Source organism: Nicotiana sylvestris, chromosome 6 (assembly GCF_000393655.2).
Source record: "Nicotiana sylvestris chromosome 6, ASM39365v2, whole genome shotgun sequence".
NCBI lineage: Eukaryota > Viridiplantae > Streptophyta > Magnoliopsida > Solanales > Solanaceae > Nicotiana > Nicotiana sylvestris.
In genome coordinates, this window is record NC_091062.1 from 185,062,638 (window position 1) to 185,123,585 (window position 60,948).

The following is a 60,948-nucleotide window of genomic DNA, read 5'->3' on the forward strand; positions in this document are numbered from 1 at the left end:
AATCAGACAGCAAAAAGAAATACACTAAAAGAGACACAAACATTTAACGTGATTCGATCAATTGACCTACGTTCATGGACGAAGATGAGCAATCCATTATATAAAAGAGAATACAGAATATCGAGAGAACAACCTCACGAAGAGGCCAAGTGACGCACTAACACCTGTCCCGTAAAGCTCTCGCGTTAAACAAGACTCTCAAACCATATGGCTACATTGTGGATACTACTGAATGAGAAAGAATGATCCTTAACTTATAGAAGTCAAAAAAAAATTCCTCCAAGAAGGACTAGCCAATATAGAAGAATTATATTTTTCTTTTCATAAAAGAAAAAATCAATTACAGTAAATATGTTGTCCTTCAAAAAATAAAAATAAAAATCAAATATAATAAGAAAATAATATTTAGAACCCATTAAAAAAAACGTGACTAAACTGGTATGTGGCTTTCTTCAATTCATGAAGCTACTCGGAAAATGCTCGTTCACGGCTTCCTCATTATAATGATGATTTTTGGGAGTTGAATTGATTGCGTAATGCAAGAAGTCGAAAGATGTTTCAAAAATATCTAAGAAATAGACAAGAATGTCAAGTTCTGTTAGTACTAGAAAATTAAGAAAAAGCCAAAACTAGGGGAAACAAACGTGTTTTTAGCAGCTCTTATTCAAATACTACAATGTAAGCCTAACAATAATGAGATGTATATAACACAAACTATTTGAGTATCTTATGTCCGCCTTGAACTGAGGGTCTATCAAAAATATTTTTTTTTACTCTTTTGAGATAGGTGTAAAGTCTACATACACACTATTCTTTCCAGACTCCACTTGTGAAATTTTAATTACTGAATTATTGTTATTGTTGTTGTATTTGAATATCTTATAATCTTAATTAAAGATATCATGTTATTATGAGTAGTTCATTAATGCTAAAATTGGGTTGTTAAGGAAGGTAATTTTTAAATATATTTTTATGGGACAGACTAAAACGAAAAAATTATGATATAAAATAAAATAGATGGAGCCTCACTTCAAGATGTTTCTTTTCTTGTGAATACAATAACAAATTTAATGTAATTTCATAAGTAGAATATGAGAAGAATAGTGTATTTTTTTGTTTGCAAATTAAAAAATAAAGCAAATTTCAAACAATATAAGAGCAAAATTCTTTGAATTCGGGAAAACATTTGACATATAGCTCGAGCAAATGGATGAACTCAATTTGTGTCCCACAACCAATTTCTTTATAATAATAGCTCTCTTATTTGGACAAATATCAAGTGTTAGGTTCGAGATAATGTCTCTCTCACACACACACACAAAGAATATATATATATATATATCCTTTTGTCTTTTTAGTCAAAGTGCATGAATATGGGAGCAATGGCAAAAGTGAAATATAATCAATTAACACGTGAAAAATGTAGTTGGGAATTGGTAGTTTGCATTTGTTTCTTGAGACAGCTAGACCTTTCCGTAACAGTCATATTTTATAACATCACTTTAATATAATGGTGTTTCTGGAATTAATTTTTCATATTATATTATAATTATATATGTTTTCTATAACAATACTCTATTTTAGTATCCAAAATATATTGTAACAAATGACTGTGATAGAAATATTTAACTGTATTTTATTCTTTAGGTCAGTGTTGTCATGCTTTGACGAAAATTAACTTGACTGATGGCTGATTTTCATCATATTTCATTCGTTCAATTTGAGGGAAGAATGAAAAACCAGCACGCTATCAAATGCAAGTCTCTAATCCTCCCCCCCACCCCCCCCTCACCCCCCGCCAAGCCTCTCCCTCTTTCCATTTGCATATATGAAAAAAAATATTTACAATTGATTTTCCATTACGGCAAATTCGTCCAAGCCCTTTATTTTTCTGGAAATTCATTCAAGTTCAAATAAATGCGCCGAAGCTGTATCTTCGATTGCATTTTTTGTAATCATTCAATTTTTATAAATAAACTTTAAACAATGAAATCACTTAAAATTTAATTAAAGGTAAAGCTGGTATATTCTCGAAGAATTAACCCGAATAACCCCTCATCTAATTGTTTAAACTAAAAATAGCCGATGGAGGTATAATATATGCATAATTTATGAATTATATGTGTATAATTGTCTATAATCGATGTATATTTATGTATATAACTAGAAAAAATAAATAATAAATATGACCGACTATTTGTGTAAAGATCTATATTCGCTCGGGGGAATCGAGAAAGATTACCCAAGGCATAATAGGTCTTTACATGGGCCAATTTTATTGAATGCTAAGTAGACAGCTTCATAGGCTTTTAGACTAAATTATTTGAGTTGAAGTTGAAAATTAAAAAAAAAATTGAATTTGAAGTTGTAAACAAGTTTGTGGAGTCTTGCTTTTGAACATAAACTTCACTTTAAGAAACAACATAACTACACTTGAGAAAAGTTAAATATTTGTGAATAAAAACCAATTCTTCACCAAACACATTTAAACAAGTATCTTATAAATCACTTGATGTTCAAATATTGAGTGATGTATTTACAATTATTCATGTCAATCGAGTGGCAAAAACCGAAATCGGGTCCAAACTCCAAACAGATATCAATTCTCAAGGTTAAAAAAAAATCCCTTTTACTCAGTTATTTACTTATAATTTTAATTTTATAAGGTTTTCTATTTATTAGGGTTGTAGTGTGAGGTACAAATTTATGGTGGAAATGACATCATGTAGCCACTTTTAAGCTCACTGTTTAAAATATATCCAAAGTTTAAAATGTATTTAAAAATAACTAATTCGTTCGAATTTCATAACACAACGTCCTGAAGTTTAACCCTCAAAGTTCAAACTTCAAGACATCGTATCTTAAAGTTCGAAAATTGTATCCAGAAGTTCGAATCTTATGTCCTGAATTTTAAATTAGCATTCAGAAATTCAGGACAAAGTGGCTTGAATTTTAAATTAGTAGCTCAAAAATTCAGGATACTAAGACCTAAATTCTAAATTCAGGATACTTAGTCCTGAAGTTTGGGTGAATTGGTTAGTCTTTAAATATATTATTAATTATGAATATATTTTGAACAAAGAGCTTAAAAGTGGCTAATAATGCACTTCGCCCAAATTTGTGCGCAACTGTCCAAAAACCAGGAGACAACATCACAAGTTTATAAAAAGAAAAAGTAGGAAAGCCTTGTGAGAGGTTGGGCCTAACAAACAAACAGTCCGATCCAATTTTAAAGGGGCATTTGCATCTATATTCGTTTTTTGAGTCACGTTTTAATTTATATCCGCTTTGTAAAAAAATTACAAGCGTATCAATTTTTGGCATAATTTTAGGTATACGGGCCTGAAGTAGCAAAGACAATCACGCAAACTTCAGCATTCTAGTAGACGGGCGTGAAGTAGCAAAAATTGTTGAACCAAATTGTAGACAATAAATTTGCGTCGAGAAAATAAAATCAAGACCGAAAATATCGCAACAATCATAGTATTTTATTTTGAATATTTGTGCATTACAATCTCTATGAATCCTCTGATTCTACTTTTCGATAGTAAATACATTCAAGGGCCTTTGAGCTTGATCTTGAATATGTAGTTGTTGGCATGAACGATGATCTTGTTCTTGAGCTTGAGCTTGATTGCTTGGACTTGAACTTGATTTGGTCTTCGTTCATGAGCTTGAACTTGATTTCTTGAACTTGAACTTGATTGCTTGAAGCTTGAATGTTATGAAGACCCCTATTTATAGTTGTGGAAGGGAGGAGTTGTGATAAGAACAAACTCTTTCCGACCATTCAAATCGAAGTGTGACATGGCCGAATTAGATTGGCCAGAACATATTACTTGCACACGTGGTGCAGTTTTATTTGCCATTTAATTTGACTTGGCATGCTTTGTCATTTTGACATGTGGCATGATCCTATTGGCTCTTCTGTTTGACTTGGCGTGCCACGTCATTTGACATGTGGCACCAAACTGGGCTTCTAGGAAGATGGCATATTGGGCTTGATGAAGTAGGCTCATCGTTTGTGGCTCAATTAAATGGGTCAGCCCAATGCATGTGGACTTTATATATTGGACTTATATAATTAATCTAATTAAATTAGCCTATAATATTTATTTGTACAAATATATTTGATATATAGTCCAAATTATTTTATCGGATTTAATTTCGATAAAATTCATATGCCTACAAATGCCCCCTATTTCAAAACTTGTCGAGGTATAGACTTGTCGTCACCGAACAGGGGTCACGAAGTATCGGCTGACTATCAAATTGTCGCATGCCAGATTAAAATGCAAAGTATCACCCATGTAATTTGTTATATGTATACCCAATCAATTACTTGAACAATGTAATAACCATTTACCTTTGAATAAGGACGAAAGCAAAGTCATGCAAACTCTAATTTTAACGTGAGTTGTAGCCAGTAATAAACATTCCCATTAGGACACAAATTCTCTTACTGTAATGATTAGATACAATTTCACGTGCACTTCCTAATTCCATAACACTTTTGACTTTCCTTCGGATTCCGACATTGTTTGTCGAGATTAGACTAGTCCTTCTTTAAAGATACATTGTAGTAACCAAATCCCATGCGGAATGTAACTTAAATGATCCCACATCGGCACTTTAGCTTCAAAACTACTTTTTGACATCTATAAATTCAATATACTATTTATTCTATTAGCATCACTTTCGTCGTTTTCAAACCACTTTTAAGTCTACTTATGACGATTTGGAAGCATTGATGTGAAGGTAATTTCTTCTTCTTTTCTAGTGCTTCTTCTTTTGTCATTTTTTTATAGGTCAAACAAGAAGGATGTGTTCGTGTTTAATGAGATGATCTATGCGTGAAGAAAACCATCATGCGATGTGAGGGATGGGTACTCATCCTTGCCCGAGTATCGGAGAGATTACTCTCATGGCCCGACTATCGGAGAGATTACTTTCAATGTGGCCCGACTATCGGAGAGATTACTCTCAATGTGGCTCGACTACCGGAAAGATTACTCTCAATATGACCCGACTACCGGAGAGATTACTCTCAATGTGGCCGGACTATCGGAGAGATTACTCTCAAAATTACCCAACTACCAGAGAGATTACTCTCAATGTGGCCCGACTACCAGAGAGATTATTCTCAAAATGAGCCGACTACCGGAGAGATTACTCTCAATGTGGCCCGACTCGGGAGAGACCAACTTAAGGTGCAAAGGGACTTATATGTCCACCTTAAGATTGAAAAATTATAGTTCCTTTTAAGGAAAAACCCAAGAAGAGGTCAACTTAAGGTGCAAAGGGACTCATATGTCCACCTTAAGATTGAAAAGTTATAGTTCCTTTTAAGGACAAATCCACGAAGAGGCCGACTTAAGGTGAAAAAGAACTTATATGGCCACCTTAAGATTGGAAAGTTATAAAGGTTCAACTCGAAGACTTCATGGACTTGATGACGTCGACTTGAACACTTGAAAACTTTGAAGATTCGGTGGACTTTGCAGACTTCAACTTTAAGACCGACAAACTTGAAGATTCAGTGGACTTTGATGTTTCAATCTGAAAAATTTGTGGGCTCAAATACTTCCATTTAAAGACCGACGAGTTTGAGGACCTCAACTTGAAGACTTCAACTTGGAGACTTGGAGGGCTTAGATATCTCAACTTGAAGGGTGGCAAACGTAAAGACTTCAACTTGAAGATCGACGAACTTGAAGATTTCAACTTGGAGACTTCGAGGGTTTAAATGTTTCAGCTTCTCTTTTTCTTTACATTGTCCAACTTTTATCTTAGTCGTATAATTTTCAGCTTTAAGCGCTTGAAACAAAAGATTCATATTTTGTCGTGAGAGAGTCCAAATAACGAACCATTTGATTTTTCGAAAACTAGACTTCAATATCTAAAATATATCCAAAATTCATAATCAAACACCTTCAAAATCGCCACATATAATATTTTGAAACCAAATTTAGATTCCACCATGTTGAAAATTTTAGATTTGCGCAGTCTCACCAAAAAAATCATATCTTGGTGTAGAAATATCGAAATTGCAAACCATTTGATTTCTTGAAAACTAGACTTCAAAATCTAGAATATATCCAAAATTTTCAATCAAACAACTTCAGAATCGTCTCAGATAATATTTTGAAATTAACTTTATATTGCACTATGCTATCAATTTCAGATTTGTGCAGTCTCACCAAAAATATTATATCTCGATGTAGAGATATCAAAATTGCAAACCGTTACTAGACTTCAAGATCTAGAACATTTCCAAAATTCTCAATCAAATAACTTCAGAATATTCCCAGATAATATTTTGAAATCAACTTTATATTGCGCCATGCTATCAATTCCAGATTTGTGCAGTCTCACCAAAAAATTCATATCTCGGTGTAGGAATGTCGAAATTATGAACCATTTGATTTTTTGAAAATTAGACTTCAAATATATATTCTTAATCAAATAACTTCAGAATCATCCCAGATAATATTTTGAAATTAACTTTATATTGCACAACGCTATCAATTCTAGATTTGCGCAGTCTCACCAAAAAAATTCATATATCTTGGTATGGAAGCCTCGAGATCGGAAGATGTCTTACTTGCCATCAATCGAAATTTAAGAGCTATATTCTCACAAATATCTTGAGTTCAAGTCTCACGGAATTTGAAACGTTGTGCCGAGCAATCTTTTCCTTATACTTGTATTTCCTTTTGATGCCTCTCTTCTCTTCCCTTTTTTTTAGGCAGAGGGCGGACTTGGAGACCAACGAACTTGAAGGTTTGGCGAACCTGAAGACATAGAGAATCCCTAGACTTCAATGCAAATAATTGACATCCTCCTAAAATCGGTCCATTGAGGATTGAATTTACCATGGAGGGTTGACCCCTTTAAATCAAATGAGATCAAAGTTCAACAGGAGTATGACATTTCAGCTTGATCTTACATTCCTTCATACTTCATTCGAACAACAATTGGGGCAATATGTATCTTTTGAACTTATACGACTGAACTTAGAATGAAACTCCAAGTTGCCTACGTACCTCGGTGAAGAGGAGCAAGTCATACCGTAGTTCAGACTGGGTGATTTTTTTATTTTATTTTTATGTCCTAACTTTTTCCTAGGCCGCCTCTTTCAAAGTTTTCAACCTAGCGGACTCTTTTTTTTGTGGGGACCGTATACAGTTTAGACTCATGCGGGCCAGGAGTGTAGCAACATGCAATTTAGGTTCATGTGTCAAGGAGCGTCATGACTTGCAGTTTAGGCTCGTACATAGAGGAGTGTTGCAACTCTAAGGATAATACTTCTTCAAAAACTTGCCATTGATAGGGCCGATTCTCATGCCATCTACATCAACCAGCTTGTAAGCCCCACTTGAATAAGCTTCTTGCACGACATATGGCCCATCCCATTTTGAAGTGAACTTCTCTACAAATTTATGGGAAGTAATTATGGGTCTTCATACGGCAAGGACTTGATCTCCTACTTGAAAGGATCTCGGGCGAACTCTTTTATTGAAGGTGCGAGACAATCAAGCTTGATAACATTCAAGACTTTGTAGAGCTTCCAACTTCTTCTCATCAAGAGCCTCCAACTCTGCTAATCGAAGTCGAGCATTTTCTTCATCAGTGATCCCTTCTTGAATAACCAGTCGTAACGAAGGTATTTGACACTCAAGTGGCAAGACGGCTTCGACTCCATAAATGAGTGAATAAGGAGTTGCCTGTGTTGGCATGTGGTGAGTCGTCCTATTTGCCCATAGAGCTTCTTCCATACGGTCATTCCAATCTCGTTTAGATTTGGAGACGACTTTCTTTAACAAGTTGCATAGAGTTTTGTTGAATGCCTCAGCTAGACCATTGGCGGAAGCATTGTACATCGAAGAGTTATGTTGCTTGAAGCCAAAGAGGTCACAAATCTTGTTCATCAACCTATTATCGAATGGCTTTCCATTATCCGTTATTATGTAACGAGGAATGCCAAAGCGATAAATAATATTTACTCGGATGAAACTTGCAACATTTTCCTTCTTTACTTCCTAAAGAGCAACTGCTTCAACCCATTTTAAGAAGTAGTCAGTTGCAGCCAAGATGTATAGGTGCCCACCAGAGGACTTTCGCAGTGGTCCAACAAAATCCAATCCCCAAGCGTCAAATGGCCAGGATGCAACATTCGGGTGCAACACTTCAGGAGGTTGATGAATGAAATTCGCATGGAATTGACAAGTCTTGCATCTTTGAGCGTAGTCCAAGCAATCTTTTACCATCGTTGGCCAATAATATCCCATTCTTTTTATATTGAAGTTGAGCTTTGGTCTAGACTGGTGTGACCCACATACCCCAGAATGCACTTCTTGCAAAGCTTGGAGTGCTTCATCTTCCCCTAAGCATCGCAGAGTACTCCCTCGAATGATCTTCTGTATATGGTATTTTTGTATTAAAGGAAGTGAGGTGCACGACGACAGATTTCAGTTCTTCTCCGCGGATTTTCTGGAAGTATCCCATAGCATAAGTAGTCGATAATGGGTTGTCGCCATTCTTCTTTCTCAACTTCATAAACAACGACGAGATGCTTGAGTTCATTTTCTTCACCTTCAGCCTCATTTGGCGGCGATACTACCCATTTTTGGTAGATAGTAACTTGCGCTAGATCAGGCAGGATTAACGATGAAGCTAGGGTAGCTAAAACATCAGCCTTCTTATTTTCTTTCCTTGGCACATACTGAATAGTCACATCACCGAGCCACCCCATTAATTTTTTAGCGTAATCATGATATGGGCGTAGTTCTGGTTTCTTGACCTCGTAACTACCTAAAAGTTGATTGACCACTAACTAAGAGACACCAAAGACTTGCAATTGCAACCGCTTCATTTCGACAACCATTTTGAGCCCAAGTATTAGTGCTTGATACTCAGCAACGTTGTTAGAGAAGAGTTGCGTCAACGTAAAAGAGTGGGGCAGAACTTCACCTTGAGAAGTGACAAATACTACACCAGCTCCTCCGCGATGTGTAGCACTATCAAAGTACATCTTTCATGGAGGCTGAACTTCGATGACCATGGCGTCCTCATCAGGTAGTTCGTCAGTTAGCTCCCAATTATCAGGTATAGGGTGATCTGCCAAGAAGTCCGCTAACGCCTATCCTTTTATAGCCTTTTGAGGGATGTACACGATTTCAAATTGTTGAAACTGAAGGTACCACCTGTCACACCTCCTTTTTCATACCCGCGCGAGCACAAGGGAGTTTTTTCCAATTAAAGGATAATCGAAACGGGATTGGTTTATTTATTTCAGAGTCGCCACTTGGGAGTTTTAGGGTGTACCAAGTCACCAATTTTAATCCCGAACCGAGGAAAAGAATGACTCCATATTACAGTCTGCGTACCAGAAATCCGGACAAGGAATTCTGTTAACCCGGGAGAAGGTGTTAGGCATTCCCGAGTTCCGTGGTTCTAGCACGGTCGCTCAACTGTTATACTCGGCTTATTTATCTGATTTTAAATACAATTATGAACCATGTGCAAATTTTATCTTTTACCGCTTTATTATCATTATTTTTAGGAATGTGAACATCGCTAAAAAAACATGTCTTTGGACTGCGTCACATGAAATGCACCCACAATCCGGAACATATTTTATTTGACGTTTTGGGATTTGGATTTGGGTCGCATGAAATGCACACCCAAGTTTAAGAAAATAGATTATTAAATACGCACCTAAAGAAACTATCGTGTTATTATTTTGGGAGGGCCGTGAAATTCGCTAAACGGCACGTCCCGAATTCTAAATACTTTGATATATACATACAATAGAGGGCCCCGCAACTTTTGTTCATTTTGTTCGTCGAGGCTCGTCTCATCCTTGTTTTTAAAGGGATATCCTATAGCAACTACGTTTCTTGTCGCGCTTGTCTCTACTAATTGAAAACAGTAGATAGCCCTAGTTAATTACATGCTTGCAAGTTATCTATAACAGAATTCCGAGTGCTTGTGCAAAATCAGAAGCACGGCCACGTACACAGTCAGCCGAGCAAAAATTAAGGGCCCAAATCCAGCCCATGCGTGATGGACCAGACCTGGGCCATTGTTTGTTCGATGCGGGCCTGCTTGGTCTGTTTCGACCTGGGTTCGACCTTCGTGAGGTTGAGATTGCAAGCTCTGTGTTCTTTTACTTAAAACATGGTTTACCAGTTATATGAAGCAGTTTATCAGAAGGGAAAGAACTTAACTAGTAGTGTACGATTTTAATGCTTGGCATACATTACAGAATTATACTACACCAGTAAGCTAAATCTAAGATACAACCTAATGCATTGGGCATACTTTTATCACCAACCTATATACACAGTCTAACATTCAACTACCATACATTGACATTTATTAGGCATGAGGACTATCTCCAGTATCCAAAACAAGAATGTAAACTATTATACATTATATGAGGCCTAACATAATAGTCTATGCATATATAAGCATCTGCAGATCTTCTTTTACATTCATGCTCAAACCTTTCAAGTTACAGTGGTAGTATATTTGTGTACCTGGTATAGAGGAGCAAAAGAAGAAGAAAGATGATCAGCTGAGTGGTACACAACAAGCACAACAGCAGGTAAACAACACAACACAACAACAAACAAAACAGCCACAATGGAGAAGCTCAACAAGTGATCGAGCAATGGACAGACAATCCCAGAAAAACAGAGCAGGAAACAATAGCCCAGAATGTTGAATGTAACAGCAATCCAGTGATCCCAATAACCCCAAAAGCTCAACAAATAACCACTACAGTTCCGATAGTCAAAACTCAAACCAACAGTACACAGAAAGCTCAGTGTAGTAACAATCACAGCAGAAGAACACAGACTTCTCTTAATGGAACAAATAACAATCCCAGTTAGGATAACCAACTTGGTTTCTTTGTGCAGTTTTTGGACAGTGTTCAATTACAGTATTTCTGGAAATTTCCTTCTGTTTTTTTCAGTTTTCTTCAACTCACAAGACCTCTCCTCAAGACTAAAATTTCCAGCCTTTCTCTTCCTCCCCTTTTTAAGTTCTGAAATAGCCTATTTATAAGCCAAACAACCAGTGCAGTCAAGCTGCCTGGATTCTGCCCTTTGCAGACTGCCCATACCTATTAAATCCCACGCCTAAGCATCTTTTTGATGCCAGCCATTTGTTCCCCACGCTTGGCCTTATTCTTTTTGTTCAAGAGTATGGGTTCATTTAAGTATTCATTTTAAACCCCATACTCTTGTGTCTTGTTCCCCATTGGCATTAGTTTAATCCTAAATTAGCACCCTACTTGTCAGCTCATTTAAACTAAGTTTTTCTGTTCTTTTCAAACCCCAGACTACCCCTGTTAGCCCTTGATTATTACTGTCCTGCCTTACTGCAGTATCAGGGCCTTTTGAACTTCTGGAAGTCCAAATTCAAGACTGCCCTAGCCTGATTCTTTTCATTATTTACAATGCAGTTATAGGCTAAACTTAGGCAATGTCGAGCATCCAATTATCAATCAACAGGTTCGTTCACTTTGTACGAATTAGAATATTTGGACATTCAGTCGTAGGAAGTCAATCGACGACATTTATCAAGTCGACTATACTAATTATAACATGTAACAATCAGTTGTTCATATAAACAAATACATACAGGGACCTAAAGGGCTTCGGACAACTTTGGTCAATCACTGGGAACCTATATAGATTATTTATGCGACGACTATCCTAATCGGACATGTTTATCATAGGATACATTCAGAACACAAACAGAAAACAATTGACCAAATAAAAAGGTCTTTGACAGAGATGGAAGAAATTAGGAAAAATAACAGATAATAACAAACAATCACAACAAATCATGCTAACAACTCAATCAAAACTAAAACAAAGAAAAGAGAACACTTACTGGAAAAGTTTAAACCAAAATGACCCAAGTCCGGCTTAGCTTTGACCATTTGAGGCCGAACAAACTTTAACCAGGGTGTTCTCACATGAGAACACCTTGATTAAGGTCTATTAGACCTCGAACCCCTGTTAAGGCCGGCCGGATTCTAAGGCTATTCGTGTTTTAAGTTTTGGATTTTCAGATCTGGTTTTTAGGAGTTGTGGGTAGATTCGGACCAAACCAGGTCTGGTTTGGTCACGAGGGAGGTCATGGGAGTGTCTGGTATGAAGATGGTGAGGTTTGGCATAGATCGAGTTTCGTCTCGAATCTTCAAATCCAGATTCGAGACGATGGGAGGTGATTCGAGGTACATGGTTAGTGAATTCGTGCTCAGGGTGGTTGGATGTTTCAAGGGTGTGAAGGGGGTGGTCACCGGCGTTCGTGCGGCCGGGTTCTGGTGAATGGGAAATTAGGGCGGCTGCTAGGGTTTCGGGGGGGGGTGTCAAGGCTTGGTGAAGAAGATGAGGAAAGGTGGGGTTCGGATAGGGGGCATGGGGTGAAGGGTCAAGTTTATATACGTAAAGAGTAGTTAGATCCTGGCCGTTGGATGCATCGAGATTGATGGCCAGGATCTTTTACTTAGAACGGAACGACACCGTTTGGCCTCGGTTGGGGGTTGGTTCGGACTGGTTCTTGGGTCGGGTTTGGAAACGGGTTACTGATAGGGAGCCTGGGTCGTTGGATTGGATTGGTTGGAACGGCTGAGATGAGCCGTCCTTAAAACGACGTAGTCTTGGTATTGGACGACGTCGTTTCGATGACCTGCGGATGGGTCTTGGGTTGGCTGACTTGGACTGGTTTTGGGCCTTCAAAATTTTGAAATATCATAGGCCCAATCCGATTTCTTGCACTTTTTTTTATTTTGTTTTCTAATTTTTGAAATACAACTAAATTAAAAATGAATTTGAAATACCCATTAATCAATACTTAACACAATTATTCACACACATATATATATATATATATATAAAAACTTTTAAATGGTTAAATTACAACCTAGAAATGCATACATATTTTTTGTATTTTGTTTGATAATGATTAAATGCAAAATGGACAGACCCACAAATGACTAACAACACATGTCACGGAAAACTCGAAAAATTGTACAGCGAAGTCATTTGTCACTATTTTTTTACTTTCTTTTGGAGCGATTGTCCATGAAGCAAAAATCACGTGCTTACAGCTACCCCTCTTTGCACGAAGATACGAAGGGTTTTCGCGCAAAGATAAAGCGGGCGATTTTTGCTCGTCCGAGTACTCCGTGTGAAGCATTTTTGAAAAAGATTTGACCGAACCTTTGCTTCAAAGGTTTCCTACATATCCTGGGCTGAACAGGAATCAGGTCAATGTAGTTCGGGAAATTTTGGTAGCTGGGACTACCGTGTGATTGTAGTGCTCGCTGCTGTTGTGCGCTGTTGCATGCTGCTGTAGGATGCTACCGCTCAACCGATCTCCCTATTACATTGTTCTGAAAGGAAAAACAAGAATCTAAGCTAGACTATGGATCATGAGGTCTCATCTATCTTCAACTTGTTCTTGTTGCCTTGCTTTCTTGTCGGCTAACGTTTTCCTCTGATGCCTTTATTTTGTGAACTTGGGGGATGATACTGGTCCTTCGCCTTTTCTGAATGCCAGTTTTCATCCCTTCGCTTGCTCTGCTGGGAACATGGCTCTCTTCTTTAAGCCTTTCAATGGTTTCTTCGGTGGTATGGCTTTCTTCATCAAAATTGTTATGTTGGGCATGTTATAACGTTCCCAAACTGCCTCTTTTGAGACGCATTCCTTCTTCCTTTTGAATCGCGCGCTTGCCTTTGCAGCCTTCTGCTTCTTAGTGTTGGGGATTTTATTGTTTCCTACTTGGGGATCTCTGTTGTAACCTTCCGCCTTCAGGTGGGGTTACTGATTCCAAAATCTAGAACTTAAATGTATTCCCGTATTATACTGGTGGGCGACCTAGAACTTAAATGTATTCCCGCATTATACTGGTGGGCGACCTAGGACTTAAATGTATTCCCGCATTATACTGGTGGGCGACCTAGAACTTAAATGTATTCCCGTATTATGCACACTATGTACATTATGCATCCTATATACACTGTGATGCACACTATGACCGAGCCGTGAGGCGCCTACGTATCCTTTTTGAGGAATCAGGTCAAACGTAGTTCCCACGGTTTTGTATTTCTTATGATTTTATCTTCTTTTTTTCTTTGTTGTTTTTTTTCTTTTCTTTCTCCTTTCTTTTCATTTTCCTTTAAAGATTTTTTCTTTTCTTTTCTCTCTTTTTTCTTTTCTTTTTTTCTTCTTTTTTTCCATGTCTTTTCCATTAGTGATTCCAAAAGAGGGGTATGAAAGAATAACTTAAGGCTCAAAAGGGGGAAGCAAGGGTTAAAAGTGTTTGGATAGAAGAAAGAATTGCCTCCGTCATCTCATTATCCAATGAATGCCAAATACAAACAAACGAACCAATAATTGCCATAATTAAAGAAATTACGCATAATATCTCTTGACTGCATCAGAATTGATAGCCATGTCGACACATCTCCCTTCGATATCTGTCAAACACAAAGCACCGTTGGACAATACTCTGGTCACGATATAAGGCCCTTGCCAATTTGGGGCGAATTTGCCTTTTGCCTCGACCTGATACGGGAGGATCTTCTTCAATACCTGTTGCCCTACTTCAAACTTCCTAGGGCGCACCTTCTTATTATATGTTCTCGCCATTCTCTTCTGGTATAGCTTACCATGGCACACTGCTGCCAATCTTTTCTCATCTATCAAGCACAACTGTTCCAATCGAGCTTTGACCCATTCCTCATCGTCAATCCCGGCCTCGGCGACAATCCGGAGGGACGGAATTTCGACCTCTGTCGGTATTACAGCCTCAGTCCCGTACACCAACAAATAAGGAGTTGTACCTATGGAAGTCCAGACGGTAGTGCGGTAACCCAACAAAGCAAAAGGTAACCTTTTGTGCCATTGTCTGGATCCTTCCACCATCTTTCACAGTATCTTCTTGATGTTCTTATTGGCTGTTTCGACCGCTCCATTCGCCTTGGGACGATATGGGGTGGAATTGCGGTGGGTAATCTTGAATTGTTGGCATACCTCTCTCATCAGGCTATTGTTAAGATTCGCACCGTTATCCGTGATGATCACTTTTGGGATTCCAAATCTGCAGATGATATGGAAGTGAACAAAGTCCACCACTGCCTTTTTGGTTACCGACTTGAAGGTTTTAGCCTCAACCCATTTGGTGAAGTAATCAATGGTCACTAGAATGAACCTATGACCGTTGGATGCTGCCGGCTCGATGGGCCCAATGACATCCATGCCCCATGCCACAAACGGCCAGGGTGCTGACATCGTATGTAACTCTGTTGGCGGAGAATGAATCAAATCTCCATGTATCTGGCACTGATGGCATTTCCTCACGAAAGTGATACAATCGTGTTCCATGGTGAGCCAATAACACCCTGTTCGAAGGATCTTCCTTGCCAATACATACCCACTCATGTGTGGTCCACAAACTCCAGCATGTACCTCTGCCATAACCGTCGTGGCTTGAACGGCATCTATGCATCTCAACAATCCCAAATCCGGGGTTCTTTTGTACAATACTCCTCCGCTAAGGAAGAAACCATTCGACAAACGCCGAAGGGCTCTCTTTTGGTCTCCAGTGGCCTGTTCTGGATATATCCCCCTTCTGAGGTATTCCTTGATATCATGAAACCAGGGTTCGCCATCTGGCGCCTCTTCTACGACATTACAGTAAGCGTGCTGATCACGAACCTGGATGTGCAGAGGATCAACATACATTTTGTCAGGGTGGTGCAGCATTGATGCTAAGGTGGCCAAGGCATCCGCAACCTCATTGTGAACTCTCGGGATATGTTTGAACTTCACCGATCGAAATCGCTTGCTCAGATCATGCAAGCATTGTCGGTATGGTATGAGCTTTAGATCTCGTGTTTCCCATTCGCCCTGAATTTGATGTACCAAGAGGTCCGAGTCTCCCAAGACCAAGACGTCTTGGACATCCATGTCAGCAGCCAAGCGCAGACCCAGAATGCAAGCTTCATACTCGGCCATATTATTGGTGCAATAGAAGCGTAGTTGAGCCGTAACAGGATAATGGCGTCCTGTTTCAGAAATGAGTACTGCTCCTATTCCAACCCCTTTTGCATTTGCAGCTCCGTCGAAGAAAAGCTTCCAACCCGGTTCCTCAGTTAATTCCATCTCATTTGTATGCATTACCTCTTCGTCGGGAAAGTACGTTCTTAAGGGCTCGTACTTTTCATCAACGGGATTCTCTGCCAAATGATCGGCCAGCGCCTGGGCTTTCATGGCTGTCCTCGTCACATAGACGATATCAAACTCTGTGAGCAGAATTTGCCATTTTGCTAACCTTCCCGTGGGCATAGGTTTCTGAAAGATATACTTCAATGGGTCCAAACGGGATATGAGATAAGTAGTATATGAAGACAGGTAGTGCTTCAACTTCTGAGCTACCCAAGTTAGGGCGCAACATGTTTTCTCGAGTTGAGTGTACTTGACCTCATGTACTGTGAATTTCTTGCTAAGATAGTAGATGGCCTGCTCCTTCCTTCCTGTGTCATCATGTTGCCCCAGTACACAACCAAATGAATTTTCCAAGACCGTCAGGTAAAGAATTAAGGGCTTCCCTGGCTTGGGTGGGACCAATACGGGTGGATTAGATAGATACCCTTTGATTTGGTCGAAGGCCTCCTGACACTCTGTCGTCCAACCTACCGCAGCATCCTTTCTCAGCAGCCGAAATATGGGCTCACAAGTTGCGGTGAGTTGAGCGATGAACCTGCTGATGTAATTGAGTCTACCCAGCAAACTCATTACCTCTGTTTTGTTCCTTGGCGGTGGCAAATCTCGGATGGATTCAATTTTGGATGGGTCTAACTCAATCCCCCGTCGACTGACGATGAATCCTAGCAGCTTTCCTGATGGAACCCCGAATGCGCATTTGGCCGGGTTAAGCTTGATATCATACCTTCGGAGTCTTTGGAAAAATCTCCTTAGGTCTGTTACATGGTCCTCCTGACGCCAAGATTTGATGATCACATCATCGACGTACACCTCGATTTCTTTGTGTATCATGTCATGAAACACAGTAGTCATTGCTCGCATGTATGTTGCCCCGGCGTTCTTCAATATGAACGGCATTACCCGATAGCAGTAGGTTCCCCATGGCGTAATAAACGCTGTCTTCTCAGCATCCTCCTCGTCCATTAGGATCTGATGATAACCCGCATAGCAATCCACAAAGGATCCGATCTCGCGCCCAGCGCAATTATCGATCAGGATATGAATGTTGGGTAACGGAAAATTGTCCTTGGGACTTGCTTTGTTGAGGTTGCGGTAGTCGACGCACACCCTGATTTTTCCATCCTTCTTTGGGACTGGTACCACATTGGCCAACCACTCGGGATATCGAGTGACCCGAATGACCTTCGCCTGCAACTGCTTAATCACCTCTTCTTTGATCTTTACACTCATTTCTGTTTTAAATTTCCTTAGTTTTTGCTTGACCGGAGGGTATGCCGGGTCAGTGGGCAGTTTGTGAACCACTAAATTGGTGCTTAATCCAGGCATATCGTCATATGACCATGCAAAAACATCCTTGAATTCCGTGAGGGTTTTGATCAATTCTTCCCTGACATTCGGCTCAATGTGGATGCTAATTTTGGTTTCTTGGACGTTATCAGCGTCTCCTAGATTCACAGCCTCAGTGTCATTTAGGTTGGGTTTGGGTTTTTCCTCAAATTGGTACAGTTCTCGGTTTATCCCTTCGAAGGCTTCACCTTCGTCACATTCAGATTCATTGTCACAAACGTCCTCTTGCATCATTGAGTCGGATTCAGATTGATTTATTAGACTAGGTCGAAGATCCGCTGTGCATGCCATGTCATTAGAACCAGTAAAAAGAGAACTGTTCAGAAAGAGAAAAAGAACAAAACAAAAATTAAAATAGGACAAAAAGAGAGAACTTTATTAAACTTGCGGGATAAAAGGGTTCACACTTTTACAAGACAAACGTAAAATTTGGATTACACCCTGGAATAATCCTGAACAAAACAAACAAACAAAACATAAATCAAAGCCTACTATCAAGACTCCCCTCGGACCGGAAGAGGAGTAACAGTCCAATTGTTGGTTTTGGCCTCAGGCCCCACAAACTGTATCTCTGCTCTGCTGGAACCTTCTCCAGCTTCTACCATACTGACATCCGCGAATAGCCTCTCAAAACTCTGACTCAGGTCCTCATTTATACCGATCGATGGTCCTAGAATCTTTGGGACCGGTGACCCCTTGGCACTTGCTTTGACAAAAGACCTTGAGAGACGTGGCACTGGTTTAGGCAGAAACCAAACCCTCTTCTTCATTTTTCGCGCTTGCTTCCTATCTGTTGCGGTTGGTTTGAACCCCAATCCGAAAGTTTCCAGATTTTTAGGTAAGGTGACAGGTTGGACAATCCCCTGAAGCTTGATTCCCAGGCCCCTTCCCGGCACGAATCCATTACCCAGCATTTCCGAGACCATCATGACTATTGCGGCAGCTACCCTAGGGTGCGGGACGATTTCTCCTTCAGAAATTTTGTTGGCCAACCCTGTATCGAAAATCTGGTAGACCCAAGGACCTTTGTCATCAGCGGTCTCTATGAAAGGTACAATGGCTCCGCCCGTGGTGTACGTTGTATCCTCGCCGTGTAATACGACCTCTTGTCTTTCCCACTCGAACTTCACCATCTGATGTAGGGTGGAGGGCACCGCTTTGGCTGCATGAATCCATGGTCATCCCAACAGCAGGTTATAAGATACTGTGGCGTCCAACACCTGGAATTCCATGGTAAACAGGACCGGACCAATGGTCAGTTCAAGTACAACATCCCCTACAGTGGCTGTTCCGTTTCCGTCAAACCCTCGGACACAGATACTGTTCTTGTGGATCCTTCCGTGGTCGATTTTTAACTGGTTCAGGGTAGATAGTGGACAAATATTGGCACTTGAGCCGTTATCCACCAATACTCGAGTTACCACCGAGTCTTCACATTTGACAGCTAGGTATAGAGCTTTATTATGCTCCGTACCTTCCACCGGCAGATCATCATCTGAGAATGTTACCCTGTTCACCTCGAAAATCTTGTTGGCAATGGTTTCCAGGTGGTTTACAGAAATCTCGTTGGGTACATGAGCTTCGTTCAATATCTTCATCAAAGCCCGTCGATGCTCCTCAGAATGGATCAGTAATGACAGCAGTGAGATCTGGGCCGGTGTTTTTCTCAGCTGTTCGACCACAGAATAGTCCTGTACTTTCATCTTCCTTAGGAACTCCTCAGCCTCTTCTTCGGACACAGGTTTCTTGGTTGCAGCTGGGTTGGTTCTCCTTAGTTCCACTGGAGCGAAACATCGACCTGATCGAGTCAGCCCTTGCGCTTCACAACTAACTTCTTCCACCTGTTTTCCTTTATACATCACCACCACCTTTTCATATTTCCAAGGCACATCCTTGCTATCAATCATCGGCAGCTAGACCACAGGCTTTATGGTTACCAGTTCTCTATATGCCCCCTTCAACACAACTGCAGGTGCGGGCGGAATCCCTGATATTACCAACTTGTTTGGCTCGGGTTTGCTTGTTATGGTGGATGGGATCTTTCCCAATATCACTACTGGCTTGGCGCTCTCTCCCTGTGACTGTACCCTTGTTACCCCGCTAGTTGAGACTTCTTTCGAGGCGGCCTGGATCATCATCACTGTTTGTGAGGGTTTTCTCAACTCTCCTCCCTCGTATACCAACTCAATCATATGAGTCTCGTGGTGCGCTGGTAGTGGGTTCTGGTTGATGTTAGGAGCCTTCGGTGTCTGGACCTCGATCTTATTGGTGTCAATAAGATCCTGTATGGCATGCCTCAATTTCCAGCACTTCTCGGTATCATGTCCGAGCATCCCTGAGCAGTATTCACAACTGATTGATCGATCCAAATTCTGAGGTGGGGGATTTGGTTCTCGATTCTAGACAGGACTAGCCAAACCCAATTGCCTCAGTTTGTGGAACAAAGCGGTGTAGGTTTCTCCCAACTCCGTGAAAGTTCTTTGTTTCCGCAACCTGTCATTCCTAGCATCTGGATTTCCCCGAAAGCCTGCCCCTGAAGGGTTTCTATATGCTCTCGGTGGAGGATAGGTGTTTTGTGGGGGTGCATATATGTTCTGGGGAGCCGGCGCGCGCCATTGCGGGCGAACCGGAGGCTGAGTGTATGCTTGAGCCTGGTGTACGGAACAATGTGGTTCTCGAGGTGGATAGAAATTTTGTGGTGGGTTGTATGGGTAGTTTGACCTGTGAGGTCTGGGTTGGTTGTAGTGTGGCCTGCCAGCCCTGGACCAACTGCCTGCCTCGATCGTGGCAACCTCTTCTTTCTTTCTTCTCAGCGCACCTCCCGTGCCGCTCTGAATAGCCTGGGTTGTGGCCTTGAGAGCCGAGTAATTCAAGATTTTGTCAGACCTCAGACCCTCTTCTATCATGACCCCTATCTTGACCACCTCGTTGAAGGATTTTCCGATTGTCGTCACCAAGTGACCAAAGTAGGTTGGATCCAATGTTTGCAAGAAATAGTCCACCATCTCTCCCTCTCTCATGGGAGGATCGACTCTGGCCGCTTCCTCTCTCCAGCGGAACCCGAACTCGCGAAAACATTCCCCGGGTTTCTTCCCAATTCTTAATAATGTGAGACGGTCAGGGACTATCTCGAGATTGTACTGGAAATGACCTGCGAAAGCTTGTGCCAGATCGTCCCAAGTATACCACCTACTGGAATCCTACCTGGTATACCATTCTAGCGCAGATCCGCTCAGACTTTGGCCGAAATAAGCTATTAGCAGCTCATCCTTGCTGCCTGCCCCTCTCATTTTGCTACAGAATCCCCGCAAATGTGACATGGGATCACCGTGCCCTTCATATAGATCAAATTTAGGCATCTTGAACCCAGCCGGGAGTTGGACGTCTGGGAAAGGGCATAGATCTTTGTATGCTACGCTGACTTGGTTGCCCAGCCCGTGCAAGTTCCTGAAGGACTGCTCCAGGCTTTTGAACTTTCTCAATACTTCATCCTGTTCAGGGGCCTTAGCCGGCTTTTCAATCTCTGCCGGCACTTCCAAATGTGGATTGTAAGCCTGTGGTTCGGGGGCATGAAACGTAGGCTCAGGGGGATAGTACTGTGTATCGTGAGCCTGAAACAATGGCTCACTGGTCGTTCTTTGCAAAGGGGCTGATGTTGGTCCCACAAAAATGGGAATATTGGGTGTTGGGAGAGGTTGATGGGGTGGTGGAGCTTGGGAATCATGAGGGCTTCTTTCTTGATGATAAAGGGGATTTGGGCGGCTTGTGGAAGGGCCAGAGTGAGGGTATTCCGGCGTGTGTCCCAGTGTTTCAGGGCTTTTTTGTGTTTTGGCTAGGGCTAGCTGCATTGCATTCATCTCTAGTCCCATCCTTTCAATCTTTTCCATCGCTTCTTTTAACAATTGGCCCATCGGCCTTTCTTCCTCATTACTATTCTCTGAAGTAGTCATGCTTGTTGCTACCGGTCCTTTGGATCTGGTTTGGTAAGAGTGTGTTGCCAGAATTCTTTAACAACTAACTGTCTTAATCAGACAACAACAAACTTTGTTAGCGTTTAGTGTTAACAAATTTGATCACAACACATAGAGGATGCAATGCTCCTAGGCAGTTAACCGTTTCTACATGCTTTGTTTCAAACAACATGCGTCATCCCGGCTTGCTCATTTGTCCCTTTTTAAAGTATTTTGGAAACCCTGTATTTTATTTGTATTTTCTTTTCTTTCTTTATTAAAAGCGGTCGAATCTTATGGGGATTGCCTACGTATCACGTCCCCGCGCGAATCAGACCAGGCGTAGTTCTGCCATAAAGTAAAGATACATAGAAATTCTTTCAGAGTCACTTAATTTCATTATCAAAATTTGCTATTACACATTACTTCAGACAAAATAGCAACAATACAGACTCCACAATTTTTTAACTTTGTTTGACTAAACGAAAAGAAAACAACATATGGGAAAGCAACAAAGCCAAATAAGCAGGACTCGACCCAAGCCTAATCTTCCAACTTAGAGGCCCACGAGGCATCTTTCGGCCCTTTCGCGGCCCTAGGTGTAAGGTCTCTTTGCAGGCTCTTCAACTCGTGCATAATCCAGTGGACGCAGCTCGTGATGGAAACAAGGAGGGTCTTCCGAGGTGTTCGCTCACATGCCAGGCATTTCATGTAGATGTAATGCCCGATTTCGTCAATCCTTGCTCGAATGTTATCCCTTTCACTGAACAACTGCCTGATTTGTTGGTTCTTCAATCCCAGTGCCTGAGCATTGTCGGCAAGTCGATCCTGGAACAACTCCATTTGTCTTTCCATGCGGGCCATTGCATCGTAGCACTGTCTTCTGTCGGCCTGCGCATCTCGTGCTTATTTGATGATCCGATCATGTAGAGTGGAGTTCGTCTCTCTTAATATCCCGATGCTCATTTCATAATCCCTTATGACCTGTTGCAGACGCTGTCTTCGGGCTGTTGTGCCTTTTGCCCATTTGACTTCATCCTTGCGATGCAAGCTTCTGATTGTTCTAATTTTTCTTGGCTCTGGATGAACTGATTTCTTAAACTTGCTATCAATCTTTCGTCGGAGCGACGTTTCTGTCGGTCAATGTTATTCTTACTGGCTTGGTGAAGGCGGGCCTTCAAGGTCTGGTTCTCTTGGGCTAGCTTGTTTTTTTCCGCCTGTTCCGAGGCGACTTGCACATTATTTTCAAATACAAGTCTTTCAACTTGACGCTTTAGCTTCCCGATTTCAGCTCGGTAACCTTCCTCTTTTGCGAGCTAGCCCCATTGTTCTTGTGATGACTCAACAAAATCTTGGAGGTGAGGCCGTTTGGTGGGCCGCTCCGCAATGTTCTTCTTATTATGCCAAGCAAGATAAGCTGGTGAGACTTCACCTCTGGATACATCACCTACCCGATTATTTACCGTCAGGTACTGGCATTCTCCCCATATGCAACGAACTGTCTTTTCAGGAAATTGGCCGTCACTGCTGACCTCGACTGCATAAGTGCTGAGATCTTCATCCGGGTGTACTACTTGACACCTTCCTAGCTGCCTCATCACCCTGTAAGGGGCATAAGGTTGAATACCTCTGAGTCCCATCAAGAGGAAGTGAGGACCAGTGGCGGGCATGTATACGATTTCTTCCACAGAAAGCCAACCCAAAGTCCAGTTTATTTGATCTGCAGTTATGGCCCGGAGATAGGATGTCCATTCTTCGAACCCTTCTGGTAATCGGAAACCTGAAACCCTCAGGTTATAACCTTCGATGCAGTCCTCGTTTGTAGACATGTAGCGCATACACTGAGTACGGCGGCACAAGTGTTCGATCATCCACATCTGCAATAACAAGTTGCATCCTTCGAAGAAATCTGCCCCGGCCTTACAAGCCGTGAGGGCTCGGTATATTTCCGACACTACCATAGGAGCAAGGATGCTTTTATCATTGGTAATCAGGACTTTAACGACCCCAGCCACCTTCAGATCGATATTTCTATCTTTTCGGGGAAACACCGCAAGGCCCAAGAATGCCACCATGAAAGCGAACCGCCTATGCTCATTCCACTTTACCAGATTTCCCCTACTGCAGACACCACTTTCTGGATCATTGAATCCTCCTATGTTCCCGTACCTCTGGTATATGAATTGTAGGGTAGAAAAACCTCTATCTAGTTCAGCGTATGGGACTCCCTTGCTTATCTTCAACAGATCCATGAATTTGTGTGAATTCACAGCTCTTGGGGCGATCAGGTATTTGTGCCTCAAACCTTCAGTGACGTCCATGTAACCTGCCACTTCTTCTAAGGTTGGGGTGAGTTCAAAATCCGAGAAGCGGAACACGTTGTGGGCCGGATCCCAAAATGTAACCAAAGCCTTTATGATGTCGCACCGAGGCCTGACGTTCAACAAATTAACCAGACCTCCCAGGTGCAGTTTGATCTTGTCTTGCTCTGACTTTTCCAAATCCTCCCACCATAATCGCACTTCCAGAGGGATTTTGCTTCTAACTGTTACCGGCAAACTTGGACTTATGCTCATTCTGCATGTTTATTGGGGTGATTAAGCAAAGATCCAGACTCATTGGACTCAAATACCAAATTGACACACCCTTTTTTCCCTAGAAAACGAAATTTGGTTGTTTCTGAAAAGTATGATGTCACCTTAAAAACTTTCGTTCTTTGGATTGTACTTACATTTTGAAAAATAAGTTGAGCCCGATGGGGGTTGCCTACGTATCTCGCACCCTGCGAGAATCAAACTGACGTAGTTCAGGCATAAGCCGAATTTTGGAGACACACTATTTTTCTCTTAAAAATAAATCATAGACTCTTACTTTCTAAAACAAATTAATAAGGCACACATTTTCTTTTTTTTTTCAAAATTGTGGCAGAGCTTTAACCGCTTTCTGGGTATTGATTTTTCAAGAATAAATAATTAACTCCCTAACCGTTATTCTTTTTTTCTTCTCATTTTTTTTCAAACATTCCCGATATTCAGAAGCCGGTCAGCATGCAAGCCTTGAAACAAGTAAATGCATAAAGCAAACAGGATGTAGCAGGATGGTCTTTATTCTCAGGTTGCTTGTCCTAGACGGACCCAGCCCCTGTGCTGAGTCCCCTAAGTCAAATGCACATGATGCAAATAAGCGTTCCTACTAGGGATCCGGCATGAAGTTATGTTATGCTAAGCTGTAAAACCTAGGTGTTTGTTCTAGACCTGGCTTACCCGAGCGGACAACTCGAGCCAAGGATGGGAGCTGTGTACCGGTAACCAAAAGGCCATCCGATTTTGCAACTCCTCCGAATCCTCGTTCTATTTTGGCATATGACACTAACAGAAAGAAGCCACGACCAGCGTGCGCTCCTCAAGAGAGAAGAGAAGGGTTTCGGCACAGTTTATATGTACAGTTCAAATAATATCAAAGCAATAAAAGCAGCATTTAGCACATTAGGCGCAAACACGTAAAAATCAGATAATAAATAAAGCCAAATAATAACAATTATTTTAAGCTTGAATTCTTAAACCTGAACCAGTGGTTCTGGGTCATTGATCCCCAGCAGAGTCGCCAGAGCTGTCACACCTCCTTTTTCATACCCGCGCGGGCACAAGGGAGTTTTTTTCAATTAAAGGACAATCGAAACGGGATTGGTTTATTTATTTCAGAGTCGCCACTTGGGAGTTTTAGGGTGTCCCAAGTCACCAATTTTAATCCCGAACCGAAGAAAAGAATGACTCCATATTACAGTATGCGTACCAGAAATCCGGACAAGGAATTCTGTTAACCCGGGAGAAGGTGTTAGGCATTCCCGAGTTCCGTGGTTCTAGCAGGGTCACTCAACTGTTATACTCGGCTTATTTATCTGATTTTAATACAATTATGAACCATGTGCAAATTTTATCTTTTACCGCTTTATTATCATTATTTTTAGGAATGTGAACATCGCTAAAAAACATGTCTTTGGACTGCGTCACATGAAATGCACCCACAATCCGGAACATATTTTATTTGACGTTTTGGGATTTGGATTTGGGTCGCATGAAATGCACACCCAAGTTTAAGAAAATAGATTATTAAATACGCACCTAAAGAAACTATCGTGTTATTATTTTGGGAGGGCCGTGAAATTCGCTAAACGGCACGTCCCGAATTCTAAATACTTTGATATATACATACAATAGAGGGCCCCGCAACTTTTGTTCATTTTGTTCGTCGAGGCTCGTCTCATCCTTGTTTTTAAAGGGATATCCTATAGCAACTACGTTTCTTGTCGCGCTTGTCTCTACTAATTGAAAACAGTAGATAGCCCTAGTTAATTACATGCTTGCAAGTTATCTATAACAGAACTCCGAGTGCTTGTGCAAAATAAGAAGCACGGCCACGTACACAGTCAGCCGAGCAAAAATTAAGGGCCCAAATCCAGCCCATGCGTGATGGACCAGACCTGGGCCATTGTTTGTTCGATGCGGGCCTGCTTGGTCTGTTTCGACCTGGGTTCGACCTTCGTGAGGTTGAGATTGCAAGATCTGTGTTCTTTTTCTTAAAACATGGTTTACCAGTTATATGAAGCAGTTTATCAGAAGGGAAAGAACTTAACTAGTAGTGTACGATTTTAATGCTTGGCATACATTACAGAATTATACTACACCAGTAAGCTAAATCTAAGATACAACCTAATGCATTGGGCATACTTTTATCACCAACCTATATACACAGTCTAACATTCAACTACCATACATTGACATTTATTAGGCATGAGGACTATCTCCAGTATCCAAAACAAGAATGTAAACTATTATACATTATATGAGGCCTAACATAATAGTCTATGCATATATAAGCATCTGCAGATCTTCTTTTACATTCATGCTCAAACCTTTCAAGTTACAGTGGTAGTATATTTGTGTACCTGGTATAGAGGAGCAAAAGAAGAAGAAAAATGATCAGCTGAGTGGTACACAACAAGCACAACAGCAGGTAAACAACACAACACAGCAACAAACAAAACAGCCACAATGGAGAAGCTCAACAAGTGATCGAGCAATGGACAAACAATCCCAGAAAAATAGAGCAGGAAACAATAGCCCAGAATGTTGAATGTAACAGCAATCCAGTGATCCCAATAACCCCAAAAGCTCAACAAATAACCACTACAGTTCCGATAGTCAAAACTCAAACCAACAGTACACAGAAAGCTCAGTGTAGTAACAATCACAGCAGAAGAACACAGACTTCTCTTAATGGAACAAATAACAATCCCAGTTAGGATAACCAACTTGGTTTCTTTGTGCAGTTTTTGGACAGTGTTCAATTACAGTATTTCTGGAAATTTCCTTCTGTTTTTTTTCAGTTTTCTTCAACTCACAAGACCTCTCCTCAAGACTCAAATTTCCAGCCTTTCTCTTCCTCCCCCTTTTTAAGTTCTGAAATAGCCTATTTATAAGCCAAACAACCAGTGCAGTCAAGCTGCCTGGATTCTGCCCTTTGCAGACTGCCCATACCTATTAAATCCCACGCCTAAGCATCTTTTTGATGCCAGCCATTTGTTCCCCACGCTTGGCCTTATTCTTTTTGTTCAAGAGTATGGGTTCATTTAAGTATTCATTTTAAACCCCATACTCTTGTGTCTTGTTCCCCATTGGCATTAGTTTAATCCTAAATTAGCACCCTACTTGTCAGCTCATTTAAACTAAGTTTTTCTGTTCTTTTCAAACCCCAGACTACCCCTGTTAGCCCTTGATTATTACTGTCCTGCCTTACTGCAGTATCAGGGTCTTTTGAACTTCTGGAAGTCCAAATTCAAGACTGCCCTAGCCTGATTCTTTTCATTGTTTACAATGCAGTTATAGGCTAAACTTAGGCAATGTCGAGCATCCAATTATCAATCAACAGGTTCGTTCACTTTGTACGAATTAGAATATTTGGACATTCAGTCGTAGGAAGTCAATCGACGACATTTATCAAGTCGACTATACTAATTATAACATGTAACAATCAGTTGTTCATATAAACAAATACATACAGGGACCTAAAGGGCTTCGGACAACTTTGGTCAATCACTGGGAACCTATATAGATTATTTATGCGACGACTATCCTAATCGGACATGTTTATCATAAGATACATTCAGAACACAAACAGAAAACAATTGACCAAATAAAAAGGTCTTTGACAGAGATGGAAGAAATTAGGAAAAATAACAGATAATAACAAACAATCACAACAAATCATGCTAACAACTCAATCAAAACTAAAACAAAGAAAAGAGAACACTTACTGGAAAAGTTTAAACCAAAATGACCCAAGTCCGACTTAGCTTTGACCATTTGAGGCCGAACAAACTTTAACCAGGGTGTTCTCACATGAGAACACCTTGATTAAGGTCTATTAGACCTCGAACCCCTGTTAAGGCCGGCCGGATTCCAAGGCTATTCGTGTTCTAGGTTTTGGATTTTCAGATCTGGTTTTTTAGGAGTTGTGGGTAGATTCGGACCAAACCAGGTCTGGTTTGGTCACGAGGGAGGTCAGGGGAGTGTCTGGTATGAAGATGGTGAGGTTCGGCATAGATCGAGTTTCGTCTCGAATCTTCAAATCCAGATTCGAGACGATGGGAGGTGATTCGAGGTACATGGTTAGTGAATTCGTGCTCAGGGTGGTTGGATGTTTCAGGGGTGTGAAGGGGGTGGTCACCGGCGTTCGTGCCGCCGGGTTCTGGTGAATGGGAAATTAGGGCGGCTGCTAGGGTTTCGGGGGTGGGGTGTCAAGGCTTGGTGAAGAAGATGGGAAAGGTGGGGTTCGGATAGGGGGCGTGGGGTGAAGGGTAAAGTTTATATACGTAAAGAGTAATTAGATCCTGGCCGTTGGATACATCGAGATTGATGGCCAGGATCTTTTACTTAGAACGGAACGACACCGTTTGGCCTCGGTTGGGGGTTGGTTCGGACTGGTTCTTGGGTCGGGTTTGGAAACGGGTTACTGACAGGGAGCCTGGGCCGTTGGATTGGATTGGTTGGAACGGCTGAGATGAGACGTCCTTAAAACGACGTAGTCTTGGTATTGGACGACGTCGTATCGATGACCTGCGGATGGGTCTTGGGTTGGCTGACTTGGACTGGTTTTGGGCCTTCAAAATTTTGAAATATCATAGGCCCAATCCGATTTCTTGCACTTTTTTTTATTTTGTTTTCTAATTTTTGAAATACAACTAAATTAAAAATTAATTTGAAATACCCATTAATCAATACTTAACACAATTATTCACACACATATATATATAAAAACTTTTAAATGGTTAAATTACAACCTAGAAATGCATACATATTTTTTGTATTTTGTTTGATAATGATTAAATGCAAAATGGACAGACCCACAAATGACTAACAACACATGTCACGGAAAACTCGAAAAATTGTACAGCGAAGTCATTTGTCACTATTTTTTTATTTTCTTTTGGAGCGATTGTCCGTGAAGGAAAAATCACGTGCTTACACCACCTTGCTAGTCGATCATTAAGGACAGGTTTTGACATTACGAACTTGATGGGATTTGCTCTAGAAACCAAACGAACGACATGAGCTTGAAAGTAGTGCTTCAACTTTTGGATTGAGAAGACTAGCGCTAAACATAACTTTTCAATTGGCGAATAATTCAACTCATTTGGTGTCATCATCCTTCTCAAGTAGTAAAGGTAGTTTTCTTTCCCTTCACTATTTTCTTGGGCCAATAGTGCTCCAACAGACCGTTCTTCTGTTGAAATGTATAGTTCATCGGTTTTCCAAGTATATGGGCAGCCAGAACAGGAGGCTTCATCAAGTAAAATTTCTCTCAAAGGCATTGCTACAGGCTTGATCCCATTTTAAAGGGACACCTTTCTTCATAAGGCGACTGAATGGTTGGCACCTCCCAGCTAGGTTTGAGATGAATCTCCTAAGGTACGCTAACTTTCCCTGCAGACTTTTAAATTCGTGAATGTCCTGAGGCTCAGGCATTTTCAGGATTGCATCTACTTTGGCTTGATCAATTTCAATCCCTCGATGTCGAATAATGAAACCAAGGAACTTTCCGGAAGTAACTCCAAAGGCGCATTTCAATGGATTCATCCTAAGTTGGTACCTACGGAGCAACTCAAACACCATTCTCAAGTCTTTCAAGTGGTCGCCCTTCTCTCTTGATTTTACCACCAAGTCGTCAACATAGCATTCGACATTCTTGTAGAGAAGATCGTTAAAAATATTCTGCATAGCCCTTTGGTAGGTAGAACCAGCATTTTTCAAGCCAAAAGGCATTACCTTATAGCAATAAATACCCTTGGGGTACGGAATGTAGTAAGCTCTTCATCTTTTGGCGCCATGCAAATTTGGTTATAGCCTGATGAACCGTACATAAATGGCATTGCCTCGTACCCAGTAGTAGCATCGATCATCAGTTCTAGAATGGGAAGCGGGAACTCATCTTTCAGACACACATTGTTAAGATCCCTAAAGTCAACGCACACTCGAATCTGGCCATTTTTCTTCCTTACAGGGACAATACTTAAAACCCATGTTGGGTATTTAACTTTACGAATAAAGCCAGCTTCGATGAGTTTGTTAACTTCGGTTTCAATCAAGGGAACCAAGTTCGACCTAAAACGCCTTTGAGCTTGTTTAACAGGGCGAGCACCATTTTTGACTGCAAGGTGATGGACTGCTACTTTTGGGTCTAAGCCAGGCATCTCTTTGTAACTCCAAGCGAAGACGTCACCGAACTCCTTGAGTAACTCAATATAAGTGATTTCTTTATCAGCTCTAGTAAAGCACTTAGGTAGGTGGGTCTTGGATCTTCATCGGTGCCAAGGTTAACTTCTTTTAAGGCATCAACTATTATCTTCACTCCTTCTTCAAGTTCAGGTGGAGCATCCTTCGCATCCTCATCTTCTTGAGGGTCCCCATCGTGAAGGATATGTGATAACACGGTGAAACATCCTCTAATTCCGAATTATACTCCATTGAAGATGGAACGACATTCTCGACTTGTATAGTTACATGATACGAAGAACCCACACTTTCTCCATCTTCGTCACATTCCTTAGTGTAGACCACAGTATATGGCTTTACCTTCAGTACTTATTTACATGAAACCATAAGTTTTGTTTGTCGCCTCATTCTAGAAGGAACCAAACTTTGGAAATCCTTAGAGATCTCCTGGATTTTGGGTGAAGCGGGTGTTCTTATGCTTTGAAAATTTCTCTGGAACTTGTTCCCCTTCTTTAATAGACCCAATCTTTCAAACACGGAGGTCCTCACAGGTGATTTTCCAAGTCGATCAAAGATAAAAGGCTTGTTAGAAGTGGCTAATTCATCTTCTACAATGATATAATTGTTGCTCGCCCTTCTTATTGAGATACGCATTGGTGATGGCTGCTTGTATCCCAAACCTTCACGTGGTTGCCAAGTTGCAGCTTCTGATGGGAGCTTCACTAACTTTGACGGCTCATTGGGATTGTATCCAACTTTTGCAAATAGCTTGTAAGCATTAAGGTCAAAACCTTCATTTGTTCGCTTTGTAGGGAGTGCCACATTCTGTAAATGATTTTGGGCTACAAACCCTGCAAGTGGCTTCGAGGACAACTTTACTACCTCAATTTATTTTACCGGAAGAGTTAACTCTTTTAGCGTGTTAGTTTGGAGATTAGATGATTCGTCCTCGTCTTTCTTCCTTTTAGGGAAATATTGGAGCGCAGGACTCACTTTCTTGCCATAAGACGCAATACCCCCTCTATAAGATTTATTTGCATTGGGTTGTACCTCTTCGGTAACATCTTTGACTCTACCAGTAGTCACTTCGGCTCTCTTAGTTGTGGGCTCATCATTTTTGCTTTTTATGACATCATCGACTTTTAGCTCCTTCACAATGCGGTTCTTCAAGTAGAACTTTGCATCGGCGAAGTGTGACTTAGCCTCGGTGAATGGCTCATCATCAGCAACTAGCTTCTTCTCAGCCTCACCCTCGTAGTATTTCAAACATTGATGGTAGGTAGATGGAACCACTTTATTCTCATGTATTCAAGGCCTTCCAAGCAAGACATTGTATGAAGTCTTCGCGTCGATTACATGTAGCCATGCACTTGATTGCATATCTTCAATGGTGATTTCCAGCCTTATCGTGCTTATGGCTCTTTTCCCCCTTGGTTGAATCCATAGATCATTACACGACTTTCTGAGAATTTGTTCATGGGAATACCAAGTTCTTTCACAGTGCAGATTGGCAAAATATTCACTGAGGATCCTCCATCAACCAAAATTTGATTTACCCTTTCATCACACATATAGCCAACTAGGTACAATAGGCAGTTATGAAGAGTGTCACCTAGCAGAAGATCGTCATTTATGAACGTGACTCTTTTTCCACAAGCATTAACTTCTTGAGGAGTGAACTCAATGAGCTTTTCTGAAAATGGTGCCAATGGTAGGTCATCACTCTTTTCTTCCCCTTTATCAGCATTGCAACAAGAGGCCTCAATACCATCATGGGAAATATTTGTGCAGAACCAAGATGGCAAGAAATCCTCCAAGGTCATTGTACGTCGTGGCTTTTGTGTGGTGCATATCCACTTTTGCTTTCTTCAAATGCCTAACTGGATTCTTTTTCATTGGTCTTTTTACATCTTCCTTGTTGGTTTTTCTATTGATTCTTTTCGTAGGCTCCTTTTGCGGTGCCTACGATGAGTCACCAATGTCCAACCTTCATCATCATTAGTTTGATCGTCTTCAACTTTGTTGTTCTTCAGTAATTCTTCATTTTTGATTCCTTTTAAACTGCATAATTCATCTAGACTGAATGAGCCAAAGGTGATAGAGACTTGGTTCGTGCTTGCTTTTTCATCTTCAAGTACGATCTTCTTTTCACTGACCAAGTCCATAACTTTGTCTTTGAAGACAAAGCACTTCTCTAGAGGGTGGTTTACAAGTCGGTGATATTTGCAGTAATTTGGGTCATTCATTTTTCCAGCTTCATTTGGTCGCTTCATCTCTGGAAGCTTAATGAGATTCAACTCGAGGAGTTCTTCGAAAATGGCTGGCAAATCAGAATCCAGAAATGGGTACTCTTTCTCTTGCATTTCTTTTAGAGTCAACTTTCCACTTGGCTTATCTTGAAAAGAAGTGGATTTCATACTCGGCTTCTTGCTCACCTTCGTCGTGAACTTCACAGGTGACGTGTTGACATTCATAGCTTCTTTGCTTTCAGACTTGGGTGCTTGTCATTCCCTTTGCAAGGTTCATAGATGGGCAGCCTTTCATTTCAAGTAGAGGCCATGCTCAATTCCATGTCATGGGCACGAGTTGCAAGTTCGTCAAATGTGTCAGGCTTGATACCTTGAAAGATGTAGAGCAATCCCCAATGCATGCCTTGGATGCACATCTGTATGCCTGAAGCTTTACTAAGCCTGTCTTTGCAGTTGAGGCTTGCATTCCTCCAACGATTGATAAAGTCGATAACTGGTTCCCCCTTTCGTTGACGAGTATTTGTAAGTTCTATCATACTCACTATTACACCCTATAAGTTTAACCACATTGATAACGTTATATATATATATATATATATATATATATATATATATATATATATATATATATATATATATATATATATGTTATTTTGAGTGAAAAAAAAGGAGCTAAAGACATTATTTCTCATATGTTGATGTATGTGTAGCAAGAATCGAGAAAATTAATTAATCTATTATCTATTAAAAGATCTATATGTGAGAAATTTTACTGCAAAACATGACAATTATTTACTTTCAAAAAATAATATTTTCTCTATATAAATCTTACCTCAATGATTAAGATAACAAATAAATTACTCCTAAATAACTTCAATAGAAGAATAGAAAACTCAAAAAAAATACCATGAATATGTCTATACAGCTTTTTCATGGCAAAAAAATATAATTTTATATAATTATTAATATTATTACTTTTGAATATATTTTAAATTATACACATAATATGAAGAAGTTTATGAGATAATTCTTAATTATACGGATAATTGATTAATTATTAATTTAAGTTGATAATTGTAAGAAGTGTCTTGTCCACGTGGGACAATGACAATTTTGTTATGATAAATATCACACTATGGTGGATGTCTACTCTTCTTCCATGATTTTCATCTCAAATGCTTAATGACATATTCAAGGATATATTTTGTATGTTCAATGATATATTCCATGACATATTTTCTTCACTTTTTATGCCTATATAAAGGCCTTGTAATAGATAGGAAAATACACACAATTGAAGAAGAAAATCTCTTCCTTTCTCTCTATCTCTATTTCTTGTTCATGTTTTACTAAATTGTATTTATTTCTTGTTCATGTTTTACTAAATTACTTTTATTTTATAACACGTTATTAGCACGAAGTATCTAACCTCAAGGTTGAACTCCACTTCATACGAGGTATATCTCTATGATTTACTGTCAAAATTATCAAGCCTAATAATTCTTTAGTTTTTTTTCCAGATATACATATGAGTATATTCCGCCAAATGAATATTGGTTCCTTTATTTATTTATTTTTCTTGTGATGTTTCATCATAATATAAACTTGAACATCATTTTTTTATTCATGAATATAGTACTGACAAAGATCGATGAACAAAAGTGTAAATCTTTTGGAAAATAGAAATAATCCTTCTTACACAATGCAAAACAGAAATAATCATGAATCTCATGACGTTATAGTAGATATTCCTAGTAATAATCTCATAGCTAAGAGGAGCTAATAAAATTTCATTATCCAGTACATTGGGAACAATAGATGTATAGACGAATATACCATTATCATTCATTTTGGATTGGTATATTTCACCTAAATATCATACAGAATCATAAGAGTTTAGTGTAATCGTTTCTTTACACTATTATCCTAATAATTTCTAATTATTTATCTTCTTTGATAGTCTTCACTATGTCGAACTTGTCAAAGCTTTAGTTTGTGGCACTTGATATTTCTGGAAAGAACTATCTATCATGGGTTCTCGATGTTGAGATTCACTTGGATGCTAAAGGCCTTGGTAACACCATTACTCATGGTAATGAGGCATCAAGCCAGGACAAAGCGAAGGCCGTGATTTTTCTTCGTCGTCATTTGGATGAAGGTTTGAAGGTTGAATATTTAACAGTGAAAGATCCACTTGAATTGTGGACTGGCCTGAAGGAAAAGTATGATCACCTTAAGGCTACAATATTGCCAAGGGCTCGATATGAGTGGATTCACTTACGGTTGCAAGATTTTAAGACCGTAAGTGAGTATAACTCTACTGTATTTCGAATAACTTCCCAATTGAAATTATGTGGGGAAGTTATGAATGATGAGGATTTACTGGAAAAGACTCTTACGACTTTTCATGCCTCAAATATGGTATTACAGCAGCAATACCGTGAAAGGGGTTTTAAAAAGTATTCTGAATTGATCTCATGCCTTCTGGTGGCTGAGCAACATAATACCCTTTTGCTGAAAATCATGAACCTCGTCCCACAGGGTCAACTCCGCTTCCTGAAGCGAATATGAAAGCTAGACGTGATAAGTCTGGAAAAAGATAGAATAATAATCATGGTCATATGAATGTACGTGGGTATGGCAATGATAAGAGACGATATAATAGTCGTCATCGTGGTGGCCATGGCAAACGAGAAAATAATATGAGTTATCAAAACAATCCTTCACGAGGCAAAAGCGGTAACTGTCACCGATGTGGCATGAAAGGTCATTGGAAAATTGAATGTCGTGCACCTGAGCATTTTGTCAGGCTTTATCAAAACTCTTTTAAAAGAAAGGCAAATAATGTTGGAGCATCTTCTGTTAATGCTCCAGTGGAGTCACATTTGACCTTTAAAAATGATTTTGAGGCTGGGCCTTCAAACAAAAATGATGACAATGCCGATGCAAATCTTACTTTGAATGATGATGATTTTTAAGACCTCGATGATATTACTCATTTGGAAGTTGAAGACTTCTTTGGAGATCAAAACTAATGTTTGATCATTTTACTGGGGAATGCAATTATGTTGTTATTTTTTTCGGTGTTTTTGTCTCGTCTGAAGTTGTTTTTATTTTCAAGTAGTACTTAAGTTGTCTTATGTTGTCATTGGTGATGTTAGTTGTTTCTGTATTTCTCATGATGTATTTTTTTTATGAGGAAATTAAAATTTCTCAGTCTTCAATTGGATCCAAGATGAGTAATGAAGACTTATGTCTTTTGGATAGTGCTACAACTCACACAATATTAAGAGAAAAGAAATTTTTTTCTTATTTGGTTATGAAAAAGGCCTATGTTAATACAATATCCGGTAGTACAAAGTTGATTGAGGGCTCTGGAAGAGCGGCCTTATTATTACCCGGAGGAATGATATTAACTATTGATAATGCATTGTATTGTAGTAAGTCTCAAAGAAACATGTTGAGTTTCAAAGCTATTCGCCAAAATAGCTACCATGTTGAGACATCAAACGAAGGAAAGGTTGAATACCTTTATGTTACTACAATAAAAGCGGGTAAAAGATATGTGCACGAAAAATTGCCCGCATTTTCTTCTGGATTGTACCACACAAACATTGGTGTGGTTGAATCACATGCCATAGTAAACAAAAGGTTTACTACTTCTAATGATTTTATCATTTGGCATGACCGATTGGGCCATCCTGGTTCTAACATGATGCGCAGAATAATAGAGAATTAAAATGGGCACACATTAAAGAACAAGAAGATTCTTCAATTTAAGGAATTCTCATTTGCTGCTTGTTCTCAAGGAAAATTGGTTATTAAACCAACATCAGTTAAAGTTGGGATTGAATTCCCTGCATTTCTGGAATGTATACAAGGTGATATATGTGGGCCTATACACCCTCCATGTGGACCATTCAAGTATTTTATGGTCTTGATAGACACATCTACAAGATGATCACATGTGTGCTTATTGTCAACTCGTAATATGGTATTTGCGAGATTGTTGGCCCAAATAATAAGGTTAAGAGCACAATTTCCAGATTATGCAATTAAGACAATTCGTCTTGATAATGCTGGTGAATTTACATCTCAGGCCTTTATTGACTATTGTATGGCCACTGGAATAAAAGTTGAGCATCCGGTTACTCATGTTCATACTCAAAATGGTCTAGCAGAATCATTGATTAAGCGCCTCCAACTAATAGCTAGACCATTGCTAATGAGGACAAAACTTCCCCTTTCAGTCTGGGGACAAGCTGTTTTGCATGCAGCAGCACTTGTGTGCATAAGGCCAACTAGTTATCATAAAGTCTCCCCATTACAATTGGCTTTTGGTCAGGAGCCAAATATTTCCCATCTAAGAATTTTTGGATGTGCAGTATATGTTCCAATTGCTCCACCAAAATGCACAAAGATGGGTCCCCAAAGAATGTTGGGAGTATATGTTGGTTATGAATCTCTTTCTATTATTAAATATTTGAAGCCTATGACAGGAGATTTATTTACACCCGGATTTGTTAATTGTCATTTTGATGAATCAGTTTTTCCAACATTAGGGGGAGAAAATAAACAGCTAGAAAAAGAGATAGATTGGAACATATTATCTCTATCTCATTTATATCCTTGCACAAATCAATGTGAATAAGAAGTTCAAAAGATCATTTATATGCAAAACGTTGCAAATCAATTGCCAGATGCATTTACTAACCTTCCACGGGTTACTAAATAGCATATTCTAGCTGTAAATGCTCCAATTCGAGTTGATGTCCCAACTGGACAGTATGATGATGCAAATGAGTCTAGGCCACGCCTTAAACGTGGTAGACCAATTGGTTCCAAGGATAAGAATCCCCGAAAAAGGAAAGGAGCAAATGATCAAGTTGATCATAACATAGCAATTGATAGGACCTCACAGGAGGTTCTAGTACCTGGAAATGATGAAAATGAAGAGATATCAATAAGTTATGTCTCTACGGGAAAAAGGTGGAACCGAAATAACGTTGTTGTTAACAACAATTTTGCATATAATGTTGCAGTTGAAATAATGCAACAAGATGAGGATCTTGAGCCAAAATCTGTCGATGAATGTAGACAGAGAAATGATTGGCCAAAATGGAAAAATGCAATTCAAACGGAATTGGCTTCACTCGAAAAACGTGAAGTTTTTGGACCAATAGTCTGAACGCTTGAAGGTGTCAAGCCAGTGGGTTACAAATGGGTTTTTGTGCGAAAACGAAATGAGAAAGGTGAAGTCGTAAGATATAAAGCACGGCTTGTGGCACATGATTTTAACAAAGGCCTGACATTGATTATATGGAGACATATTCTCCTGTGGTAGATGCAATTACCTTCAGGTATCTAATAAATCTGGCAGTCCATGAAAAACTTGATATGCGGTTGATGGATGTTGTCACAACCTACTTATATGGCTCACTGGACAATGAATTTTTATGAAAATTCCTGAAGGATTTAAAGTTCCTGAAGCACATAAAAGTTTAAGAGAAACTTGTTCAATAAAGCTTCAGAAATCCTTATACGGATTGAAGCAATCAGGGAGGATGTGGTACGTACAATCGCTTTAGCGAGTATTTGCTAAATGAAGGGTACAAAAATGACCCTATTTGCCCTTGTGTCTTTACTAAGAGGTCTGGATCTGAATTTGTCATCATAGTTGTGTATGTTGATGACTTGAATATCATTGGCACTTCGAAATAGCTTCCAAAGGCTGTAGAGTGTTTGAAGAAAGAATTTGAAATGAAAGATCTTGGTAAGACAAAATTTTGTCTTGGCCTCCAAATTGAGCATGTACCAAATGGAATTTTGTCCATCAATCAACATACACTGAAAAGGTTTTAAAGCGATTTTACATGGATAATGCACATCCATTGAGTACCGCAATGGTTGTGAGATCGCTTGACATAAATAAAGATCCATTTCGGCCTTAAGAAAATGATGAAAAGCTTATTGGTGATGAAACTCCATATCTTAGTGCAATTGGGGCACTGATGTATCTTGCCAACAATACTCGACCAGATATTGCTTTTGCAGTGAGCTTATTAGCAAGATTCAGCTCCTCTCCAACAAGAAGACATTGGAATGGTGTTAAGCATATATTTAGATATCTTCGGGGAACCATAGATATGTGATTGTTTTATTCTAATGAATTCAAGTCAGAAATGATTGGCTATGCCGATGCAGGTTATTTGTCTGATCCACATAAAGCCCGATCTCAAACAAGCTATTTGTTTACATATGGAGGTACTGCTATATCATGGCATTCAATGAAACAAACAATAGTTGCCACATCTTCAAATCATGCTGAGATAATAGCCATTCATGAGGCTAGTCGGGAATGTGTTTGATTGAGATCAATGACTTAGCATATTCAGGAAATGTGTGGTTTTCTTATGAAAACAAATAATCCAACTACACTATATGAAGACAATGTTGCATGCATTGCTCAACTGAAAGGAGGATACATCAAAGGAGACAGAACAAAGCACATTTCACCAAAGTTCTTTTTTACGCATGATCTTCAACAAAATTGTGAAATTAATGTTCAACATATTCATTCATGTGAAAATTTGGCTGATCTGTTCACTAAGGCATTACCAGCCTCAACATTTGAGAAGTTAAGACAGAAGATTGGAATGCGCCGTCTTCGGGAAATAAAGTGATGTTTTCATGAGGGGGAGTAAGATACGCGCTGTAATCTTTTTCCCTTAGCCTAGGTTTTGTCCCATTGGGTTTTACTGGTAAGGTTTTTAACGAGGCAGCAAATAAAGCGTATTACAGATATGTGTACTCTTTTTCCTTCACTAAGATTTTTTTCCCTATAGTTTTTTTTTTCTTAGTAAGGTTTTAACGAGACACATTATCTATGGACATCCAAGGGGGAGTATTATGATAAATATCACATTATGGTGGATGTCTACTCTTCTTCCATGATTTTCATCTCAAATGCTTAATGACATATTTTGTATGTTCAATGACATATTCCATGACATATTTTCTTTACTTTTTATGCCTATATAAAGGTCTTGTAATAGATAGAAAATACACACAATTGAAGAAGAAAATCTCTTCCTTTCTCTCTATCTCTATTTCTTGTTCATGTTTTACTAAATTGTCTTTATTTCTTGTTCATGTTTTACTAAATTGCTTTTATTTTATAATAAATTTAAATAAAGTGTGACTAATACATTTGAGTGATATGGTGGAGTCTTATTTTGGGATAAGAATGATTTCCAAATATTGAAGTTGTAAGTGAGGTGAACCCCACTATCCATTTATTTACCTTTTAATAGATACATTTTATATTATCATACGAGAAGCCTTGGTCGTTTAAGACAAAAGCTTGTTTTGTTCAACTACCATTTCCTTTTTCTTATTCAACAAAGATGGCTCAACAAGTATTCTTGTGATAAAAAACCAGCAATGAACCTCTTTTACAAGGCCAAAGCAGTACGCCTAAAAAAGCCACCATGACAAATACTTGACAGCAGAAGAAGATGAAAAAACATTAATCCAAGATCGTGACGGTGCTTCCAAAAATGCAATGTGGACAGTAGAATTCATCAACAACAATTCTCAAGAAAATGTCATACGTCTCAAGAGTTTTTATGGCAAGTACCTTACTGCTTCTAACTAACGATTTCTTTTAGGAATGATGGGGATGAAAGTGTTACAAACTCTGCCAAAAAGACTTAATTCTTCAGTTGAATGGGAACCCATTAGAGAAGGGAATCAAGTTAAGCTTAAGACAAGATATGGTCAGTTCTTGAGAGCTAATCATAGTATTCCACCTTGGAGAAATTCAGTTACACATAATATTCCTCATCGTACTTCAACTCAAGATTGGGTTTTATGGGATGTTGATGTGGTTAAAATCATGGTTCATTCTCGTGCTCCTAAGCCGCCTCCACCATTGATTCCTCATGAGGAATTGGTTGCTGCTTCTGAACCTAGTATGTATATATATCACAAGCTGAAATAAGAGCTCAAGACTTAGAAAATGGCCTTCCAACAACCAGTTTCTCTGTCATTCCTAACGGACCCCTAAAACCTCAAAAGTCTACCCATTTGTTTAGTATTTGATCAAGCAGTACTGGACTAAAAAAAAGCGATCAACATCTCAACCGAGGGAGCCTACGGGCTTCACAAAATAAAGTTGTTGACAGTAAAGGTATGTTAAGGCTATCTCTTCCTTCTTTTGACATGATCCAAGTAACAATACCTAAATATAATGATATCCCATAAATGGTTCTACACTTAGCAGTTAATGATGTCTATGTTGTTCATTCTCATAAAGTGACTGATATATTACCATGATAACTAGTGTTGACTTTTTATTTCCATGAAAACTCGTGCTTGGTAATGAAAAAGTTCAACGGGAATAACTATGGGATAATTTTTACGAGGGAAAACATGATATGGGTAAATTTACTAATTTGAGGTATATTTTTCTTTCACCTTCACTTATGTTGGTGAGGAGTGATTGCGAGAAATATCTTTTTATAATAATTATTATTACTCGCACTAATTTTTGTTGATAAAGGTAAATGTGAATATTATATGCTTTTTAGGAGTAAATAAAGATTTTATATATAATGTAGAGATGCCTATGTTCTTGAATTCCCATATGTCTTATTATTCTATCATCAGTTTATGGGTCTCAGAAAATACGTAAGTTGATAAAATTTATTTCATGATATTAATCAGAGGTATAATGGTCTTATGACGTACCGAGAGATTTTATTAACGTATTTCATATGCATTTCATGCATTTATACATGCACATCGACTCATGACCAGATGGCATTATATACGCATATATATACATATATATATACACATATATGTATATGGGATATGGGAAAGGTTACGGCGTTATATACACACCACCACCTGAGATGATATGATGGGATGCCCTTAGAGGCTTGATGATGTCATAAACACATGTACCTATGCACGACATGTCATTCATACGTATATGCATGAAAATATAAGTATTAAATGATATACAAAATTATCCATACTTACAGGTTGAGTCATGTACTCCATGTTCTTTCATGTCCTTTATATATCGATTCACATGCCTTACATACTCGGTACATTGTTCGTACTGACGTCCTTTTGTTGTGGACGTTGCATTCATGCCTGCAAGTATGAGTAATCAATTTGATGAACCCTCATTGTAGACGACGTTAGCATTCGGCAAAGGATCGTTAAGACTCCACATCATTCGGAGTTTAGTCGAATCTATGAGCCATCGCGTCAGAGTTTTACTTCAGACTTATCGGTAGGCCGGTACCTTATCTTATTTGATGTCAAATAATCTTAGAGGCTTTGTAGACAGAGATTCAAGTTGTACAGTATGCCAGAGGCCTTGACGGCCAATATGTATTCATGTTTTAAGATAGTTTATTGACACATTTGCCCACTTACAATTGTATATTACGAGTAGTGTCCATGTTGGCCATGATAGTTACAAAAGAAATGAATGAGTTACAGAGTGGTTCGCTCGGGCCACTACGGCACCGGGTGCCAGCCACGCTTCCCCAGGTTTGGGGCGTGACACTCACAGTACGTCTCGTACTATAAAAGCGATTGAGGAACTCTTGTTCTAGTTGATCCCAGTTATCGATAGATCTAGCCTCGAGGTCTGTGTACCAGTCAAAAGCATTTCCTTTTAGCGAGCGGACAAACTTCTTGATGAGGTAATCTCCATAAGTCCCAGCATTGTTGCATGTCTCCACGAAGTGCGCCACATGTTGCTTTGGGTTACTTTTACCATCAAACTGTTGAAACTTTGGAGGTTGATAGCTAGCAGGCATCTTCAACATATCGACCATTGCAGTGTACGACTTTGCATATGTAAGGGAGGATTTGGCAGCAACTTAATATTTGTTCTTAATGGTTCCTTCAATGAACTCCTTTAGTTGATCGATTGGAATCATTTTCAGATGAGACAGGAATAGCCTTAGTGGATGCTACTTGTCTTGGGGGAGAGTCACTCTCTAGAACTTCTGGGAGCATATCGGGTGCATGGGTGGATTCTTCTTCCATCAAGATTCCCACCCTGTCTATTAGCTTGTCAATTTTAGCCTCTTGATTTTGCATGCATTTGGTCAATCTAGTGATTGCTTCCGTCAATTTTGCCAACTGCTCCTCCATAGATGAAGTATTTGTCACCATGGCTTGCATGATTGTCGTGGACGACGGAGAGTAGCATGGATTTTCACACAGATTGATCTTTGATTGGCTCACGCTATGTGGTGTAAGTGGGGAGGATCCATCACTTGAAGCATTATCATCTTCCTTCGCAGCGGAGTGCTTGGATCCGGAGAGGTCAAGCAAAGTAAGAATTTTCTTGATCTCTTTAGCAATATCGCTTCCTCTTTCAGATGCGTTTGTGGAAGATCTTGCTCTTTTTGAGGATGAAGATCCGAAAATAGGGGTTGATGCGGATGACACTTGGGGTGCTTGTTGTTCTAAAGAGCTTGCTTTGCTCCTCGTAACTGGTCCGAAGCTTCCAAAGGTAATATCGAGGATGCTTTCCACATCAGCATAGAACCTGGAGTTAGCAGCCTTGGTGGAAGTTGAATCGGAGTTGATTTTCTTTGAAGCCATTTCAATGTTCTTGGACTTTGGTGATTGAAAAGTTGAGATGAGAGGTAGAAATTGTCCCATTGGAAGTGCCAGAATTTGTAGACAATAAATTTGCGTCGAGAAAATAAAATTAAGACCGAAAATATCGCAACAATCATAGTATTTTATTTTGAATATTTGAGTATTAAAATCTCTATGAATCCTCTGATTCTACTTTTCGATAGTAAATAAATTCAAGGGCCTTTGAGCTTGATCTTGAATATGTAGTTGTTGCCACGAACGATGATCTTGTTCTTGAGCTTGAGCTTGATTGCTTGGACTTGAACTTAATTTGGTCTTTGTTCTTGAGCTTGAACTTGATTTTTTGAACTTGAACTTGATTGCTTGAAGCTTAAATTTGTAGAGAAATTTGCGGCGTTTGATCCACGAGCTCTCTCTTGCTTCTTGTTATAACTTTTGGTGTCCTTTCTGAGTTATGAAGACCCCTTTTTATAGTTGTGGAAGGGAGGAGTTGTGATAAGAAAAATTCTTTCCGACCAATCAAATCGAAGTGTGACATGGCTGAATTTGATTTGCCAGAACATGTCACTTGCACACGTGACGCAGTTTCATTCGCCAGTTAATTTGACTTGGCATGCTTTGTCATTTTGACATGTGGCATGATCCTATTGTCTCTTCTGTTTGACTTGGCGTGCCACGTCATTTGACACGTGGCACCAAACTGGGCCTTTAGGAAGATGACATATTGGGCTTGATGAAGTAGGCTCATCATTTGTGGCCCAATTAAATGGGTCAGCCCAATGCACTTGGATTTTATATATTGGACTTATATAATTAATCTAATTAAATTAGCCCATAATATTTATTTGGACAAATATATTTGATATATAGTCCAAATTATTTTATCGGATTTAATTTCTATAAAATTCATATGCCTAAATAAATGTTGGTTGGAGTTTTTTTTTGTAATTGCTGAACTTAATCATTCTAGTAGCTGAAGTTTTGTTCTATATTTGCTAAACTTCAACATATTTTAGCTGAAGTTTTGTTCTATATTTGCTGAACATCAGCATGTTTTAGCTAAAACTTTGTTATGTTTGTGATGAACTTCAGGGCTGAAGTTTGTTTTGTATTTGCTGAACTTCAGTATTCTAGGAGCTGAAGTTTTTGTTTATATTTGCTGAACTTCAGCATTCTTAGAGCTGAAGTTTTAAAACAACAATGACAAGTTGCCATTAAGATCTAGTTGCTATAATGGAATTATCAGGAAATTTGAAAAGCAATACTCCTATAAAACAAGACCATTATTAAAAGTAATATCTTCACCTAATGCACAGGGAATCAAGTCGTGCTTTCATGTTTCAGTAGCAATTAAAATTAGCATTTCCGAACTGGACGGTCCAGAAGCTAATTTCTAGCCGTAAAGAGCTAAAATAGCAAATATAAGTTAGGCTAGAACACATAACAATATCTCAATATTCAGCATTCAGAAAACGAAGGAGGAGGAGAAAGAGTCCTGGAGTTGTTTAAACAGTGGGTACAAATTAAAACTTTTTTAAAAAGCGGGTATAAGTTAAATGGGGGCGACCAAATAAGGTGCCCGTGCAATTTTTATAATTTTAAATATACTTTACAGGATAAGTTGGCCTTAACTTAAAACGAAGGCAAAAATGGAAATAAGTAACAATGCATATATGCAAATATAGGGTATTATCATTTTTAGCCCGCGACAAAAATTATTTATATTTGGTAGTAAAAAAAATATATAAAAATTGTATAATTTTTTTATATAACATACCAAATGTATATACAAAAAATATATAAATTTTATATATTTTACGGCTATTATTTTTACAACGGATATACAGTGTCATTTCTCCAATAAAATAAACAAGAAATTTAATAACTTTTAGGAGAAAAGTGTTTGAAAGTGATTGATAAGCTCTTTCTAATCTTGAATTAACAGACCAAATCCCAAACGTGTCGAATTATGGAGTAATATTTGTGCCCATCTAGTCATTGGCTCATGGCGGGCCCATCATTTGCTTATGAAATATTCTAGAAAAATGGCAGAAATTGGACACAATAAAGGCGCCCTTGAACTTTTAACCTTTGGGGCAAGTCACTTGATCAATGAGCAAACTTTTCAGGTCAAAAGTCAAAAATTCTCGTTTAAACTTGACATTTTGCTCATTAGTCAGTTGACATACCACAAAGGTCAAAAGTTCAAGATCAACTCATTTCAAGATTATTTTTGTTAATAACCTGAAATATTCATCTTCGTGACTTAATCAGTGAGTGGAAATAGGGGTACACGTACGCAAAAAATTTCATAAGCAGTGTCACTATTTCTAGTAAGAGGCTCGTAACAGTCAAAAAATATTTTGTGGAGCCAAGGGAATTCAATCCTAAGACCTCTCACATCATACTTGAAACTGTCAACCACTAGACTACTAAGTTGTTTTGTTGCAAGTAATGTCACTTTTAATGCTTTTATCTTATGTTTATGTTTTACTTGTTATTTTTATATATATAAATAGTAAAAAAAATTGACGAAGCGGTGTCCCGTGACACCGCTTCGCTCCATGCCGCATTGTTACCTTTAATCCAACCTTTATTCTTTCTCGATTTCTTTTAAAATTATTCAATGTTCGGAATTTAATTTGTATTATAAAAAAACACATTAGGGAGGAGTTCTACCTCTTATTAAAGGTGAAGAATTTTTTCTCATTCCCCTGTATCTCTTGATGGTACTCCACCACTTTTGTAAGTTAGTCGGTTGATTCACCAAAATGATAGCCTAGATTGAAACATAGGTCATAGTTAATCGATAAAACTTATGTAATAGATACCTGTCGCACTCTTGTTAGTTTAGTATACATCGCGTGCGAATAAGTAATTTTTTTCTGCCATCTACATTTGTTGATGTAAGATTTTTTTTCTTTATTTAAAGTTATAAGACACAAATTATTACTAGGTAATATGAAGCTCTACCGTCAGACTTCAATTTATACACTTTAATATTCAGATATCAATTTGGTCAAATATCACATAGCATAAGGTTTATGTACTGAAAATAAGGTTATTACAAAATTAACTACAAAATGGCAGTGACTCTATTTTTTGTTTTTACAATGCAGCTAATCCCTTTTACAACGTAAATAGTGAATCGAATATATATACAATGCGATTTTCCAGCGGCCCCTTAGCTTCCTCCTCTACCTTCGCCCTTGATAGCAACCTAGTGGAAAAGGTGTCACGTATTGACAAATTGATCTTTCTTTTCTACCTTTTTTTCCCGCAATATGAATGAGGAAAACAAAGGCGAGAAGGCAAAGATATTTTTCTCGTTAGGCTCGTGGAATTGAATGAAACAACATGTGAGATTTGGTCAAGCAATCAATAAATGTGCATTAAAGTATCTGAAATTCTTACAATTTAGATTTCTATCAAATTTGTTTTTAAAGAACCAGGGATTCGCCTGACAACATTTAAAGAGAAATTTTTGAGGATGAGATAATTTACATTCAGTACAAAAGTGAACAGTACGAGTCTCACTATAGACTACAGAGTTGGTAAAAAGCCCCCTCACTGCATCACCAATTAAGAATATTTTATCAATGTCACTAAATACACTGGTATTTGTTTTGATTGTTACTAAAATTTTATTGTATAATATTATTAAACTGTTGTTTTGTAGCAATAAAAATTTAATTTTGCGTAACGATCGATTTGATATAGTCGCATCGCTATCTTTTTTCCCCCTCATTTTGTCCTTAATTAGTAGTATTTAACAATTATATTTTATCTTTTTTTTTTATAATAACTCTAGATATACTTTACTTCCTCTTCTTTTTTGATAATAATCCAAGCTTATTCCTTAAACTACTGGTGTGTTACATTATGAAATGATAAAAAACGATATAATCTATAGTATTAATTGAAATAATACAATACGATATGTTATATTTATAAAACGATACATAGCAATTATCCAAAAAAAGTTGTTATGGACAAAAGTCATTTTCCTTATAAACTTATATTATTTATTTCAACCAAATGATATTATTAGAGTATAATCTCTAATATTATACATTTTCTAAATAAAATTATTCCACACACCAATCAATATATGGAAAACATTTTCAAAGAAAAATGAAAAATATTTTTGGAAGAAGGGGCTGGGACTGATAATGATAATGATTACTCTAAGTTAATGATAATGACAGGTTTATGTGGGCTCGCATGTTTTGTGATGGGTATAATCGAAAAAATATATAAAATTTGTATAATTTTTATATATAACTTACAGAATATATATATAAATATATAAATTTTATATATTTTTGGGCGATTAGTTTTGCAGCGGTACAATGACTCCTAACAATTTTCCGGGCAAAATAAAATATAGAAAGAGAAAAAATTGAAACAGCCCCGCCCAAAAGTTTTTGCATAATTTTGTTTCCGATTATCCGAAGAGTTTTACCGATTTCCGACGAATTAAACGCCGGAACTTGACAGCATGCCGCCGGAAGAATCAGTTTCGAAGTCACTTCTCGACAAGCCGCTTCAGCAACTTACTGAAGATGACATTTCTCAGCTCACTCGCGAAGATTGCCGCCGTTACCTCAAACTTAAAGGTACTCACTCCTCTTCTCCTGCATTCATTACATACATAGAACTTATTAGTGATGAAAAATTCGAAAAAAATTGAAATTTTGCCTCTGCTACTGTAATGTGTTCCGTACAGGGATGAGAAGGCCGTCATGGAATAAATCACAGGCGATTCAGCAAGTGATATCACTAAAGGCTCTCCTTGAGACGGCGACAGATTCCGACGCCGGCACTCGGAAGAAACTTTACATTCCTCGCTCCGAAACTAAGTTACACCATGTGCGTTTCCTCTATCTATCTCGTAGCAATACTTGACCTATATTTTGTTATAGTGCGCTGGTAGTTCGTACTGTATGATGTTTGGATCTTAAGTCAATACCGTAAATGTACCAGTGCATGTTTATGTGTTTATAGTATTAAATAGTTCTAAAAACTAATGTAGGTCCAGAGAGGGAAAAATACTGATGAAGAATTTATTGAATTGGCTGAAGAGACAGTGCCTGATGGAAGAACACTACAGGATAAAGCTGATCTTTCCGGCGATGCATCTCCCACTCTGGTTGCTGCTATTGATAAATCAGCTCCTTCTAGGTGAGTCATCGTCTTCTTGAATGCTTTTTGGAGGCAACAAACCTTCTAGAATTATAGCTTGAAATTTGGTATTGGAGCGAAGGCTGGAATAGAACCCAATGGCTACAGAGAATTCCTATATTCCATCCTAATAAGTTTGGAATTGAGACATAATTGATTGATTGATTGACAATAAGCTCCACATTGTGCTAAACGGATGGTTCCTTTATTGTTATTAAAGAAAAAAGGCGCTTGAGTTTGAAAATTTTTCCTGTTGAATACTGACTTTCATCATGTCTATGAAATAGCGGCTAGCTCGTGTCTGGCAAATCAGTCTCTCTGTCTCAAACCTGGCCTCCTTGTATATCTCTTGCTTGAATTCTCTGTATAATAAGTGGCTTACCGGCAATACTTCCCTTATTTATGTTCTTTAAGAATTGTGGTTAAAGTATTGCGAGTAATGTGATTGAGTGTTAGAAGAGCATATAAATATTCAGTCTTAATGATGAACTTCAATTTTTTAGTGCACTTTGAATGGAATTAGGAGGTAAATGTACCTGCCAATGATATGCATTTGGTTTCTTATACTACCAGTTGTTGACACCATTGTTAATACTTCACTTACTGTGTCCCATGTTCTAACACCACAAGTAATATTCAGAGTGTCATTATGCCAGAAATTTTGCCCCTAAATAACTTTTTAGGGTGACCATATGTACAGTTGAAAGATGTTGAAGTCTATGGACTAAGTTGACTATGATCATAAATCATTAAATAGTAATTGCATATGTGCTTCTAGGCAGCAACTGACTCAACAGAAACCAAAGCTTTCTGATATGGCTTAGAATACAACAAGTAATACAAAATTAGTTATAGGTGTTCTTGAAGTCCCTCATGTCTTTTCTCCTATTAGACATCAATGGTTCCACAAGCTCCTCCGGTGATCTCTTGTTAAGTTAATAGTTTCATCTCCATAGATTGTTATTGTGACGAATTCATCATTTAGCACTTAGATAAGATACTTTGTCTATTTTTAACAAATCACCAGGTCCAAATATATCCACCTCAGCTCTTGTTTTTTGCATATCCCAATATAACCTATAGTTTGTTGGAAGCTACTCTATTTGAAATGGCATCATAAGGTAACTTGTGATTCTGCATATGTATAAATGCACGGGCTTCATTTGACTAGCATTTCCTTCAAAAGAAAATTGCATTGTATCTAACTTAAAAAACTGAGAGCTTTTCTATTGGTGCTTCTAGAACAATAGGTTCAGTAGATACATCAGCAGGACAAATGACAATCTTCTACAGCGGCAAGGTGAATGTCTATGATGATGTGCCTGCTGACAAGGTATTTAAGCTTGCTGAAAATTGGGAACTTCAGAAAATCAGTGTCGTTTCACTTTTTTCCTGATACGACCAACTCGGATATTTTTAGGCACAAACAATCATGTGTGTTGCTTCAAGCTCCCTTTGTGTGCCTTCAGAAACTCCATTGAATGCTACTGTAGCAGCTCGACATTCAACATGCTGCTTACAGCTTGCAACTACTAAACTACGCCCAATTTCTGATATGGTACTTCTGCCGACTATTCAAACAGGTCATTAGTTGCATTATGGTGCATAACTTTTCTATCTTGTTGTACTTTACTTGCTTACAATGGCGAGTTGAGAATGTGAATTAAGTAGTGTTTGTTTCTAAGGATTTTAGTGAGGCAAACTGAAAGGTTACTGCAAAAATAAAGCAACCATAAGAAGTCAATATGAAGAAAATGCAACAACTTTATGATCCTAAATGTCATATATTGGTGGAGAAAATATCACTGTACATTATGACTCCTGTGAGCGATGAGTCTTTTTCCTGGGGTCATCAGGGAAGACGTTCATTGTATCCTGTGCCAAAACATTTTTGTTTGATCTTTTACTAAAAATGAGTGATGTTCTCGAATGCGTGTAGAAGAAAGAAACAGCTTATATGATGACAATCCTGGTAGTCTTCGTTATGTCTTTATTCTTTTCTCATTTCCACACAAATTGCTCATTGGGCACTACGACATTTGCGAATATTAGGGTACTTTGTTCTAGTATAGATTGAAATATAATATGAAATACATTTTAAGATCCACTAAAGAAGTAAGCAATCTTATAGAAAAAGGGGGAAAATACTAGAAGTAAAAAACTTCCTTTCCCTGCTAACCATATCTTTTAAGGAATATAATTAGTTACTCTGGAAACACCATTTGAAGCCCACAAATGTATTCTGAGTGTTGGTGGGTGACTTTGTGTTTTATGTAAGCAAAAGATTTACTTAGGTGAAAAATGTTGGTCGAGTGCTGTTTCCTTTTCTGTGGAAGGAACTATAGTAAAGTACCTTATGCTGAAAACTATATGAACATTATCAATTTCTGCGTAATTTTCTTCTGCATTTATTTTATGTTTCCCCAGAAGCAGTAGAAAACCCCTCAAGCAGGAAAGCATCAGTACAGAGATATCTTGAGAAGCGAAAAGACAGGTATTGCAATAACTGAGCTGCTTGGTATGAAAAAGTGAAACAATATTAGAAAATATTCGCACTTGTTTTCTATTTCCTTCTGTCTCTCACATCTCTGTTAGGTGAAGGTTCAAGTGCAAGAGAAAGGTAGAAATAACTTCAACAGTTAGCTTGGATATCCATTTAAATGATCGAACGGGAGCTCTTAGCCCAATGGAGCACTCAAGTAGGTCTGATCTTTGCTTTCCGCCCCTCATTAGACTATCTTCTGCACCTACACCAAGTGGTCCCATAGAAGAAACTATTCAGATGAATGCTACTTTTTCTAGTGGTCCCAATGACAGAGGTGATGTTGTTTATCCCTTGAACAACCTCACTATTTTTGTGGTCATAGTACTTTCAAATGTTCAACACTAATGTTTTTTCTTTTTGCTTCTTTAATTAGTCTGTGCATGATATAGAGATTTGTTATTGACTGAAAACTTTCCCATCATTTAGGAAGTAAGTGTTATTGCTTCAAAACAATAAAATACTCATAGCTTTCATAAGAACCAGGTCGTTAATCACAAAAGTTGCATTTTAGCCTCTGAATCTGTTCTTTCTAAGCTCCTCAATGATTCTTGTTGGCCAACCGAATTGCAAGATAGCATCCGACTTCTGTGTTACTGACTGTTGAAAGACAGCTATTGCCTTATTGAACCAACTGTCCTCCCTTTAGTGTTGTATTGTAAGTAATTAAATAGTGAATACAGGACCGAATAGCTCATTGAGTGCATTCATCCTTGTTTGCTTGAGATCTCCTATAATATATCTCATTTGTTCTTTGCTAGATGCCATTACAACTAGAAGAATTGAGTATTTACTATACTAGTCATTTTCTTGCTTGCGTCTCCTTAAAACAGTCTCACAAGAACTGTGCCAACTTCCATCTCCACTCAGCCATTTCACCATAAAAGATGAAATATATGAAACATTTAAATCAGCCAAGTGTTTGATACATTTTGTTGCTTTTCAGATGTTAAAGAATGAACATTGGATATGGTCAGGGACGCACAACAGATATCGATTTTGTCTTCATCTGAAATTTTTGGAGGCCACAACATGTTCTAGCCTCTTGATAGTTAAATGAAGTAGGATGCTGGTAGCCCCCTTTTGTTCACCAATATATGTAAAAAATGCCATTTCTATTTAGGCTATTTTCTGTACTCATGTAAATGAAGAGAGAACTAGTGAGAAATAGTTATCCGCCATGCGGTGTTTGTGCTTTCAAAGTATTTTAGGAGCAGTCTGCATTTTTTGCATTAACTTTTAGGCAGTATCAATTCCATATTGCTGGAACCTGTTCTCAGTAGCCTCGCTAACTTGGAATAATATACCCAATTTTATTGTCTGTACTTTTCACTTTCTAATTTGAATTAGCAAATGCAATTATTGTTTCAATGGTTGTTGCTGGGAGATGGAGGCAAACCAGCATAAAACTGTGTGACGTAGAATGTGAATTGGTAGTGCACTCTGATTATCCTTATCGTTTAACATAAGTTTTCCTGCTTGTTGAAATTTTAAGGAAGACAAAAGGGCTAAGTTTTTCTGAACCACATAGCTCGACATACCAGTTATATTCTTGTCAATCTATGATTGTTAGGTTCCTGAAATTTGTTAATTCCTCTTTCTATTGTTTCTTTGTTTTAGGGTCAAACTTGAAATATAGTTAAGTCAGCTACTCGTTAATTGAGACTACACAACAGGATGCTGCACATAAGAACTAACTTTTGTGAGAGAACTGCTTTTATGTCTCTGCATTGCTGGTGCTATATGATACCCGTTTCATCTAAATTTTGAAGTTAAAAGTTTGAAGGAAAATTGCATTTATTAATCATCAATGACTACAATGTGGAGTGAAGTTTGAATACAAAATACAGAGGAGGAGAACAGACAGTCAAATTGTAGCAAATGGTTGAACGCTGACAACGGAAAGACAATAGTCACAGCGTCTCGCGAATCTATCTATATCTATATCTATATCTATATTTATATCTATCTATATTATTATAAAAGCACAAATAATTTACACTAAATGTTGAGCGACGAAAATATCCCGAAAAATTGAACTTTTGTACCCTTACAACATTAGTTCTATCTTTAAAAAGAAAATTCGACGCAGGATAATAGTAATCTTTAGCACTCTATCTAATAATTAGGACTCTAAATCAACTAAAACTTTGTTAACGTCATACGCCAAATTTGTAAAGGACTCTAACTTAAAGATTCATGTCATGTGTCCGACTTAGTCTCATACCACATGGAAAACAAGCACTTCGAGAAACATATTTCCACAAGAGCAAGGAAACTTTGCACAACTTATATATATCACTTTAAACAAACCGTTCCTATGGCTAAATTTATTTTTTCTTAACTATATGAGTTTTCTCCCAAAGATTATTCCATCTATCTATTTCAATGGTTTAGACGTGCAGTTTTCCAAAGTAGCATTCTGAAGCTTTGGAAATTTCATATCGTCACGTCAACTATGTTCGATCTCATAGGACAAAATTAGTTTCTCCTACATAATCACAGAACTAAACAGTTCGTATAAGAGGATATAAAAATTTGATGATTAATATATTGTGCAGTTGTTTCGTATTATGTATCCATTAAATTCCTCTTTGATTATGTTGACCTCTTATGTATACTTACGACAGCTTCTTTATGACTTTTTTTATTGGCTCTTGGGGGGGAAATAGGTTATTTTACCAAATTTCTAAAGGGAAACTGGAGCGTTAAAAAATAAGCTCTAAAAGTAACATGCATAAAAAAATAGTGCAAGACTACTTGAAAGTAATAAAGGGTCCTCTGGTGATTGAAATAAGTCAGGGGGATTTCTGTTTGTTTGAATTCTTATGGAAGAATGAACCGAACGAATTAGAGTGAAAATTTTGATTTGGATGTATGGGAATGGAAAAACATAATCCCTACAATTGTGAATAATCCGACATATGACGGTACATGGTATAAGCAATCCTTTTAGGAAAAAAAAAAATAATTTCTCCAAAATTATTTAACAAAAGAGTGTACGAGAGAGGACAAACCAATCATATCACAATTCCTAAAAATTAGGAGCAAATAGGAAAAAAGATTTAAATAATTATAAATTGCATGTAACTTATTTTAATTGTGATTGGAGGGACAAGCAATGATCATTTACATTTTGAATCCAAATATTAGTTCATTAATAATACTAATTTGTTATATACATTAATTAGTATTCATTTTATTACTCTGATAAAGTTTACTATTAGTAGACATATGCAACTATGGTCTAACTATCTTTTGCACAAATTATATGATACTTAGACTTGAAATATTCGTGCAACGCACGAGTATAGAGTCTAGTTATTATAAAAGCATGAATATAATGTCGGTTTACAAAAATAACTTTATAATATTAAGCATAATAACTCATATAAAAGGACATAACCGGAATTCTAGAAATTAGCCTTATAATCCTATTAGTTTTAGGACATAATACTACACGTTAGGAATCCTACATAATTACCTTTAGGAATCCTAATAATATAATTACCTTTCGGTTTGGAAATTTATAAACACAAGCCTAAAATATGTTTGAAACAAAGTATAAGCATCAGCTACTGCAGAAGTGTACGTCGTGCTTCCCGTGGGATATTCGTATTTCACAATTATGGAAAAGAATTAGCTTTTCTCGGTTTCTAAATGGGATTAACTTTGTATATATGTACTCTTTTAGTTATTATTAAAAAATAAAAATAAAAATAATCCCTTCCAAGAAAACAGCTGAAGTTCGAGCAATCTGCCGTTGGGAGCGTAAGGCCTTTTATCTATGTCTTGCTCTTCTCACTTATTTAACCCATATTTGTCTCCACCTTTTCATTTTTGCTCTTTTATTTTACTTTTTTTTTTGGGTAAATTAATTAGTTTGTATATAAGGTCTATTTTGTTGTATATCTCTATCTATCTATATCTATCTATCTAGATCTATATCTATCTATATCTATATCTATACTATATTAAAAGCACGAAAGCCTTTAGCGAAATGTCGTTCGTCTTTTTTACCATTTTAAAATAAAGTTCACACTAGATAAAATAATCATTTAATTATTTCCCTAATATTTAGTATTTTGAAGTCAACTAAAACTTTACTTATTAAAGTTTTCCTTATTTGAACGATTACACAAAAAAAATCTAAGTATATATCAAAATCACTTACATTTACCATATACAATATTATAATATTATAATACTAAAAATATGAATGTTTACGTATTGTATTTTCTAAGAGGATCTGCAATAATTAATAGAAGGAAACAGCCAAACTTATAATAGAATAGCCCGACCATAATTTGAAAACTAACAAAGGCAGCAAAATTTTGATATTAAAATAGCTATATAATTAAGCTCTTAATTAACTGATTAAAAATATTCAATTTAATTATTTTTCAACTTCATCATATTATTTTTCAAATTTACAAATAACTTTTGAAAGAAAATTTGACAATTGTTCTTCAGGTTCAAATAATCTAATATAAGAGAAGATAAAGATATATATATATATATATATATATATGTACGATCTTATCATTTTATTTATTTATATTAAGCATATGATAATTAATTCAAACATTAAGAAGACAATTAAATAACTTCGATGGGTGGGGACAAAGCGAGAAATCATAATAAAGTATATGAGAATTTATGTAGGACATGATTTTTCTTTTAAGCTAGCTAAATAGGATTAACATTCATTATTTTTAGGACCTTGCTTTTTTTTCTATAATTTTTTTAATAACTCATGCACATTGGTTAATATGGGTATACAATATTCAAAAGTTATATATTCATGACTATAGAGTACACGGGCAAAGCGCGTACTCTATGACTAGTTATATTAAAAGCACGAAGTCCCTTAGCGAAATATCATTCGCCTTTTTTACCCATTAAAAATAGATTCCACAGTGGATAAATTAGTAATTTAATTATTAGTTTAAAATAAATTAAATTATTAATTATTAATTCTTTCCTTATTTAAACTATGTAGAAAATCTAAATATTTTAGGAATTCAAAATCAACTATGATTTTCTTTACATAAATTCTTTCCTTATTTGAGTTATGTAATATAATTTTTATTCCTTCCATATTATTTGACTTCATAGTATAAAAAGACTTGCTAATTTGTAGTACTTTGCCAACGATATGTGATTGCTCCTTAGTAGGTGAGTTCTTTATACCTTTTCCGATCGTTCTATAGAATATTGTTGTTATCTTTGGAGTTTTTTCTTGTTTTAGTTTGTTTTTGCTTTTGTTTTAAATGCTTTTATATGGGTTTTGGAAGAATTATTTTTCATTAATGCCTTTTTCTTTTCTTATTGACCATCCAATTCAACTTTTTTAGGAGTAAAAGAATATGTTGATTTTGGATTAAAAGATGTTACACATTTAAAGCCTAATGTAGTTCAATATGGATTTCTGTGACTAATCTGCAGGTTTTCTTTCTTAGTTAGAAGATTCTAAAATTTTTGAGGCTACCTTCTTTCCTGTTCTTACTTTACATCCAATTTAATTTTCGTTTAGTAATAAAAAATTATGCCTTTTGAGATTTTGGGTTAAAACTTAAAAGAGAATTTCTCACGTTTGACAAAAAAAAATCCAAACACCATTGTAATTCCTTCTACGCTACAGTCAAATATTTCATACTTAAGATGGCTAATATTAAGAATTTTCATCAATCTATTCATATATATACTATATTAAAAGCACGAAGCCCCTTAGCGATATATTGTTCGCTTTTTTTACCCTTTAAAAATTAATTTCATATTGGATTAAATTGTAATTTAGTTGTTTTCCTATATTTAGGAATTCTAAATCAAGTAAAATTTTAGTTATTAAATTTTTCCTTTTCTGAACTAGGTAAAAAATCCTAATATTTAGAACTTTAAATGAATAATATTATTTTTCCATATTTAGATTTTGCAGAAGTTGTAAAAGTATGTATAACAACAAATATATAACCAAGCACACTATTATGATGGATAGTGGTACAAAGTTTATGTGCAGAACAGTGGCTAACACTTTAAAAATTTATCCCATTTTCAAAATCAACTAAAAATTTGTTATCCTTTGAATCATGTAAGAAATTTTAAACATGAATTTCAAATAAATTAGTATTTTAATTATCTAATATAAATTATTTATTTATTTAGAGAAGATGTAACATAATTGTAATCTATTAATTTTAGACGTAATATAATGGTCAATACTTTAGAGAGTTATCCCTTTTTGAAATTCATTGTAATATTATTTATCAAATCATTCATTAATTAACTACGTAAGAAGTCTTAATATAGGACTTTAAAATCATTTAATATTTTAATTATCTACTATAAATTATTTATTTATTTAGATAATATAACATTACTGTAATTCTCTGCATGTGTGTGTCTATATATATATATATATGTGAACCATAATACACTTGCATATCAAATTTGTGCTACTTTTTAACCCAAAAAATATTTTTATATAATATTTAAATATAAAATTCAATAATTAAAATAAATAAAAAAATTTAAAAATATAAAAGATATAAAAGAGGTAAGGAAAAAGAGAGTTCATAAAAGTAGTTGACCAGAGTCAACAACACTAATTATTCTACGTATAAAGATTGAAAAGTAAAATATGACCAGATTAGTTTTTTAATCCTTTGGAACATGGAATTCATAGTATATACTTATACTATGAATTATTTTCATTTATATTGAGAATAAATAATTAAGTATCTAAATTATATAACTAACTAGCTAAAGAATCCTATTAAATTCTTTTTCAAATTTATCATAAAATAAAAATACATTTTCAAGTTTACAAACTCTTTATTAGGGTACATAAATTTATTTTTATAGAAAGAGCACTGACAGTGAAAGAAATAAAAAAATTAATATAATATAGTATGAGGGTCAAATTGATAAAATGCAAATTTGAAGTAATAAATATGAAATAGTAAAAGATAAGTTGTATTCTATTTGAGTTGTCATAAATTAACTTTTCCTTTGTTTGCATTTATTCCAGCAAATGACCGGTCCATTTTTTTTATATATATATTAATTATTTGTTCTAAATTGTTAACTAAACGTTAGAATATTTTAGATTTTGTATTGTCATGTATCAAATTAATATTTAAGAGCTATAAGCTAAACTTCTCATTTCCAAAACTCTAAAGATCAAAGATTAAATTTCTTGATATATATTATTCATCAAATTTTTAAATAATAGTTTGCAAAATATATTTATATTATTTATTTTCAGTACAGTTTTCTTAAAGATTCTCATAAAGTCCTCAAAATCACAATAAGGCATTTGTAGAATTTAATGGGATATGATTACTTCCTTTATTGAGCTATAGCTGGATAGGGTCAACATTCATTATGTTTAGGAACTAATAATTTTTTCAAACTTGTATAACTCAAACACATTATTTGATACTCCCTCCGGTCCAATTTCATTAATTTTTTGGCCTTTTTAGCAGTCCATAATATATAATTTTTTCAGGTATCAAGAAGGAATTAATTTTTTTTTTAAATTGCATTTGTAGTATTTGTTGTATTTGAACAAATTAAGATTAATATGGTCTTAAGATTAATATGGTCAATTTTATTGTTAATTAATGTTCAAAGGTGAATTTTTTAATATCAAACAATAAAAAAATCAATTAAAGTGGACCAACAGGAGTAATATCTATGTGATTTTTTAAACTTATGTACTTATTGTGAGCACGCGATTTTTTGCCTCATACGAATTACTCTAAAAGAATTTCCAAAATTAGGTCTTTTCTTTAATTATGTGTTATTTTTAGGAATTATTGTGTGATTTTCCTGATTGTTCGCATATATTTGTGTGCATGTTTAATTTTGTTAATGCATTAAAAATACAAAAATATAGCATTTTCATTTGAGATTTGATTTTTACATTTTTTGGAATTAATTAATAATTAGATGTTTTACAAAAATAAAAATTAAAAAAAAAATATAACATATTTTTGTAATTTTAGTCAAATTGTGTGATTTTCTTTTAATTTGGCATTTAATTATTTGTGATAATTATTAGTTAGAATTAATTAGTATTTTTAAGTTAATTTGGTATTTTATAATTAATTAGGATTTTAGTTTTAATTGTTGAAAAGAAAAAGGAAAAGAAAATTGAAAAGGAAAAGAGAATAAGAAGAGGAAAATCTGGTTAGGCCAATTTAGCCGGGCCCAAGACCAAAACTCAGCCAAACCCATTGAGAATAAGAAGAGGAAAATCTGGTTGGGCCAATTTACTAATTGAGAAACTTCTAATAGTGGTAGGGTAGTATTTGCATTATCAAATTAACTAAAATCACTAATTGAGTGGATAATTAAGTGGATGATTAAAGAAATGAAAAGTTGAATTGGTAGTGAAAAATACTTTAATTGAATGCCCATTTAAGGGAGCTGAAAATCAGATTAGAGAAGAAAAAAAGAGGGGGCGGAGAGAGAGGTATACACTCAATATACACTCTGGATACACTGGATATACATGGGCAGAGAGCTAAGAAAACTTGAAAGATATTCTGAGAGAGAGAGAACATTCAAAGAGGGTAGAAGGCTAGGAAAATTAGAGAGGAAAAAAAAAAGGGGGCGGAGAGAGCGATATACACTCGATATACACTCTGGATACACTGGATATACAGGGGCAGAGAGCTAAGAAAACATGGAAGGGATTCTAAGAGAGATATAGTAAGAGAGATACACAGAAATAGATACAGAAAAAAATCAAAAACGATTGCAGAATTTCAGAAAAATACACTGTTTCATTGAGTCATTTGGTATTTTCTGAAGTTTTCTTTCTAGTATGGAAGCAATTCCTGGTTAGCTGATAATAAAAAGGGTTTAAGTCGAGTCGGGTTTGAGGTCTGCTGATTCACTAAGATTGAAATTAGGGTCTGACTATCGTATCACATCCATTGGTTTCAAAATTAGTCTGCTGGTTCATTTTCAGGTGTTGAATACTACTGCTGTTGTTGGTTACTGCTGATACCTCATTTTTCTGCTTCCTTCTTTCATTTCCAGGTGCACACTTGAACTCAAATTGATGTAGCTTTGAGATGAACATGAAATGAAAGTACTCAGACATTTGTTTACTGGATGATGCATGTTTGGACGACTATACATCTGTAGTTAAGTAGATATTAATGATATGTAACTGTGTAGTGTAGTCTAATTGGATTTATATTCACATGAAACTCGGACGGCGTAATTTGTACCTAATTGGACTGTTAATTTGTGGTTATCCAGTTGCAGCCTTAGTATAGCTTAGAACTTGCTTTAGTTTAACGGTTTTGTTTTAAAAAATAAAAAAAATCAGAAATAGTTTGGGTGTTGCAATTGATTTTGAGATCAGCGTATGATATCCACATTAATTTTAATTTCAAGCTGAAGAGACGTCTCAAACAACTTTGTATTGCAGTAGCTAAGATCAGTAGATTAGTTACTCATATCAACATCTGCGTTTCATTAAGTAGTTTAGTTTAGCTGTATGATGATTAGATGTGAATAAAGTGTGAAGTTAGGCTATTAACCTGTTCGTGTTAGTGTAAGTAAAATCTCGTAATTAAGTTGCTTAGCCTGCTCATCTGAGGTTTATATTCATGACTATTTTTGTTAAAATTCAATTCACGTTTCCCAGTTTGTTTTGCCTTTAGTAATATCCAGAAGTTCACTAGTAGGTAAATAGATAAGAAAAATCTGAATTTTAGAATATAAATCCAATCCAGTCGGTTTAGACGTCTAGCTGTTTTGAATTTTATTGAGATGAGCATATGAGTATGTCAAGTGTTGATTTGAATAAATGTGAAATAGCTCTATCATTTGCAAGTTAATAAGCCTGAATGTCAAGGGTGGGCCTGAATGAAGTCTGTCCGAAGCCCAACTTGAGTTTTGACTGTATCTTATTCTTACTGGGCTAAGCTTGAAGCCCAAGGGAATTACTGAAATTTTGAATAAAAGTCAAAGATGTAAGTATATTAGTTCTT

At 37.2% G+C, this 60,948-nt stretch overlaps 4 protein-coding genes and 1 pseudogene across 5 annotated transcripts; 4 read left to right on the forward strand and 1 right to left on the reverse strand.

Moving 5' to 3' along the window:
- Window positions 1-7,295: 7,295 nt before the first annotated feature.
- Window positions 7,296-7,778, reverse strand: LOC138871799 (uncharacterized). Its single transcript, XM_070149702.1, has 2 exons — window positions 7,559-7,778; window positions 7,296-7,432 (listed from the first exon to the last, which is right to left on the reverse strand). Exons 1-2 carry the CDS (start codon window positions 7,776-7,778, stop codon window positions 7,296-7,298), a joined length of 357 nt encoding a protein of 118 aa, XP_070005803.1.
- Window positions 7,779-32,850: 25,072 nt separating this feature from the next.
- LOC104224495 (uncharacterized) lies at window positions 32,851-35,142 on the forward strand. Its single transcript, XM_070149703.1, has 3 exons — window positions 32,851-32,914; window positions 33,025-33,093; window positions 34,640-35,142. Exons 1-3 carry the CDS (start codon window positions 32,851-32,853, stop codon window positions 35,140-35,142), a joined length of 636 nt encoding a protein of 211 aa, XP_070005804.1.
- Window positions 35,143-37,890: 2,748 nt separating this feature from the next.
- LOC138871801 (secreted RxLR effector protein 161-like) lies at window positions 37,891-38,939 on the forward strand. Its single transcript, XM_070149704.1, has 3 exons — window positions 37,891-37,931; window positions 38,567-38,624; window positions 38,748-38,939. Exons 1-3 carry the CDS (start codon window positions 37,891-37,893, stop codon window positions 38,937-38,939), a joined length of 291 nt encoding a protein of 96 aa, XP_070005805.1.
- A 1,075-nt stretch (window positions 38,940-40,014) lies between these two features.
- On the forward strand, window positions 40,015-43,316 carry LOC104224494 (uncharacterized; annotated as a pseudogene).
- Window positions 43,317-47,551: 4,235 nt separating this feature from the next.
- On the forward strand, window positions 47,552-52,306 carry LOC104224493 (protein TIFY 4B-like). Of its 2 annotated transcripts, XM_009776168.2 has the most exons (8): window positions 47,552-47,828; window positions 47,939-48,081; window positions 48,245-48,393; window positions 49,636-49,726; window positions 49,814-49,976; window positions 50,821-50,887; window positions 50,995-51,212; window positions 51,882-52,306. In XM_009776168.2, the coding sequence occupies exons 1-8, from the start codon at window positions 47,711-47,713 to the stop codon at window positions 51,893-51,895; spliced, it is 963 nt and encodes a 320-aa protein (XP_009774470.1). In that variant the 5' UTR covers window positions 47,552-47,710; the 3' UTR covers window positions 51,896-52,306. The 2 variants fall into 2 exon arrangements, with proteins under 2 accessions (XP_009774470.1, XP_009774471.1); XM_009776169.1 differs by lacking the exon at window positions 51,882-52,306 and having other exon boundaries at window positions 50,989-51,082.
- The last annotated feature ends 8,642 nt before the right edge of the window (window positions 52,307-60,948 follow it).

What these genes read in the sequence shown, in the direction of transcription:
- LOC138871799 (XM_070149702.1), bottom strand. Translation starts at nt 7,778, where the DNA reads ATGGAAGAAGCTCTATGGGCAAATAGGACGACTCACCACATGCCAACA. An exon ending in GAAGTTGGAAGCTCTACAAA is followed by an intron (nt 7,433 to 7,558) that starts GTCTTGAATGTT and finishes ATAAATTTGTAG; the next exon opens with AGAAGTTCACTTCAAAATGG.
- LOC104224493 (XM_009776168.2), top strand. Translation starts at nt 47,711, where the DNA reads ATGCCGCCGGAAGAATCAGTTTCGAAGTCACTTCTCGACAAGCCGCTT. An exon ending in CCGTTACCTCAAACTTAAAG is followed by an intron (nt 47,829 to 47,938) that starts GTACTCACTCCT and finishes TGTTCCGTACAG; the next exon opens with GGATGAGAAGGCCGTCATGG. An exon ending in TCTGCCGACTATTCAAACAG is followed by an intron (nt 49,977 to 50,820) that starts GTCATTAGTTGC and finishes ATGTTTCCCCAG; the next exon opens with AAGCAGTAGAAAACCCCTCA.
- LOC104224495 (XM_070149703.1), top strand. Translation starts at nt 32,851, where the DNA reads ATGGGCAGCCTTTCATTTCAAGTAGAGGCCATGCTCAATTCCATGTCA. An exon ending in GTCATGGGCACGAGTTGCAA is followed by an intron (nt 32,915 to 33,024) that starts GTTCGTCAAATG and finishes CTGTCTTTGCAG; the next exon opens with TTGAGGCTTGCATTCCTCCA. An exon ending in CCTTTCGTTGACGAGTATTT is followed by an intron (nt 33,094 to 34,639) that starts GTAAGTTCTATC and finishes TGGATGCTAAAG; the next exon opens with GCCTTGGTAACACCATTACT.
- LOC138871801 (XM_070149704.1), top strand. Translation starts at nt 37,891, where the DNA reads ATGGAGACATATTCTCCTGTGGTAGATGCAATTACCTTCAG. An exon ending in GTAGATGCAATTACCTTCAG is followed by an intron (nt 37,932 to 38,566) that starts GTATCTAATAAA and finishes TCCATATCTTAG; the next exon opens with TGCAATTGGGGCACTGATGT. An exon ending in GACCAGATATTGCTTTTGCA is followed by an intron (nt 38,625 to 38,747) that starts GTGAGCTTATTA and finishes AATGAATTCAAG; the next exon opens with TCAGAAATGATTGGCTATGC.